At 43.8% G+C, this 72,089-nt stretch overlaps 1 protein-coding gene across 2 annotated transcripts; it reads left to right on the forward strand.

The window, feature by feature from the left end:
* The first annotated feature begins 6,666 nt into the window (after window positions 1-6,666).
* Window positions 6,667-38,755, forward strand: SUCLG1 (succinate-CoA ligase GDP/ADP-forming subunit alpha). 2 transcript variants are annotated; one of them, XM_065404728.1, is made up of 9 exons: window positions 6,667-6,783; window positions 22,183-22,286; window positions 25,640-25,756; window positions 26,420-26,632; window positions 26,757-26,814; window positions 32,813-32,896; window positions 34,767-34,918; window positions 35,508-35,696; window positions 38,516-38,755. In XM_065404728.1, the coding sequence occupies exons 1-9, from the start codon at window positions 6,735-6,737 to the stop codon at window positions 38,540-38,542; spliced, it is 993 nt and encodes a 330-aa protein (XP_065260800.1). In that variant the 5' UTR covers window positions 6,667-6,734; the 3' UTR covers window positions 38,543-38,755. The 2 variants fall into 2 exon arrangements, with proteins under 2 accessions (XP_065260800.1, XP_065260801.1); XM_065404729.1 differs by lacking the exons at window positions 6,667-6,783; window positions 22,183-22,286 and adding an exon at window positions 22,839-22,904.
* The last annotated feature ends 33,334 nt before the right edge of the window (window positions 38,756-72,089 follow it).

Below are 72,089 nucleotides of genomic sequence, written 5' to 3' on the forward strand. Positions count from 1 at the left end.
GGCAGGGGGCTGGACTCGATGACCTTTCAAGGTCCCTTTCAGTTCTAGGAGATGGGATATCTCCATTAATTAACATTTTGTTTTGATAAAATTGAAACATGTTTTGACTTTATTGACTTGACTCTATAATATAAATATAATATAAATAAAGGTTTCAGCTATTAATGTCATGTCATTGTTATTCTGATTGGTTTGATTTGATCTGCTCAACTGGTATTCTAGTTGGTCATTTGTAAATGCTGTTCTAAGTGGTAACTGGCATTTACTTTGGTAACTGGTTTGATAATGGATACTTTCCTATAGTAATTGGTATAACATGAAATATAAAAATAAAACAATAAAATAACAACATAAAATAAAAAAATATATAAATGACATGAAAATTAAATGAAAATATCACTATAAAATAAAAAAATAAAAACAACATAAAAGTAAGGTAATATAAAATACATTTTAAAAACCAGGAAGCTGTGGAGCTGGCCAGCTGGCAAGCCATCAGGTCGGCCTGACCACCTGGTATGCCACCCGGGTAGCTCCCCCTGCCCACTCAGGCAACCAAGGGAGCTGGGAACCCGGCCATCCTGGTTTTGTGCCAGTTTACTGGCAGGCGGGCAGTGAGAAGGAAGGATGGCAGGAAACCAGGCAGGCTGGCCAGATTGTTTGGTTTCCTTCAAAAGTTTCAACAGAATTGTTACGTTCCTGCAGAACATTTCATTTCTGTCAAATCTGCATTTTCAGACAGAAAACTGTTTCATGGGAAATGTTTTCAGCCAGCTCTACTTGTCAGCATAGTATGTGGGTGCCCCACAATCTAGAGGTGTTACTCAACTATGTGATCGCTTCTTCATGGTGCATGTAACAAGCTTTGAAAATAATAATGATAAAAGGTTTAGAAAACCTGACCTATGAAGAAAGGTTAAAAAAAAACTGGGCATGTTTAGTCTTGAGAAAAGAAGACTGAGGGTGGACCTGATAACAGTTTTCAAATAAGTTAAGAGCTGTTATAAAGAGGATGGTGGTAGGACAAGAAGTAATCAACTTACTCTGCAGTAAGGGAGATTTAGGTTAGATATTAGGAAAATTTTTCTAACTATACGGGTAGTTAAACTCTGGAATAGGCTTCCAAGGGAGATTGTGGAATCACTGGCATTGGAGGGTTTTAAAAAGAGATTAGATTAAAACCTGTCAGGGATGGTTTAGGTTTACTTGGTCCTGCCTCAGGGCAGGGGGCTGGACTACATGACCTCTCAAGGTCCCTTCCAGCACTACATTTCTATGATTCTACCTTTAACTAATGAACATGCAGGCCCGTAGCCCTTTGGGCACCCTAACCAAAATAAGCAAAAATATAATTTACAATAAGTAAGTAATAAGCCCAATTAGATTTCAGAGTTGGAACCAAAGCATCTGAGTCTCTTCTCATTTATGTTGGTGTCAATTCAGAGTGACTAAACTGAAGTCAATGGGCTCTGTTCACAGGGAGCAGAATCAGACCCAAAGTCCAAAAAGCTCAGTATAAAATACAAAACCACACAATGCATAAAGGCAGCAGAAACAAGTAAGCAGCAATCAAAAAGCTGCAGTGCTTTAAAATGTGAATCTATTCGGAAAGAACGTTGTGTGAAAATGACCTGGTGGGATTGATTCCATTATTTATTGTCTCCCAGAACCAATTTGCTCAGTTTACAAATAGAAAGATTTTTTGTAAACCACCAGCCATTCAAACTTAAACTTGAGCAGCAAATGACTTGTGGTGTTTGCCCAGAATCACTCTACAGAGCCAAAAAAGGAAGTAGAGTAAAAAGGTACCATTTTTACATGCTCACTTTTCTAGCCATAACAACACTTTAACCGCTATTGTAAGAATAATCTGAAAATAAAGACTGGGTTTTGCATTGCTTCAAGGAGCTATTCTGGAAAACCAGAAGCCAAAATCAGGAAAGGGTGCAAAGGAGACCAACATATCATTCATCACTTTGTCCTGGGCTAGAGAAAGGTGTTGAGGACTGTTTCAGCACTGGTGACATCAAGTGCATGCTAACAAAATAAATAAAAAGGAAACTGAGACTTCAAAACAAAACAGTGTGTCATGCTGTCTTCTTTATTTTGGTCATAATACTGTCTTCCTCTAGAGCATCTTCCATCAGAAGATCTCACAGCACTTTACAAACATAATTTTAGCTTCACAACACTTTTTACTATCCATATTTTATAGATAGATCTATTATTTAGGAGTCTACATATGGATTTAGGTGCCTAGTTTTAAACTGCAGCTTTTGAAGTAAATTACTAGCCTCAAGGAGACACAAAAGTTAGTGGCAGAATCAGGAGCGGAACTCAAGAGCTGCTGACTCCCAGCCTTTCTGTCAGTCCAAGCAATCACACTGCTCCTCGTGGATTTTGTACCACACAATGTTATTTTTATTACTTGTGTCACAGTAGTACCTGGATGCCTGACCAAGACTGGAAATGAGGTGTACATTTTTAATGGTGAGAGTAATTGATGATTGGAACAATTTACCAAGGGCCATGGTAGATTCTCCGTCACTGGCAATTTTAAAATCAGGATTGAATGTTTTTCTAAAAGCTCAGCTCTAGGAATTATTTGGGGAGGTTCTATGGCCTGTGTTACACAGGAGGTCAGACAAATGGTCACAATGGTCCCTTCTGGCCTTGAAATATAAGACAGATCATGTAGTCTTTCTGCTGTATTTTGTGAGGGTGCATTTGCTTTGTTGTGTACCTAGAAGTGTCCTGATCCCATACCAGTTTATGAAGGTGTTGGTAATTGCTATATTATTCCTACCTAGACAGAACAAGTTCTTTCTTGGCAGTTTACCATAGCAGTAAATTTAAGTGGTGTGAGTCACAGTGTTCTCTGGTGTGAGCCAGTCTATTGTCTTAAAAACATGGAATTTTTTCCACCTCCACACATATATACCCAATTATATATTTTCTAGCTGGGGATGGCCAGGCTTCTGTACCTTAATATTTTCTGATGTAATGATGATTAAAAACCTCCATGTATGTGAGGAGCCTGAAATGAACTTTCACATCCAGAAACAATGTTCAGGTTTTGAATGGCTAAAGGCCAATTTCAGCTTCTGGGGTTGGGAGTTGAAACTAAACCTTGACCGTGCCTCTTTCCCCAGCAATACTCCAAAACGGAACACTTCTTATTTGTTCATACTACTATGGATGTCCTTTCAATTTTGAAGCCCTGCAAGGTATTCACGGCTGGCATTCTTTTTGAGACCAAATATCTTAACCTAAGATAAAAGGCACCATTATATAATCTAGAAGTGGGCTCGTTCTCTAGATCTGGATACTGCCAAAGTTAGAATTCAGGGATTGGATTCTTATCCAACCCCTAACAATGGTGTAGATTTGAATTTGGCTCCAACACATGAACCAAAATGAGGGAAATCTCTTGAGAACAGCTGTTTGTTTATTCTCCCTTTTTGTTTTCTTTCTTCTCCTAATTTCATTCTTTCCTCTTCTCTACTTCATTTTCTGTCTTCGTTTTCTCCTTTTGAATGGCTTTCTCATGGCTTGGCAGTTTGTATAGAAATGTCTAACAGGAAAGATCAGCTACATATGCTGATAATAATACAATGGCTTCTCAACTAAAACTGCATGATCATTCCATGAGTCTCAGTGAAAGCCACGTATTGAGGAAAATTAGGTTATCACATGGACCCAGGAATAAATCTCATGGCAGTCAATGTACTTCTAAAGCTACTGTGAGATGGTGGGGCGTGTAATCCCAGGGCAAAATTTAACTTCATCAGAAATTGAGCATCCGAAGGCTTAATTTAGCATTTAAGACTTCATTCTGATCTTAGTAACACTGGCATTAAGTGAATGGATTAATTTGAGATGTGCTGGTGTAAAATCAGTGTTTATTTTTACCTTAAAAAGGGTGCTTGAACTCTCTCTCTCTCTCTTAATTTGTAATGAGGGAGCAGTTGTCAGACCCCTGTGACTGATCATTGTTCTTGCCAACTTATCAGGTCCACAGTCATCTTGTCATCTGCCTGCCTAAATTATTCTGTCAAACTGGTAAATTTGGAAAATCAGCTGTGGGTGGGCACAAATTCCTCCAAGTTGTAGTTCAACTGTAATTTTTCAACACAAGAATGTAGGCATGACTGGTGTAAACTTCATCTATATAGTCTGTGGATGGGATTTTCAAAACTGCCCGTGTAATATAGGCATACAAGTCCCACTGAAAACCAATGGGATTTGTGCTGCTAAATCATTTAGGTGCCTTTGAAAATCTCATCCTCACTACCTAGAAAGATTCTGAACCAGATCCTCATCTGGTATTCATTGGTGTAGATCCATTGACTTCAGTTGAACTAAAGTATAATTCCAGTTATCCTAATTCCCTTTATCCAAAAATCCTATTTATATGAATCCACAGTATGTCCCCCGTATAGTCTGATGTTAATCACCCACTATTAATTTCCCAATTAGTCTCTTATTGCCTGTTAGCCTTAATCTGTGGCTTTGTATTTCTATAGCAGTTTTGACCCGTTACCTTAAATTACTGAGACCTAATACCATTTTAGCTGATTTTTTACTCTTTAATAAAGTACAAAGTGTTAAGCAAACATCAGCACTACTCTCTTTGTTCCCTGTATTTCTATATCAGGGACACTGCAGCTGAAAATAACACTTCCGTGTATCTGAAAGCCCAGTTATCCAAAAGTTTTGAATGTCTCTCAGGCCATTTGGATAAATGGACACGCACTGTATGTTGATTTACTCCAGCTGAGAATCTGGCAGGTATGTCAGCAAGTGATGGATGAATGAACATTCAAAGGTTTAGAGGTTTTGAGGAGAACCTAGAAGTTTAGAAGCTCACCCGGACATTACCCAAACTGCTTCAGTGTGCAAAAACTGGGCTGCAAATCTCACAAGAGCATCTTATCTTGTGGTTATTTAAGCATTTCCTCTTTCAATACTGGCCACAAGAAGTGCAGGGGTACATGAAACTTGGGAGAAAAACCTCAACCTTTATGAATCCTCCCCAAAAATTAAGTTTGAATTTTGGTTGAAGATTCGGGTGATTACTTAATTTATCCAAACATGTTCACTCACCCCTAAAGTCAGCCAAATCAGTAAACTTCACTGTATATGAGGAATAGGATTAGAAATTATTTTTCAATTCATTTCAAAATCATTTAATCTCCAACCATTTTGACAATGATTATGCAGTTTGTGTGTTGTGACTGTTGCTCATTATGCTGATCATAATCCTCTGACTGTTGCATCCGTCTGTTGCATCCAACTGTTGTCTCTCGTTTTATATTTACTTTGTTCTTTGGGGCAGAGACGGTTTTTTGTTGTTGTATGTTTGTATAGTGCCTAGCACCCTGGTTCCTGACTGGGACCATTATGCACTACTACAACACAAATAAATAAATACATAATATTTGCTAGCTAAATGTTGTCAGTAATCAATATGCCTTTTAATAGGGAACACTGGGTTCTATTATTTGGCCAGTATCAGAGGGGTAGCCGTGTTAGTCTGAATCTGTAAAAAGCAACAGAGGGTCCTGTGGCACCTTTAAGACTAACAGAAGTATTGGGAGCATAAGCTTTCGTGGGTAAGAACCTCACTTCTTCAGATGCAAGCCAGTATTTGGCCAGTATCTTTTTAATTATTTTTGTTAAGTTCAAACAGGGAAATTGGGAGTTATGTGGGCCAGTTTTCATCGTCTTTCCTTTGTTTAGGTTGGTTATTATTGGCTTTTATTTTCATAAAATGATGGATGGCAAAGTCTAAACTCTTAATTAGAGATCAGTCCAAACTAAAGACTCAAGCCAGCAAGATGCCGAGCACTCTGGTGTCCAGATCTAATCTAGGGTTGCCAAATCTGACAGAAGCTATTCTGGGAAATTATTTTCCCCAACATGATGCAATGCCATTTTCTTAAAACAGCCTATTAAAATCTCCCGGATTGCTTTCAATAGTCACCGGGAGATGGACGCCAATTCCGGGAGACTCCAGGCCAATCCTGGTGGGTTGGCAACCCTAATCTGATCCAGTCAAGCATTTAAACTTGACTTGAATGGGTCTACTCAGATGCTTACGTTTTGGCAAGTGTTTAAGAGCTTTGCTGGATCAGGGCCAGGCCGTGCCACACCTTGTAGGGCTGAGTCCTAAATGGAGCCTATAAAACGGCAAGGGTTGGCAACCCTGTTTTTCTGCTGCCTTAAAACAGGGGCGGTAGCAAACACCAGAAGCCTATAGCCCTGATTTACACCAAGGCTCCAAGCTTTGCCAATGGGGGGTTGGGCAGAACTGATGGTGAAAGGAGCCTTTCAACTGATTTGCTCTGTGTCTTGGATGAAAATCCCCCCTCTGCCCCCTTTTCCTTTGGCTCTTCCCCCTCACACCTTCCCCTTCCTCTCTCCCTAAACTCTCAGCCTTCTCTGCCCTCCCCCCCCCTACCACTGAACTACAATCCCCACAACACCCTGCGCGGCGGGGTCTTGCCCTCAGCTCGCGAGGACCCCTCCCGGCCGGCTGCGGAGCCGCCACCCAGAGCCGGATGTAGGATTGGTGGCCTGGCCAGCGCCGGGCCCCATATCCCCGTGGCAGGGCGGGGCTGTCCTGGCAAAGGCGGGTTTAGGGGCGGTTTGGCCTCCGGCGTTCTCGCTGGCCGCCTGCGTGCGCGCGCGGAGCCGCCCGCCCGGGGCCCGTGTCATTGGCGAAGGAGACGATGTCTCACTGCAGCGGCGCTTCCCGCCTCCTGGGCCGCCTCCTGCTCTGTGAGTATCGGGCCGGGCCGGGGCCTGGCGGCAGCCCCGGACCCCACTCTGACTGGGGCCCTCGGAGCCTCGCGGGCGCTAGGTCTGGCTGGGGGGAGGCCTCGCGGCCCCCCTCCCCCAGCTGGGCAGGGCCCTGGGCCCGGGGGGCTTTACGCCGGTCTGGCCTGGGGCTGGGAGACACCCCCCCCCCCCGGGGCGTGGCTTGGTGTCTCCGGGCCCCGCGGGGCTGGGCTGCCCCCCCCTCCCCCCGGCTTCGTGCGTCGGGGCTGCCAACTGCTCCTGCTTCTGCTTCTGCTTTTTGTTGGGACTATCCGTGGGTAGCTGCCGTCTGGGGGCACAGGAGGGTGCGATTAGTTCCGCTTTGACGGGCGGAGGCGATGGCTGCCACCGTGACGTCCCGGTTGGAAGTCCTGCCTGGCTCTTGCACCGGGTTCTTCAGCCGTAGATCTCCAAGCGCTGTGCCGGTGAAGCTGGGATCATTATCTTCCCTCTGAGGGATGCGGGGGACTTGCACCCAGAGCAGGGAAGTGACTTTCTGTAGGTTGGTGGCAGAGCCAGGAAAAGAGCCCAGTTCTCCTGTGTCCCAGTCCAATGCTCTAGTCCAGGGGTAGGCAACCTATGGCACGCGTGCCGATTTTCAGTGGCACTCACACTGCCCGGGTCCTGGCCACTGGTCCGGGGGGCTCTGCATTTTAAGAAGCTTTGTTTAAAATGAAATTAAACATTTAAAAAACCTTATTTACTTTACATACAACAATAGTTTAGTTATATATTATAGACTTATAGAAAGAGACCGTCTAACAAAGTTAACATGTATGACTGGCACACGAAACCTTAAATTAAAGTGAATAAATGAAGACTCAGCACACCACTTCTGAAAGGTTGCTGACCCCTGCTCTAGTCATGAACTTGCTTTTTAATATCATATTAGAGCTGCACGGTGAGTGAGGTAATATCTTTTATTGGACCAACTTCTGTTGGTGAAAGAGGCAGACTCTTGAGCTACACAGAGCCCTTTTTCAGGTCCGGAAAGGTATTTAGAGTCATAGGTCAATGCCTTGTCAGGCAATCCTACATGAGTGGCAACCCTCAGTGGGCACTTTAGATGGTACAGGTGAAGTTGTCTTTTAGCAGAACTTTGTAGCTGTTCAAAAAAAGTTGGGTGCGATTGTTCTGCGTTCTTTTCCTTCTCACACTTAACACCTGTTGCTGACAGCCTGTGTTTTTTTAAAAAAAAGAGAGAGAAATCTGTGAGTTATAAAGTTCGGTAAACATGCACTGGAGAAAACATTCTTTTTAGGACATAATTGTTTTATAGTATTGTAAATGGTGAGCAAAGCATGAACATGCAGGTCCAACTGTTGAGGGTGCTGGGTGGAGCTGTGCCAGCCAGCAAAATCAGAGGTGGTCATCTGTTACTCTTTCTTAAAATACCTTTAATTTTATTTTCCTCTGTTAGCTGGGAGTCCTGTATGTCATAAGGCGAGCACTGAATGAACAGGGGAGTTTCTAGAAAGGATAAGAACAAATGGTATTTCTTTAAAGTCCAAATTCACAGTATATTTGGTCAATTTCACAGTCATAAGATTTTAAAAATCATAACTATCATGATTTCAGCTATTTCAATCTAAAATTTCATGGTGTTGTAATTGTAGGGGTCCTGACCCAAAAAGGAGTTGAGAGGGGGTCACAAGGTTATTGTAGGGGACGTTGCAGTACTGCTACCCTTACTTCTGCGCTGCTGCTGACGATGGCGCTTCCTTTAGAGCTAGGCAACCGGAGAGCAGCGACTGCTGCTGGCCGGGATCCCAGCTTTGAAGGCAGAGGCGCTGCCAGCAGCAGTGCAGAGGTAAGGATGGCATGGCATGGTATTGCCATCCTTATTTCTGCACTGCTGCTGGTGGGGCACTGCCTTCCGAGCTGGGCGCCTGGCCAACTGCCGCTGCTCTCCGGCTGCCCAGCTCTGAAGGCAGCGCAGAAGTAAGGATGGCAATACCGGACCCCCTTAAAATAACCTTGCAACACCCCTCCCCCTCTGCACCCCGCAACTCCTTTTTGGGTCAGGACCCCCAATTTGAGAAACACTGATCTCCCCTGTGAAATCTGTATCGTATAGGGTAAAAGCACATAAAAGACCAGATGTCACGGGGAAACCAGATTTCACGGTCCGTGATGTATTTTTCATGGCTGCAAATTTGGTATGGTAGGGCCCTACTAATACCTAAAAAAAAAAAAAAAAATATGAAGTTTATTTAAACTTAAAAATCACAATTCTGCTTGAAAACTTTTTGTGGTCATAGGTGTTACTTGTAACTATTAAGATCACTGTAACTGAAAGAGATTCGCAAAAACATTCTCTTTGTCTTTACAGTTTGTTTACTTTGCAGTTGGCAGCGCTGTGTGTAGCAAATTTCATTGTATCCCTGTGTAATAAGTTAGAAAGACACCGATCCCGCAGTGAGTGCTGAATGGACAGATTGAAGTCAATGGAGATCTATCTGCACAGGGATCTGCTCCTTTGGAGTCCATTGAAGAATCGGTCCCTTAGTTGTCAGGCTTCTATCCTACAACTGATAGCATATGGACAGACTGGCGAGGCCCCCTGAATTCTTTGGAACTCCATGCAAGTGCAGCAATCTGCCTGTGTGCTTTAAATTACAGGATTGGAGCCTAAATCAGTTTCCACTCTTTCTGAAACTAACATCCCTTTCTGCTCCCTTTACAAAACTTCGACAGGGCATCAGGAAGAAAGACACTCACATAAGTTTTTTGTTTTTGTTTTTTAAGGGATTTTTGGGAAGATATTTAGTATGTACTGGTTAACAGTTACTCTGTTAGAAACAACACTTAAAAATATTTAAAAAAATAAACTGCCAGTTGACAAATTCAAACACCTAAAGTTCCAAACGGGAAGGCTTGGTGAAACTTTTGTCCAGGAGTCCAAGCATCTGTATCTGTGCACCGAACAGTATGTGTTATTTTGGTTGTCATCGAACAACATACTCCATCATACAACTCCACTTAACAACACTTATTCTATAACAACATCTTCTGTCATACAATTTCACATTAACCTAGTCCCTTTTCCACAGGGATTTTGAGGCTGAACATATTTTTTTGTATAAAAACAGTTAATAAATCTATTCTGCACAGTGATGATTTTGATCATAAGTTGCTGATTTTGATTGTAAAACAGGTACAAACTTATTCTTGTTTGTGCTTGATGATCTTGCAACATGCCCTTGATCGTCTTAATTGTAAAGAATCAGCGTTTAAATCATGGTGTTGTGTAATAATTTCTGTAAAAGGCTAATGAATGGCAAACTAATTCAAAGGTTAGAAATTATGCACCACTTATATATGGAATGTTGAGGCATTAGAGACTGCTCACATATGTATGTAGATAAGCACACACTGTATTGTAAGTGAAGGTATTGCATGATTGAATTGAAATGAGTCAGGATTCTATGGGGGGGAATCATGGGAATATTCTGAGGTTTTTTTTTGTTTTTTTTTTTTAAAACACCACCTTTAAAAAAAAAAAAAAATGGCTAGACATTCCTGGAATAGCTGGATGTGGGTGGGAGATTTATAGCAAAATAAGAGAAACTTATAAGGTTGCTGTTTCAGCTACAAAGTTATCTTGAGTAACATAGTTATCATTATGATATATAGATAAATATATTGAGGCTTTTGTATCTATAGGACAACTATATAACAGTGGTCATTATTGGGTTTCCTTTCTCTTGGCATGAAGGGGAATGATTACACAAGATGGCTATCTGATATAGGGCTGACCAGCTCAGCCTATCATAGCTAAAGCACCTACTATTGAGGTGCTTCACTGCAGTATCCCAGGGTGGCCATGGTGGTGGTTGTGTCTGCGCCCCCCCCCCCCAAAAAAAAGAGTTGGAGCAACTTCTCTTTTGGATGCCATAGTTGGTCCATTTCAATGCAACTGAATCAGCCATATGGTTCATCTGTGACCATATGGTTCATCTGTATGTTGCTGATGATCATCTAATGCTGGACTCCTTGATATAGGAGAAGATGGGGAGGTTGATAGGGACTGAGGTTTTGCTAGTCATTAGTGCAGGTGCCCATTAGTATTGGCTTCATTGGTAGAGACCTGCACGGATACAAAATTTTGATCCACATCCATCCACGATCCGCAAACATGGTCTGCGGATATGCACGGATATAAAGCAGATTTGCAGGACTCTATTCGTTAGGTGTGGTGAATATAAGCACTCTCATAACATTCAAGTTATTCCTTCCATACTGACCTATCTAAACTCCTTGACTCTTGTCAAGTTTATCGCTGGGAATTTCCATGTCTGTAGGATATTTTTAGTTAAAACTTGAGTTACCTTTGGAACATAATCTTCAACTGAAATTAGAAGTAAATATAGAGTGAAAGCTGTATAAAGCAGCTCCTCAAAGGATTGACAATGAATTGCTTAATTGAGATGGCCTTGTAAGGAGAGGCAAACACTTAAGACAGGCACCCAGTAAATGCTCCTCTTGGACAGGCAGGTCTTGAAAAATGTACCCAGCAAATACTAGCTTGGGAACTAAGCCCAGCTACTAAACAAGATGGAAAAATAGCTGTATTGCTAGGCTCCTCCGTTGTTGCATTCTGCAATTTGAAGGAATGAAAGTTGGGTACTGTCTGGGCAGAGGGGGGTTGCTAGGTGTGGTAGGCAGTCCTCTTAGGAGAAGAGACTCGGGTTTCAAACCAAGAACATCAGTTGATCAGCCGGTTTGTAGAAGCTGTGTCAATCACACGTGCCCTTTGGATTTTTGTCTTCAGGTAGTTTATCACTACAATGGTAGGTTGTCCCCTGGAAGCGATGTGCAACCACTTTGCGCGACTGCTGTGGAAAGGGCCCGAGAGTACAAGAGGAGGTAGCCCCGGGATAAAAAACATGCGGAAAACCATGCGGGGGAGGGGGGACAGCAGGGGAGGGCCGGGGGCGAGTCTGCCGCCGGATGTGGCCCGCAGGCCAGAGTTTGCCCACCCCTGGACTAGCTGAAGCAATCTCAGAACTGTTAGCAGTTACCTTTGAGAACTCATGGAGGACAAGTGAAGGTCCCCTGAGGATTGGAGAAGGACAACTCTAGCACCTATCTTTAAAAGGAAGAACAAAGAGGGCCTGGGGAATTATAGATGGGTCAGCCTGACTGATACCTGGAAAGATACTGGAACAAATTATTAAATCAGCTTGTAAGTACTTGGAGGATAATAGGACTGTAAAGAATATCCAGCACAGATCTGAACAAATAATGCCAAGCCAACCTAATTTTCTTTTTTTGACAGAGTTACTGGCTTACTCAAGGGGGGCAAGCTATAGATGTGATGTATCTTGATATTAGTAAGGATTTTGGCACAGCCCCACATAACATTCTCATAAGCAAACTAGAGAAATGTGGTCTAGATGAAATTACTATAAGGGGGTGCACAACTAGTTGAAAGTCTGTACTCAGTATCAGTGGTTTCTGTCAAACTGAGAGGGCATATCTAGTGGGGTCCCGCAGGGGTCAGTCCTGGGTCCAGTACTAGTTAATAATTTCATGAATGACTTGGATAATGGAGTGGAGAGTGCATATAAAACTTGCAGATGACACCAGACCTGCAAGGGGCTGCAAATACTATGTTGGCAAATTAGAGAATTAGTCTGAAATCAACAAGATGAAATTCAATGAAGTGCAAAGTGCTTCATTTAGGAAGGCAAAATCAAATGCAGAACTACAAAATGGGGAATAACTGGCTAGGCAATACTACTGCTGAAAAAGATCTTGATTATAGTGGATCACAAATTGAGTATGAGTCAACAATGTGATGCAGTTGCAAAAAAGGCTAATATCCTGGGGTGTATTCACAGGAGTGTTGTATGTAAGATGTGGGAGGTAATTCTCCCGCTCTACTCAACACTGGTGAGGCCTCAGCTGGAAAACTGTGTCCGATTCTGGACACCACGCGTTGGAAAGATGTGGTAAATTGGAGAGAGTCCAGAGGTGAGCAAAAAAAAGATAAATGGTTTAGAAAACCTGACCTATAAGGAAAGCTTAAAAAAAACCTAGTCCTGTTAAATCTTGAGAAAACTGAGGGATATCTAATAACATGTGATGACTGTTGAGAGCTGTTATAGGGGAGGACTGTGATCAATTGTTTTCTGTGTGCAGTGAAGGTAGGACAAGAAGTGATGGGCTTAGTCTGGAGCAAGGGAGATTTAGGTTAGATATTAGTAAAAAGCTTCAAACTATAAGGATACTTAACCACTGGACAGAACAGGTTGGACAAATATCTGTCAGGGGATGGTCTGCTTTTACGTGGTCTTGCCTCAGCCAGCGTGGTTGGACTACATGATTCTCAAGGTCCTTTCCAGCTATACATTTCTATGATTCTGTGACATAAGGAAGGTTGGTGTCAACCTGGAAGATGCACTTGACAAGAATGCTTGGAGACAAGGAACAAGAGCTGCTGATCCTGATTGATGAAACAAGGCAAAGGTGAAGAGGAAAAGTGGGGTACTGTATGTGAATGTAACAACAACTTGCTATTCAATAAACTATTTCAAAAATCTTGCTACAGCCCTCTTGCTTTTATTATACTTTCTTTCCCTTCATATCTTCACTCCATTTTTTTTCTTCACATAAGAGATCATGGTGTATCTTTTCTATAGTTGTCTTCTGCATGTTTCCTCTTATCTTAGAGTGGATTGATTTAAATCACAAAGTGGAAAGCCTCAATTTTGAAGTCTCAATTTTAATCTACTTTTCCATTTGTACCTCAGATCTTTTCTAAGGAAAGATGCATTATCATTGGTTGATATAATCATTAAAGCATGTTGATTTGCAACTACATAAAGCCTCTCTACACTAGATCTGGTACATCTTTTTGCTACCCAGGAAGGTACGCTATAACTATATAAATTTATTTTAAGCAATTGCAGAAACTTTTCTTGAAAGGAACAGGGCTGGGCACTCCAGAGGGAAGCTCCGAGGACTTGGTGGTTGTTGTGTGCCTATCGTTAATCTACACAGAGTGAGTCATGCCTGGAAGGATCAGCAGCTCTACTCATGTTGCCAGAGGCTGGTGGTTTCAGGGAGCTGATCCACGGCAGGCTCATACAAGACTTCCTCACGCTAAGGGCAGGTCGTGGTGATGAGGTGCCTCACAACGCTGGGTACCCAGGAAAGTGTTACAGGGGCCTCTAGCACTACTGTAATACAAACAAGAAGTAGTCAGTTAGGATTAGGATTCTTGGTACTCTTTGCCAATATAGAGAAGGTCTTAAACAATAAACGTGGGGCCTTATTATGCCATTTTTACAGTCACTTTTTGGACATGGTTAGGATAAGTAAACCTAAGAACATAAGAATGGCCCTACTGGGTCAGACCAAAGGTCCATCTAGCCCAGTATCCTGTCTTCTGACAGTGGACAGTGCCAGGTGCCCCAGAGGGAATGAACAGAACAGGCAATCATCAAGTGATCCACCCCCTGTCGTTCATTCGCAGCTTCTGGCAAAGAGAGGCTAGGGACACCATTCCTGCCCATCCTGGCTAATAGCCATTGATGGACTTATCCTCCATGAATTTATCTAGTTTTTTTTTTTAACCCTGTTATGTTCTTGACCTTCACAACATCCTCTGGCAAGGAGTTCCACAGGTTGACTGTGCGTTACGTGAAGAAATACTTCCTTTTATTTGTTTTAAGCCTGCTGCCTATTAATTTCATTGGGTGACCCCTAGTTCTTGTGTTATGAGAAGTAGTAAACAACATTTCCTTATCTACTTTCTCTACACCAGTCATGATTTTATAGACCTCAATCATATTTCCCCTTAGTCATCTCTTTTCCAAGCTGAAAAGTCTTATTAATCTCTCCTCGTATGGAAGACTTTCCATACCCGTAATTTTTGTTGCCCTTTTCTGAACCAATTCCAGTATATCTTCTTTGAGATGGGGTGACCACGTCTGCACACAGTATTCAAGATGTGTGCGTACCAGGGATTTATATAGAGGCAACATGATATTTTCTGTCCTATTATCTATCCCTTAATTATTCCCAGTATTCTGTTTACTTTTTTGACTGTCACTGCACATTGACTGGATGTTTTCAGAGAACTATCCACAATGACTCCAAGATCTTTCTTGAGTGTTAACAGCTAATTTAGACCCCATCATTTAATATCTATAGTTGGGATTATGCTTTCCAATGTGCATTACTTTGCATTTATCAACATTAAATCTCATCTGCCATTTTGTTGACCAGTCACCCAGTTTTGAGAGATCGTTTTGTAGCTCTTTGCAGTCTGCCTGGGTCTTAACTATCTTTATTAATTTTGTATCATCTGCAAATTTTGCCACCTCACTGTTTACCCTGTTTTCCAGATCATTTATGAATATGTTGAATAGAACTGGTCTCAGAGCAGACCCCTGGGGGACACCACTATTTACCTCTCTCCATTCTGAAAACTGACCATTTAGACCTACCCTTTGTTTCCTATCTTTTAACCAGATACCAATCCATGAGAACACCTTCCCTCTTATTCCGTGGCAGCTTACTTTGCGTAAGAGCCTTTGGTGAGGGACCTTGTGAAAGGCTTTCTGAAAAATCTAAGTATGCTATATCCACTGGATCCCTTTGGTCCACATGCTTGTTGACCCCCTCAAAGAATTCTAGTAGATTGGTGAGGCATGATTTCCCTTTACTAAAACCATGTTGACTCTTCCTCAACAAATTATGTTCATTTATATGTCTGACAATATTGTTCTTCATTATAGTTTCAACCAGTTAGCCTGACTTCAGTACCGGGCATATAGGCCTGTAATTGCCGGGATCGCCTCTGGAGCCCTTTTTAAAAATTGGCGTCACATTAGCTATCCTCCAGTCATCTGGTACAGAAGCTGATTTAAATGATAGGTTACAGACTACAGTTAGTAATTCTGCAATTTCACATTTGAGTTCCTTCAGAACTCTTGGGTGAATACCATCTGGTCCTGGTGACTTATTGCTGTTTAATTTATCAATTTGTTCCAAAACCTCCTCTAATGATACCTCAATCTAGGACAGTTCCTCAGATCTGTCACCTAAAACGAATGGCTCAGGTTTGGGAGTCTCCCTCACATCCTCAGCCGTGAAGACCGATGCAAAGAATTCATTTAGTTTCTCCGCAATGGCCTTATCGTCCTTGAGTGCTCCTTTAGCACCTCAATCGTCCAGTGGCCCCACTGGTTGTTTAGCAGGCTTCCTGCTTCTCGTGTACTTAAAAAGAAAAATTGCTATTACTTTTTGAGTCTTTGGCTAACTGTTCCTCAAATTCTTTTTTGGCCTTCCTAATTGTATTTTTACACTTCATTTGCCAGTGTTTATGCTCCTTTCTATTTTCCTCACTATGATTTAACTTCCACTTTTTAAAGGATGCCTTTTTGCCTCTCACTGCTTCTTTTACTTTGTTTAACCATGGTGGCTCTTTTTTGGTTCTCTTGCTATGTTTTTTAATTTGGGGTATACATTTCAGTTGAGCCTCTATTATGGTGTCTTTAAAAAGTTTCCATGCAGCTTGCAGAGATTTCACTTTTGGCACTGTACCCTTTATTTTCTGTTTAACTAACCTCCTCATTTTTGTGTAGTTGCCCTTTCTGAAATTAAATGCTACAGTGTTGGGCCGCTGTGGTGTTTTTCCTGCCACAGGGATATTAAATTTAATTATATTATGGTCACTATTACCAAGCGGTCCAGCTATATTCATCTCTTGGACCAGATCCTGTGCTCCTCTTAGGACTAAATCAAGAATTGCCTCTCCTCTGGTGCGTTCCAGGACCAGCTGCTCCAAGAAGAGTCATTTAAGGTGTCAAGAAACTTTATCTCTGCACTCCGTCCTTAGGTGACATGTATCCAGCCAATATGGGGATAATTGAAATCCCCCATTATTATTATTATTATTGAGTTTTTAATTTTAATAGCCTCTCTCATCTCCCTGACATTTCACAGTCACTATCACCATCCTGGTCAGATGGTCGGTAATATATCCCTCCTGCTATATTCTTCTTATTAGAGCATGGAATTTCTATCCATAGAGATTCTATGGTACAGTTTGATTCATTAACGATTTTTACTTAATTTGATTCTATGCTTTCTTTCACATATAATGCCACTCCCCCACCAGCATGACCTGTTCTGTCCTTCCGATATATTTTGTACCCTGGTATTACTGTATCCCATTGATTATCCTCATTCCACCAAGTTTCTGTGATGCCTATTATATCATTATCCTCATTTAATACGAGGCACTCTAGTTCACCCATTTTATTATTTAGACTTTTAGCATTGCCCATTTTTTGACCTTGCCCATTTGCTCTTCAGATACAGTGCACACACTAGACCAGTGTTTCTCAAATGTAGCCACGTGCCGCATGCAATCACCAGTAGCTTTTCTTGCGGCCAGGACAGCCTCCTGAGTGGTGGAGGGCAAAGCAGCAGCTACTCCCCTCCCTGTTGCTACTGTATACAGCTGCCTTGGTGTTGGCTAATGCCGCCAGCTCTGCAGTGCATCTGGAGACATGTAGGCATGCTGGGGGAACCTTGGACTCCAGATGGCCAGTGAGTTCCCGACCCACCTTCGTGGGGGTGGTGGGGCTTTGGGCTTCAAATCTGGGACCCCAGGTCCCCCCTTCCCCCAGTGCTTGCTGTGTTGGGGCTTGCCCAGACTGAGTAAGCCTGCTGTGAAAGGTGATATTTGTATGTTTTGTTAATATCACTTTTTACGTCAAACTTACTAGTGCAGACTTCACAGCAGACTTGCTAGCTAGGCTGGAGGCTGTGAAAAGTGATATATTAACAAACATAAAAAATTCATTTTTCACAGGCTCCTGGCCAGCTATCAAGTCTGCTGTGAAAAGTGATACTTCCACAGCAGATTTCCTAGCTAGCTGGGAGGCTGTGAAAAGTGATATTCTGTTTAGTTCCAGTAAAGAATAGAGACAACTGTGCATTGTTTTTATTATTGAATCTGCCCCCCCCCCCAAAAAAAAACCCCTACATGAATAAATTAAAGATTTGGGTGTGTATACGTGCATATTTATTTTCCTAAAGTTAATTAAGTATTTTAGAAAAAGTGTCAGAATGCACACTAGCAAGAGTTGGTGACCGCATGCTGAGGCCACCAAAAAAATTGTTATGAGAACCCTTGCACTAGACAGTATACAGCTGAGGATAACAATCTGCTCATGCCTATATCCTTTTCTTTTCTTTTTTTCCCCAACCAACTACATTTTTTCCTGGACCAAATTTCTTCTGCCATGTAAAAACCATGTAACATGCTTCAGGACAAATCCATAGAAAGCTTGGAGTTTAAGCTGGTTTTGAGTTATCAGAGTGCATAAAAATTAATATTTTAAACATTGGAAGATGCATCTCTTTTCACACTTGGCCGGCTTGTGAAAGGCTCAGCAAGTGTGCACGCTCTTTTTTTTTTTTTAATTATTATTTAATTCTCCATAGGACTGAAACTGACACATCTCCGCCTCCAACATTTTTTTAATAAGCACCCGAAAATAGATATGGAATAGTCAGTTGAACCTTAACAATAGAACTGGTGGTATGATGTTATAATATAAATTTAGTCCATCACAGTTTTTTTTAATAATGTACAGATTTAATCACTGAGAACACTTAAAATAGACTTTGTGCTGTATTATAAATATGTACACTGAGAACATCTTTCTACTGTCTAGCTTAGAGTCCTTCTCAATATTGAAATGTTAATTGACCTGGAACCTTAACCGTGGATGGTTCAGCTATGCCTGTTCACCCTAGAAGGGTCAGCGTAGTAAGCCTTTTAAAAGGATCTGTTTTTATAAATGTACTTTAACTAGCCAGTGTGTAGGAGTGATTCTTTATATACAAATATATGGGAAGTCAAATTTCAAGAGTCTTTTTTTGGCTCTGGGCATGCTGTCAATGTCCGGGCACACACAGGTTCCAACATACATAGACCTGGTCTAACCACAGAGTTACACTGGTTCAACAAGCCATGTTTATGTTTTGTGTGTGTTTTTTTTTTTTTTTTTAAACCATTGTCCATTTTTGTGGATGCTTACCTCCATTTAAACCTCACAGCAGTTTAGTTTGCCCTTGTAATTGATGTAACCAGGTTTAAATTGAGGTAAGTGTGTCCACACTTAGCTGCACTAGTTTAAAATAACACATTTTTCCCTGACTGAAACTTCGGTCTGCTAAAGATTACCCTAAAATCACATTCAGTATGTTTATTAGAGCTTCAGACATGGACTTACTTGATCTATTCGCTTAATGGTTTCTCTTAAAACTTAAAAAATTTTATGTAACATTGTTTATTTCGAATAATACTTATTTGTGTATTGCTTCCAGCAATATTGATCAAGCAGACAAAAGCAAGTGATTAGATTGAACTGTTGCAAAGGCTTTTCTGACTTCTTAACAGACTGATGACATGCATATCTAACAGTTCTGTTATATACTGTGAGCCTCCATATCCATTATCCCTTTAAACTCTAAGTTTATTGACTGTTCGAAATGTTTGGTGCTATGTAGAGTCTCGTGTAACATTCTTTTCCCAATGGTTCTTCAAGAAAACAAGACTGATTACCTAATAGGTTGGAATCAGACATAGGCATATGCTATTATAATTCTTCACATTATTTGGCATGACTGAAAAGTAGGGAAAAGACTACAGCGCTTGCTGGAGAAATCAGACTTGACTTAATAGTGTATAAACTTCTTTTGATGTTGGTTTAGCCTTGCTTCTCATTTAGGTTGAATGGAGGTACACACGCACACAGGCTTTATCTTTAAAAAGCTCTTTGCAAAGAGAGATCTCAGTAGGATTACTGCCCCTTTAGCCTCTCTGCGGGGAAAAAAAGTTGTAACTGCTTAGGTTTTAAATATTGTGTAAATGAAACCTCGACTAATAAGCCTTCCATAATTGCAATTTCTATCTGGTGCCTTTATTTTAAGATGTCAGTAACATGTAGTGGTAAGTAGACAAGTACGTGTATCTGGTCATAAGAGCTTGTGTTGAAGTAGAGTTGGGAGGGATAGTTCAGTGGTTTGAGTATTGGCCTCCAAACCCAGGATTATGAGTTCAATCCTCAAGGGGGCCATTTAGGAATCTGGGGCAAAAATCTGTCGGGGACAGTACTTGATCCTGCTGTGAAGGCAGGGGACTGGAGTCAATGACCTCTCAAGGTCCCTTCCATTTCTATGAGATAGGTATATTTCCATATAATATGTTGTTTGTAAAATACTTGGAGAGTTATTTTTCTTTTATGTTTTTTCCAGCCAGTGAACTCTACATACTGTGGTCTTGTTTTTTAAATGATGTGGCCCCCTACAGGCACACTTGAGCATGTGCCTGTTCAAACCGAAGACAGTCCAGATAGGATATCTTTATTTTAGCTTCCCCTTTTTCTTAAAGTTCATCTCTTAACGTTTTTTCCTCTTAAGACTTTAGGTACCTGAACAGCACCACATCTCTTGTAACGTATACTAATATTGCCTGTGCTGTGTTCTAGGAATGTACAATTTCCTGCTTAGAATAAGTGTCATAAAATACATCCCGGTTAGGGAGGATTTCTAAACTATCCAAGGCCCATTATAGGGTTGAAATTCTCTGCTAGAGCTGACCTTTTTGCAAAAGGTTTTGTGAAGAATCTGTCCCTCTTTTCCCTAGCCATCTCTTATCTTACATTTCACACAAGTAAATTAAACTGTGCTTTGCCATCAAGCGGATGCAACAATAGAATGCCTTAACTGTTCAATAGGAAGGCAATTAGTTCCCTTTTCTGTACTCATTGGTTTTCTTTAGCTGCATATCTTTAGGGTGTTAGAAGCAGTGAGAAGAGACACATGCAAGCATCCTCTTGCTGAATTAGATGGAAAGTGGTGTTGGTGGTGTTGATGGAGGGCCTTCCTTTTCCCCATGAGTCCAAGCATGATTTTAAGTTTGTGGTGTCTAAGCCCTAGCAGCTAGGAAATTATTGGAAAAAGCTTCTCTCACTGAATCTTCACCCTGGAGTGATCCTTCTGAGGATCACTCAACATGCTAGATGTTTCAGATTGGCTAAGGTGTGTGTGTGTGTGTGTGTGTATGTATGTGTGTGTGTATGTATGTATGTGTATGAGGTTGTGTGGCTATTGGGACCGAGGAGCTGGCTCCATTCCCAGTTCTGACAGTGCCTCCCTCTGTGGCCGTGGTTAAGTCTTAGGCCATGTTTTTAAAAGTGTCCTCTATTGTTGGATGTATTTTTTTATTTGTTTTTTAAACAGTTAGTTAGTTAGGGCCTGATTCTTCATATGCTGAGCACCCACACTTAGGGTTGCCAACTGTCTTAACTGCACAAACCCAAACACCCTGCCCTGCCCCTTCCCTTCCCTGAGGCCTTATCCCTGCCCCCACCCCTTCTCCAATCCCCCTCCCTCCATCGCTCACTCTTCCCCCACCCTCACTCACTTTCACCAGACTGGGGCAAGGGGTTGGGATGCAGGAGGGGGTGTGGGCTCTGGGCTGGAGGGTAGGGCCGAGGGGTTCAGAGTGTGGGAGAGGGCTCAAGGCTGAGCCTGCGACAGGGGGTTGGGGTGCAGGAGGGGGTGCAGGCTCTGGGAGGGAGTTTAGGTGCAGGAGGGGGCTCAGGGCTGGAGGGGCTTGGGGTATGGGAGGGGATGAGGGGTGCAGGCTCCGGCTGGATGGTGCTTACCTCGGGCGGCCCCCTGAAGCGACTGGCATATCCAGCTCCAAGGTTCAGGGGTGGCCAGGTGGCTCTGCGTGCTGCCCCTGCATGCAGGCACCACCCCCACAGCTCCCATTGACTGTGATTCCTGGCCAATGGACACTGTAGAGTCGACACTCAGCATGGGGGGGGGCAGCATGCAGAAACCCTCTGCACCCAGGAGCCAGAGGGACATGCCAGTCACTTCCAGGAGCTGCGCAGAGCCAGCGCAGGTATGCTTACCTTAGACCTGCTGCACCACCGACCGGACTTTTAGCAGCCTATTAAAATCTCCCGGACTGGTTTCAGTAGCCACTGGGGGATCGATTCTGGGAGACTCCTGGCCAGTCTGGGAGAGTTGGCAACCCTACCCACACTCCAGACAAAGTCAATGGGAGCTACAGGTGCTCAGCACCCCTGGGAATTAGGCCTGAGGTATCTAAGGTAGGGCACCCAAATTAAAGCTTTCTGAAAATCTGAGTCTCAGACTCTGTCCTTCCCTTATGTAACTGTAGAATGGAGTCGTGTCTGATTCATGGGGTATTGAAAGGCTTAGTTCAGAAACATTTGTGAGGCCATATAGAAGGGTAAAGTAAGATTCTAGAAACACAAGCGATTATTAACCTTTTTATTTTATTATTTTTAGTGCAGCAGAATGGAGTACGTCACTGTTCCTATTCAGCCACACGGAAAAATCTTTATATCAATAAAAATACAAAGGTTATCTGCCAGGGTTTTACTGGCAAACAGGTGCGTATCTTTGGTATAGATGAAATGCTTAGTATAACCTTCTTTAAATGGAAAAAATTGAGTAGTCAAGAGATTTAACAGGTGTTCCATATTTTTGGTTTCATTTGTTGTGCATATATATGTTCTTCTAGCAAATGCAGACGTTTTAAAAGCTGGGTTATCTTATTATATCACTGTTTGCTTTATTTAGCCTTGTCACCACATCAAATATAAGGTATTTCTTCAAAAAGTTCTGTGAGGAAAATATTTATTCTTTGTAGAAACAGCTTTCCTGTTTTCCGCTTTGAATTTTTTCTGCTGAATTATCTTCTTGATAAAGGGAAATGTTCTTCATTGATGAAGCAGTTTGCTTCAAGCATTGTGTGTTGCTACGCTGCAAAACCATATCCTGTATATAATTCTGTTACTGTTTGACACCACTGACTTTCATCCTTATTTTGTTTAGAACCAATCCTCCATGATATGTGTTAATTGAAGCTTTGTGTCCTCTGAATAAGAGATTGCCTTGTGTAGTCACTTTATTCTTTGTATTTTCAATTTCCGACAGCAACCTGGAATCCCACTGTTTCCAATCCAGTTCATGCTCAAATTCAGCAACTGCGCTCTTTAGCTTCTCTGGTTAGTGTTTGTTCATTCAAATGTTATCATTGAGACAATGCCTTTTGTTTTAAATTAAGAATTTATTTTCCACAGAGAATCAGTTTAATTCTTTTTGTCATCTTAATTCATTTAATCCTTCTATCACATTCTCTCATTGTTACACATTTGAATGATGAAAAGACTGCATTAGATAGCAGAAGTGCATTGATATGAATTAGCAGCAGCTGCCAATATTGTTTTTTTGCACTTGATTATCATGTTTGTGATCTCTTAAAGCTGATTTGGAATATTAAAATGTGGGCCTCTGCTATGCTGTCTGAAAATGTATTGGCAGGGGAGAACTAACTGAACTATTACCTTGTGATTTGGAGCCTAACTGCTCCGATCTAAAAGAAAAAAAGGCATGCTGTATTCTGAAGGTCATTTAAAACTTTAATGTGCACTGTAAAATAGCTATTCATTATGTCCACATGTCCCATTCTATTACGCCTGTGGGAATTCTGCGCCATTGCACGCATGCAGAATTCGTGTCCTCCCGCAGATTTCTTTGTTTCCCTGTCATTTTCTGAGGGGAAGCAAAAGGAAGCTATGGTGGGGTGTGGATGGTGGTGGTGGGGAGGGAACAGAACAGGGATGCTCATGCGTGTAATTTTGTGGGGGGCATTGCCCTCCCAAGCAGGCAAGGTATGTAGGGGCACATGGGGTCATGTGCCACTGCCACCCCATTTCTACGAGTGCAGAGCTTCCCAGTTCAAGGAGGGTGCCACTTAGATGCTGCCTCCTGGGTACTAGTACCGGTCATGTTCTTCTTCTGTGTGCTGGGAACTATCCTGTTTTCTGCACAACAGTGAGTGCCAACGGGGGAAATAGGGGAGTGGGGGGCAGATGGGGCAGGAGGAGGGGGATGTAAGAGTTAGGGAAGGGGGATGGGGCAGGGGATAGTGAAGAGAGAAAGGGGGGGGATGGGGGAATCATGGGGAGGGGCAGGAGCCAAGCATGTGGTGTCCCCTGGGCGGCAGCAGCTGGGTCTCCCCCCGTTTTAAGCAGGCGTATCAAATCCCCACCTCAACAAGCCCCACCCTCCTTCACCTGGACCACTCTGACAAGCCCTCCACACCCAGACCCCTATCCCATGGAGCCCCAACCACCTGCACCTGGACCCCCACCCCAGCAAGCTCTGCTCCCCCAGCACCCAGATTCCCCCTCCCAAGCCAATCCTCCCCCCCCCCCACACACACACACTGCTCTTGCTGAGCCTCAACCACCTTCCCCTGGACCCCCCTGCGTCTGGAAACACCCCCTTTCCCCCTCAATGAGCCCATGTGCATTCAGATCCCCCACTGAGCCACTTGCACCCAGATTGCCCCACAGAAAAACCTCTTACCCCACACTTGGATCCCCCCCACCCTAAGCCCCTCTACACTTGGATCCTGCTGGGCTAAACCTGCCTGCCCACACCTGATGTGCCTGGTGCAGAGGGGCAGGGCCCTGGGGTGTTTCTGGGGGAGGCCTAGCCCTTGTGCTGGGTCAGGGTCGGGTGCAGCCTCGTGGCCAACTCCATGTTCAGGGAAGTGTATGTTGGGGGTAGGGGGGGCTGCAGGGTGATCTCCTACCTCCATACAGCCAGTGGCCTGGGCTCCCCACTGCCATGCTGTAGCCTCCACATTTATTTATTGACAAATAAAATTTGCAGAATTTCATTTTTTTGGCACAGAATTTCCTCAGCAGTAACTATATATTGTGTATCTATAGTGCAAATGACCTCTAATTATAGCCTTCATTTCCATGTGAATACCCAGAGTTCTTTTTTCTGTTCATAACGTAATGCATTTTGTTTGAATTCTCAGCGGAAAGGTTTGTATGCACCGTGCTTGTGCATCAGCCTTTTTGTCTTCATACATTTTCGATAGAAATTTATTCCCTGAGTTGGGCCCTTAATCTCAAACCCTTTTTGTGTTAATTAAATTGATCCCCCTTTTTATTTAGATTGTGTGTGTTACAGTTCGTTGTGTAACTCCTTGATAATGAATCCCTTTATTTTAACAATACTAAACTCCAATGGGTACAGAATGCTGTGGGCAGACTACTACCTTTCTCCAGAAAGTGAGATCATATCTCCCTCATTCTCCACAGCTTTTCCACATACAACAGTTTCCCTCTTGAATTTTTCAGATCTCTCCAAGAATTTACTCCACTCTTCCCCTACGTCACCCTCCTTTCCATGGACATCCTCCTCTGTCCTCATTTATTCACTTGTGCTGCCTCATTTATCTAGAAACCTTGCATCTCTTTATTTCCCTTCAAGATTGAGATCACTCCCTCTCTTCTAAATCCCATTCCAAAACTTTTCTTTTCACCTCAGTTTAGAACCGTAAAGTTGCTTTGATTCTACATAGTTTATATAAACACAGGAACATGTTAAGAGTACCAACAGTTTTAATAGTGAATAATTGGGTTTCCTTTTTTAAACAATATTTTGATTTAGAATATTACACTTCTTTAGAATGTTTGACAAACATGCTGCAATTTCACAAACATTGAAATGAGCCTTTTAGATGGCATACACAAAACTTGTAGTTTATATTTTACTCTGAGTTTGACATGCTTCTAATTTACTTTCTCTTGTTGGCATATATTTGATCTTAATTACAGTTCCATGATGTGCCTTCAGTTTTTAAATGTTTTATTTGAAGGGGTATAAAAGTGTACTTTCTGGCTTGCATCTTCTGAAGTTTCCTGTGTATCTCTTATAGGGCACCTTTCATAGCCAACAGGCATTGGAATATGGCACCAAACTAGTAGGTGGAATTTCCCCAGGGAAGGGGGGCAAAACTCATCTGGGCCTGCCAGTCTTTAACACCGTGAAAGAGGTAATCGTATAGTTATTGAATGGACCACTAGACAGTAAAGATGGGGGTGGGAAGGTTGTCAAAGTTGAACATGCTAGAACTTTCTAGCATCCAGAGTTGAAGAGGGACAGAATCTGAGAGTGGAGTCACGGTTACAGTTCTGGTTTTAAAGTATGTGAGAAATAAAACCAAGATGGTCTGTGGTCAGTGTCTGTATAATAGTGGGCACAACCAATGAATCGAGTTGGAGTTCAGTTTCCATTTTAAAAGTCACTTTTTCATTTGTGCATATAAATAAAATAAGGGCCTAGAAGTCATTTGGTGTCAACTTACCTTTATTTTATATGGAGAGTGTTCGATATCCCTCATGACTTTAGCTCTTGATAAATAGATCATAAAAACTGAATGAATAAATGGACTGAAGAGTACACTTTGCTGATTGTGGTGTAAACTCCCTGGAAGATGAACCTATTTTAGGAATCCGTTCTGCAGCTATTCCATTTATATCTCCTGTTAATCTGAATGAAATTGCTATGCACAGAACTGCTGTGACCATAGACTTTGAAACTTCTGATTTATTTTTTGTCATAAATATTTAAATAGATACATTTAAAGAGTTAGTTGCCCAGTGTACTCTTAAGGTTTACTGAATGTTTCATATGCTTTTTCTTAATGCATATTTAGGCTAAAGAACAAACAGGTGCCACTGCCTCTGTTATATATGTGCCTCCTCCATTTGCTGCTGCTGCAATTAACGAAGCTGTTGATGCAGAAATCCCCTTAGTTGTGTGCATTACGGAAGGTATTCCACAGCAGGATATGGTTCGGGTTAAACATAAACTGATCCGTCAGGATAAGACTCGACTAGTGGGCCCAAATTGCCCTGGAGTCATCAATGTAAGTGTTTGAAAAACATTTCTTTTAATGTTTTGGAGACTAATCCATCTTTAGTGAATTTTCAAAATTATTTTCTTCATGATTTTTTTTTTTTTTAAAGTATTTGTTATTTCTACTCTTTTAGCCTGGAGAATGCAAAATTGGTATCATGCCAGGCCACATTCACAAGAAAGGAAGAATTGGTAAGTCTTGCATATTCATGCTGAAGCTGAAATATGTTGTTTTAACATTTCATGTCATGACGTATAACTAAGCAATAGATATACAGTGTAACAAGTTGTTAGTGAATTTAGCAATGGTCAGTAGAGCCAGATTGACAATTCTGGAGATTGAAGCCCCTTATTTTGCCACAGACATTGCTTGAGCAGAAGTAATGCAAGCAAGGGGTTAGAAAGGATTCTTGAGGCAATGTGAGCCGCTTTGTTTTCTTAAAAGGAGCTCTAAAAAACATTATCTGAGGATTTTAAAGAACCAAATTCCTAAACACTTCTCTTCTCAGCACTCGGAGGGTTTTAGGAGGGAAGGGAATTTATAAGGAGGAGGAAAATAGGCTTCTCACTGAATGTTGATTTGTCTGGTGATGAGTATGTGATAAATACCTGAATAGGGTACATATTTCAGATAGTGGGCAGGGAGGACAGATGATAGCATCACACATTGGGTCAATAACAAAACCAGGAATGGATGTCTGGAGTCTTGATTCCCACTCCCCTTCTTAAAACACTAGAAACTTTTTTTGTTAAAGATACAATGTACGATATGTCATGTAAATTAGGCACTATTACACATAGAGCTTTTGGGCTTTTATTGTAGACAGGGTGCACTTGGTTTGACTTCAGAGTTGTGCACCATCTGGTATCACTCTTCACAAGATTTTTACATGTGAGATGGTGCTTCTTAACTGCCAGTTGGGACATGCTGAGTTAGGGTTACCATATTTCAGCAAGCAAAAAAGAGGCCGGGAGGAGACCCGCCCTAGCCCCGCCCCTGCCCCTTCCACTCCCTCCCACTTCCCGCCCCCCTCAGAACCCCCAACCCTCCCCCCGCTCCTTGTCCCCTGACTGCCCCCTCCTGGGACCCCTGCCCCTAACTGCCCCCCCAGGACTCCACCCACTACCTAAGCCTCCCTGCCTCTTCTCCCCTGACTGCCCCCTCCTGAGACCCTCCCCCCCCATCCTAACTGGCCCCCTAGGACCCTACCCCCTACCTGTACCCTGACTGCCCAAAACCTTATCCACACACACCCCCAGGAAGCCCCCCCCCCGTCTCTTGACTGCCCCCTCCAGAACCTCCCTGCCCCTTCTCCGACCCCCTGGCCCCCTTACCCTGCCGCTCGTCCCGGCATGCTGGGCAGCAGGGGAGGAGGAGCGGGGGAGGAGCTCCAGACTGCCGGAGGCGATCTGCGAATGCAGGGAGGGAGGGAAGGAGGAAGTGATCTCAGCTGCAGGGGAGAGGAGGAGGGGCTCTCTCTGGCTGTTGGAGCCCCATGTAAGTGGCACCATCCGGCCGGCTGCCCTGTTAGCCACGCGTGCTCTGCATGGGGGGGGGAGTCCAGACATTTACAAATTCCCCCCGGACGCTATTTTTAGCTCAAAAAGCCGGACATGTCCAGGGGAATCCGGAAGAATGGTAACCCTATGCTGAGTCAAAACCAGAAGGAGAGGAGTGTGCTAGCTAAGCTTCAAAACTCTTGTGTTTAGTGTCACTGCAGTGCAGATTCGAAGGTGAAAGCAGAAGCTGGATGCAGTAGTATTAGCATTCGGTTCACGGCTCTGGTTTCAAAAGTAGCCATAAACCTGAAATTGAAAAATCAAAGACTAATGCAGTTATACCCTTTGTAGATACATTCTTTTAATAGTCATAAAGCATTGGTTTAATGGTATCATCTCAAGTTGTCTTGTATTCCCTTCTGAATCAGATCTCTTCTAAATGTCTGCAAGAGATGTCAGATACTCATAAAATGTTTGAAAGAGAGAGAATCCAGGGCAAGGCCCATGAAGTACTTAATCTTTTTGCATCTGTATTGTCCACCCCCAGTGGAAGCACAGCCAGCAGTGTTCTAAGAATCCCGTGAGTGCAAATGTGAGCTTTATGGCACCTTTGCACCCTTCTCCCTGACTCCTTTTGTGCTATGTGCTTCTTGGGTCTCTTTCATCCCATTTCTCTCCCTCCCCCCCTCCCCCCATTTCTGAAGGATTTTTGGACCCTTCATAGTAATATATTTTAGTAATACTCTAAAGAAATATAGACTACAGTAAAAAAGTAGCCTGTTTTCTGCTGTTTAATCTCCAGCTGTTTAAAGGATATTTGATCTCAATTTAAAAAAAAATTACCTTATTCTCATGGACTGAGCGAAACTCTTCACCATCCAACAACAGAATTAGGCTTGAAAGAACTAGATTTAAATTAGTACATAGAATCATAGGACTGGAAGGGACCTCAAGAGGTCATCTAGGCCAGTCCCCTGCATTTATCGCAGGACTAAGTATTATCTACCATCCCTGACAGATGTTTGTCTAACCTGCCCTTACAAAAAATCTCCAATGATGGAGATTCCACAACCTCCCTAGGCAACTTATTCCAGTACATAACCACCCTGACAGTTTCAAAGTTTTTTTTTTTTCCTAATGTCCAACCTAAACTGTCCTTGCTGCAATTTAAGCCCATTGCTTCTTGATCTGTCCTCAGAGGTTCAGAGAACAATATTTCTTCAAGCGCTTGCTCATGTCCATTCCGTATTAGGTGTGTGTGCTCCCCACGTGCACCGCTGCCAGACATTTTTCCCTCAGTGGTATCCGTAGGGGACTAGCTCTGGCACCCTCTGGAGTGGCACACATATGGCACAGTATAAGGGGCGCTGCCGGCTCCCCCCACCCTCAGTTCCTTATTGCTACCAGACGCTGGAGCGTCTGCTGCTTCGGCTAGCCTTTTCACTTTGTTTAGTGTTACGAACTTTTTATTGTAAAATAGTTGTACATAGTTAAATTATCCCTTAGTGTCTTAGTGTTAGTGTGTTTAACTTGGTTAGTCCTGAACAGGACTCGGCCTAGGGACGGGTCATGCTTTAATCCCTGCAACCACTGCAAAAAACCTATGCCCATCAGCGATCCACATAACAGTTGTTGAAGGTGTGTAGGCGAGTCGCATATAAGCAACAAGTGCTGTAACTGCAAGTCCTTCAAGCCTTGGACCAAGAAGGAGTGAGACATCCGTGTCAAAGCTCTCCTTACGGAGTCTGCTCCAACGCCGGCACTGGAGTAGTTGAGGTCCGACTCTGCCCCGAGCACCGCAGCGTCGATGTGGAGCGCCCCACGGGTGCCGTCGACTGACTGTCACCAATCCCCTTCCCCGGCATCGGCCAAGCGACAAAAGAAGACCAGGAGAGGAAGATCTACATCCCGCAAGGGGAAGGAGAGGGGAGGAGGGCAGGTCGGCACCTCCCAACTGGGAGTCGGGCCCCAGCTCTGGTCGAGCGGTCCAGCCCATCCCGATCCATGTCTGCCACGCTGGACAGTGACGCGGGCCTTCGTCAGTTAGAGGTTTCTCGTCAATGCCCAAGGCCCTGCAGGCAGTGCAGGATATCCTGGCACTACCGGTGCTGCCCACACCAGCTACGGCGGTACCCCAGTCTAAGGGTAAACCCTCCTCGGGTTCTTTTTATAGGTCCCCGTCTCAGCAGCACCACTCCCTATCTCTGGGGACGCCCCGCCTGCACGGAGCCACCAGGCCTCGAAGGCAGAGAGGCAGGCTCGGTGAAGCTTTGGCCATTCTCTGGCCTCAGGGCACTGCCGGCAGGGCTTGAGACACTCCTCATCGATGACCTGGCAAAGGCCTGTAGAGGTACACCCTTCCTGGCATCAACAGCACCGAGACCAGACCAGCGCTTCACCCATTGCTTGGCACCGGTCGCGGGCCCGAGACAGTCGATCCCAGGAGAAGAGTCACCCGTCGTCAGCTTGCCAGTACGTATCACCGTGACATGGATCCCCTTGGTTGGGAGGAAGGTCTTCGGGGTGGCTGACCCGCTTCAGCTCACAGTCTTGCTCTAGATCCCAGTACTGATTGAACAGCGTAAGGCGTAGATCGCCGGAACGTCATTGCCAATCTGCCAAACGCTGCTGGTCTCAGAGGACCCGCAGAAGGGATTAATCCTGAGCGGAGAGCTCCCCATCGAGGCTCAACGATAGGCACCGAACGGGGTCGCCAGGCCACTCGCTCGGGGTCGCCTGAGAGCAACCACTCAGGCTCGGTTTCCAGCACCGGGCAGGAGTCTTTGCTGGCGGGCCAAAACCCGGCACCGGTGGTTCCCTCGATGTCGGCGGTACCGCCAACTACTCCATGGCCCCAGGGCCAGTGGCCGGCTGCCTGGTACCTGTGGAACCCATGGGGGTTTACCCAGCCTTCACAAGGGCTCAGGTTGGTGGCGGGGGCCTCAGACAAACCATCGGCTTCAGTATCCCGACCTCCCCCCGAGCCAGCTGTTCCTCAAGAGAGAACTCCTCAGGCTCATGTAGATCCCAGGGATCAGCCAGTTGGACCACCAATGGACGCATCAGACCCAGTGGCACCAGATTCTTCCTCCTCGTCTTCGCCTGATGAGGCGATTGCGGGCCCTCCTCACCCAGTTCTTCAGGATGATACTAAGGCTCATCAGGAACTGTTGAAAAGAGTTGCCTCTAACCTGGCGCTCCAGGCTGAGAAGCTAGAGGAACTATCAGACTCCCTATTTGATATCTGCTGCTCAACGGCACCGGCCAGGGTGGCTCTCCAGATTGTCCATCTTTCCTGAAATGTTGCGCCCAGAACTGAACACAGTACTCCATTTGAGGCTTATTCAGACCCAGGGCCCCTATAGCCGGCGGCCACGTGCTGCCGCTCCTCCAGCTCCCACCACCTATTTCCCTGGGCCACTTCCCCACAGTCCTAGCCCTTTGTGTCAGAGGCCTCAGTCTGGCAGTCCTCAGGCTGGAGCTCCCTATTGCTCCTCTGACCCTGCCCAGCACTGCTCTATCTAAAGTACTCCTCTAAGGCAGCCAGTCGTTCTCCCTTGCACTCCAGGGAGAGACTGCCTCTGCTCTGTTGAGCAGCCCTTCTTATATGGCCGTCTTGGCCCTGATTGGCTGCTCCAACAAACCTTCCCCTGATTGGCTCTTTACAAGCCCTCCTCCCCAATCTCCTGAGGGCTGCTTTAACCCTCCATCTACCTGTGTGGGGCAGCTGCCCCACCACAGACACGTTTTGACAACCCAGTTTTGGCTCATGTAGTGTGGGAAGCCCTGGCAGGTTAGGTCTTGAAGTTGGGGGTTCATGTCCTGACTCCGGGAGGAGACTGCAGCCCACCCCACTCTCACCTCAAAGCAGCTGCTCCTGTGGCTTCAGTCCTGCGAGACTAGCCGGGCTTGGCTTGGCTTCCCACAGTGATCGCAGTGCTGCTCAGGTTTGGCCCAGCTGCCCCCCTGTCATAATGACTGGATGGGACCAGCCACACGAAATTTGAGTGACTGGCACTGCAACCTCATGCACCAAGGCGCAATACCACTCCACAAATTTGGTCCAGCTGTCCCTCCATCAAGGGGCCTGGGCCAAACTTGAATGACACTACTGCCCCAATGGTTGCAATCCCCAGAGCAGGGAACCAAGCCGAGCCAGTCTTGCTGGGCAGGAGTTGCAGGAGCCGCCACTGTGGTGTACGCAATGTACTTATGTAGTACTTATTTTGTTACCCACAATATAGAATATACCGATTAAGAAATATTTAGTAAGCCAGATTTTTTGTATTAAAACTTATTTACTGGGTCATGACAGGCCATCAAAATTTACAAATGGGTCCTGAGCCTAAAAAGGTTGAGAACCACTGTCAGTTTGCTTTTGTAACTGGGTCCTTGTGTAAAACTCTACTGTGAGGAGTGCTGTTTTGGCCAATGCTACTGGTTTGTTGGACAACTTTAGATAACTCCCAACTGAGTAGCAGGAAAGCCAATCAGAAAGCAAGAGGGGAGGACAAATCTAATCCTAAATACTGTATAGTATGAATCTTCATGTGTATGCAAGTATATCTGGGAAGTATTGAATATTCCCTGTAATCTTCTAAAGTTATATCCCTGAATATGTGTACTAATGCATATCCGGAAACCAGCTAATTACATACAATACTATCAACCTTGTCTTCTTCCTTTTAAGGTATTGTGTCAAGGTCTGGCACCCTGACGTATGAAGCTGTACATCAGACGACGCAAGTTGGATTGGGACAGTCCTTCTGTGTTGGTGGGTTTCTTCCACCAAACCTCTTCTGTTAAAGACAGACAGGCCCAGTCAGTGTGTAAGAACCACAACACATGAGATTGTAGAAACTATTGAAAAATATTGAATGCCTTTTAATTTTGGTTAGAAATGTTACACCTTTTCAACCAACCTAACTCAGGCACTTTGCATCAATAACGATGCAGCAGAATAGAACAAGCCTTTTCTGTTAACTAACTCTTATGTTCTGAGTTCATCAAAAGCCTGGCCAAAGCAGTCTTGCATGGAAAACTGCCAATATGCAGGAATCTACTGTGGTTTTATTTCTATTTTAAGGCACAACATAGAAAATGTAGCTTCTTATCTTGGGCCAAATTTTCTATTGGTGTAAAAAGTTTCACCCATTTACACTATTGGAGAATGTGGGCACATATTTGTTATTTCTCACGTGTTCATGGAATAAAAATCAAGATCTGGCGCTTAGCCATAGAAACTGTTTTGAGAGAGCAGAGTTGCTTTGAGTATTTTGTTTTTAAATGATGCAACCCTTAGGGTATGTCTACCTTTGAACTTCTAGGTGCGATACCCGCACTAGGTCTGCTTGAGCTAATGCCTAAAAGTAGCAGTGTGTCCATGGCGGCTCGGGCTAACTAGAATACATACGCAGGGGCTCGGATGGGTTTGTACTTGGGGTGGCTGGCCCCAGGTGCCACAGCAGCCACATTGCTATTTTTAGGTACTAGCTTGAGCAGAGAAAGCGTGGGGATCACACCTGACAGCTCAAATGTAGATATACATTTAGTTAGCGTTTAGATTGAACTATCTTTCAGTGTTTAAAATTAGTACATTCAACACTTCCTGCCTGCTAGTGGCAGATTATCCTGGTCATCTCTGGCTTGGAAGTACAGTGTAGGAACAAAGGTGGTAAAGACAGGTTTTCTTTGGGCTGGAAATGTCAGATTGACTGCCTGAAATTCTTTGGTCCACGAACTCTGTACAGCACAGACAGGCATCCTCACACTGACAGTTCTGAGCACGTTCCTTAAACCTGACTACGGGTGAACGTGAGTTGTCACGTCCATTACATTCTTATTTGTTTTGCAAAGACTGGCACACACAGATGCATGTTGACCTAAAATTTTAAAAAGCTCTGACTTATGTGTATTGAGCTTCCAGACTTGGTGAGCTCTTCATTTGAGGCTATGTTTTCACTGCCCAAAAAAGATGGTTTTTTTTTTTTTTTTTTTTTTTTACAGTGAGATTATTAATGCAAGTCAGTTATCTTGCCATAAAATCCTACAAGGGAGTTTTTATGTTGCTTGGTGAGTTAACTATGCCCTCCGCCTTAGGCTCACTTCGCCTAGCTGCATTGAGGTAAAAATTACCTGTGCCTTGTCTCCACTTGGATTGGACAGTGAATTAACTGGCATTACTCATCCATCGCACTATAAAGCATACCTTTTTTGGCAGTGAAGACATAGCCTTATTTAGTGTTTGAAATACTTGCCACTACATGTTTGGTTGTTGGGTTTTTTAAAACTGTACTTTGACTTGCTTGAGATTGAGAGGATCCCAGCTCTACCACAGGCATCTTGTATGACTTTGGGCAAGTCACTTAATCTGCCTATGCCTCAGTTTCCCATCTGTAAAATGGGATTAATAATCTCTTCTTTCCCCCCAACTCTGTGCACTTTTTATCTATTCAGATTACAAGAACTTGAGGCAGTGATTGTCTTGTACTATGTATACAGTGCCTTGCAGAGAGGGGCCCAGATCTTGATTGGGGGACTCTAGGTGCCAGTGTAATACAAATAATAATAGACTGAAATTAAATTTGATTGTCTTGGTTGTTCATGTTCACTTTTACTCATGTTTGTGTTTTAATTCCTTTCAGGGATTGGAGGAGATCCCTTCAATGGAACTAATTTTATTGACTGTCTTGATGTCTTCCTGAAGGATCCCCAAACAGAGGGGATAATATTGATTGGTGAGATTGGAGGCAATGCTGAAGAAGATGCAGCAGCGTTCTTGAAGGAAAATAATTCCGTAAGTTTAAGAGAATGTGCCATTCATTCCAAAAGACCCCATGAAATGTGCACCTTCTTTTAAGCATTTACTGCTGTAGAGAAACTTGTCTAGTTCTCAATTAATAAAAAGCCATTACTAGAAAGTGTGGAAAATGCAGTTAAAGCCAGTTAAAGATAGGGTTTAAAGACACTCTTGAGAATAACTTTAGATCACAATTCTGCAGTGCTGTCTGCTAGAAGAAGAGCCTTTGGGTAGCTCAAAGCTTATCTCGGTCCAATAAAAGTCGTTACCTCCTACACCTTGTCTCTCGAATATCTTGGGACCAAGTTGGCTACAACAACGCAGCTTATATTTTAATTGTTTTGTGACCCATATATGGCTGCTCTGTAGAAGAACTGTTTTATATTCATGACTGCTCTTTACATACACACTTCTTCTGAGAGAAGCCATTCTAAGTATCCTAGGCCAGTGCTTTCGTATCCCTTACCTGCAGGGTTTTCCTAGTCTAGATGTCTAGTTCTTGCCTTCCCCCCTGCTACCCTCTTGAGCACTTGGCCGGAAGCAGTCCATCTCTTTCATGTTAACAGTGTCTCTTCTTTCACCACAGAGTCCAAATGCCAAGCCTGTAGTGTCATTCATAGCTGGTCTGACTGCTCCTCCTGGCAGAAGAATGGGTCATGCTGGGGCAATCATTGCTGGGGGAAAAGGTGGCGCTAAAGAGAAAATTGCTGCTCTTCAAAATGCTGGCGTTGTTGTCAGTATGTCTCCTGCTCAGCTGGGTAGCACTATACACAAGGTTAGTTACATGGATGTCATAAGTGCTTTGAAATGATGGCATTTAGCCAGCGTAACCAGAACAACAGACATTTGAAAACTGCCTTTTGCTTTTGTGTCAGTTTTGCTTCTTCCCAGTGAACAGTTATAATACACTGTTTCCTCATTTAAGTCTATTTAAAACTGCATCTCGGCATGTAGTGGCTCTGCTGAACAAAAAAAGCCATTAAATAACAGTTGCAGCTGAGTTTTTATTCACACAAGCAGCGTTGTGGGTCATGTTCTCCTTTGTCAAAGCCATGTGGCAAAATTCAGAGAATTATATTTGGCTCAGTAACAGACTAACACCACTTTTATTTTACAGCAGCTAAACATCATCTGAACCTAAATTGATTCTAGATCAGAAAACACCCTTTATGTTTTTTTTACATTACAAATACTAGGTAACTTTGTAACAGTGCATGGACTATCTTCTCTTTTTCCACAGCTGTCTATTGATGTCATTTTAAGAAAATTATTTTAACTTTAAAAAAAAAAAAAAAAAAAAAAGGGCTAATTCATATCCCTGGGCACATGCATGCAATTCATAACAATCATGTACCTCATACAGAAGTTTAACTCCTTCCTGATTTCTCCTGCATAGATCTACAAAGGGTCTTAGGCATTGCAACACTCAGCAAATTGCAATGCTGAACTTCTAAGCACCTTGTTGTCTGGTGGAATCCACAGCCCTAAGTTAGAGCCTAGGTTCTCTGTACATCTCATGGGGAGAGTTAGGAACCTACAGATGGGATCCACAAAAGCCAACACGCTCAACATTGGAGCCGCCTAAGCTAGCCAGTTGGAAATGTTGAGAAGAGGGGCAGGGATTTCCCCTAACCACTGGACTATGGGGTATTCTGTTGTTGGAGACTCATTCTTACCTGTTGAAGTTGTTCCTTTGGGTATAAATTAAATATTCATTTGTCCAGAGAGAATGAGTGATTCTATTGACTGATGGTTTGGGCACTCACCTGAGATGGGGGCCCCAAGCTGGAATAAGCAACAGAGGGTTCTGTGGCACCTTTAAGACTAACAGAAGTATTGGGAGCATAAGCTTTCGTGGGTAAGAACCTCACTTCTTCAGATGCACATCTCCACATCGGGCAGACTGGGCGACGGAACTTAGATCTCCCAGATGAGTACTCTAACCACAAGGCTGAAAGTTACAAGGGAGCGCCCCCCCTGACTGTTTTAGGTATGCTCAGAACGCACCTATTGGTTTGGGCCTTGCAGGTGAGATAGGTGGGGGGATGCCTATTTTGATGTTCCTCCCCCCAGGGGTGTAGGTATGAAACAGGGCTCTAGACTGCTGTGGCTGTGCGCATGCTCACTGGCAGAAAAGTAGGATGCCTACGGAACTTGAATGGTGGAAGTTTAGGTGCTTAGGGACTTTAGGTGTCTCCAGCATTAGGTGACAGCTGAGCAGGGGTTTTGAGGATCTCTGTGCTGCCCACAGCTGCAGGTAGGCGCCTAAGGCCTTTTTGTGGATCTAGCCCTAATTTTTTCAAAGTATCCACAGTCACTTAACATTTATTTTAACTATCTTTGCTTTGCTTTCGGGATAACTGCCACAGCAAGATATTTAGAAAATTTGCACTTTTTCTGCTGTATTTCTGCATACTTTACAATGGAGGTCTTAACTAAAGCTGGGTGAAACTTCTTCAGCAAATAGCAAATTCACCAAAAAATTTTTTCAGGTCAGCAAAACTATTCACAAAGTCAAATGGGTTTCAGCTTGGAAAAGTTTATTCTTTCAAAAAGTTGAAACAGTTCATTTTGACCATTTTGAAATTTAGCTAAAGAGTTCAGTTTTAGTTCCAAACTGAATTTTTTTTGGATGTTTTTGGTTCAGCCTCTGGACTGAAAAATCAATTATTAGGCTTAACCATTTCTAGTCAATTCTTTAAAGAGCTGAAATGCAAACTGCTGTTCTTATGCAGCACCGTTATAAGAATTCACTGAAAGAATGTTAGACCACAGCTGGGGACAACAGGAGTGCCCTGACAACATCATATTTAGATGAGGCTGATGAGTTAATGTGTTACAGGTTCCTCACAGCGGGGTTTTTTTTGTTTATTTTTGTTTTGTTTTCCCCTCCCCTCCTGCATCTGCCATGGGCTCTTTTTGGGGTATGAGATGGGGAGAGATATTTTCCTCCTCCTCTCCTGTGGAATCTACTATCTCCCAATTTTAACTTGGTACTTAGACTTCCCGTTGGTGTATCAGGCTTCTGATTGAAAATTAAGGCATGTTGTCCATCTCGCTAGCAGGTGGAGGGGAGGGTTGGCTAGGAAATCCGTTTAATGACTGTGAGAAGTGGATATATAGATTTCTGTTACCATCTTTTTCCAAAATTTGGCAGCAAAATTCTGCCATGTCTTTAATTCCAAAAATCAGCTTCACTTGAGATAAAGGCAGGAGCGGAGATTTTTATATATATAAATAATGGCATGGGCAGGTGCATTTAATAATAAAAGGAAGATGTAACACTGTCAATATTTTCACTGTGCTATATCCTGTTTAAGAACGTGTCAACAAAAACCAAGTTGCAATGTGAAAATGAAGTTGAGTGAATCTGTATATGGGAAATTTTAAACAGACCCAAATAAGGGTGATTTGGAATAGCATTTCTTCTAAGTGCTCTCATTCTGGTGTAGTTTGCCTGTGTTTTTAAAAGGATACTGAAACTGACAGCTTTTTGGCAAACTCTCTTGTCACAACTGTAATATGTCTCCTTCTCTCTCTCTCTCTCTCTCTCTCTCTCTCTCTCTCTCTCTCTCTCTCTCTCTCTCTCTGAAGGAGTTTGAGAAGAGGAAACTGCTGTAAAACCCCTGGAACATTGTCACAGAAAAGTCAAGACAGCACCTTGCCTCTATATATCTGTCGTCCACTAATCTTCAGCTGCCTGAATGTGACTGATACTTGGTTTCAATTTGACTTTAAAGCCATAAACTTTATTTCAATGTCTCCTGCTCAGAAATGGTCACCTGATTGTACATCATAGCAAATTAATAAATCTACCACTAAATTTGATTTTTGAATTCCTGAAGCTCAGTGGTGGTTTTTTTTTTTTTTTTTTTTTTTTTTTTTCCTCATTGCAAGACAGCATTTTTTTACTTTTAGGAGGAGGGGGAAAAAAAACAGCACAACCCTATCTGGAAGCATTTGAGCGCATTTTTATAGCTTGAGATTTACATACTCATTGCACTCTGAGTTAACGTAGCTTGTACAAAGATGCATTGAGTGGGGTAAGTTACTCACTTTGCAAGCGCACACATTTTAAAAACCAAGCAGTCTTACTTGCTCATTACTGTCTAGTAAATAGTTTATCTGAGCTTTAGGCAAAAGTTGATGCCATCTCCTGAATTACTGCTCTTGGATCCACAGGGTGTGTCCTGCTGATCCTTGCAGCTGGATATGTTGATATACGTCCAATTGTATTGTTCAGAGCTGCTGAACTTTACAGAGCGTAGCCCCACATTAGTGAGTGGCTTGTTATTTTGTGTAACTTCTGGGGAAGGCTTCAGAGTGTTTGTCTTCCTTTTAATGACCAGGATTACACTTGTCCAGAGTGGAGCCAGTGCCCCATAAACGCTTTAATTGATATTTCAGAGTTATATTTATGTTCACAAGAGTTTAAATCATAGTTTCCCATGAAAATGCATATTCATACTGTGTGTAACTTGGAAATCAAATTCTTTCTGCTTATATTACCTTAACTTTTCTTCTTTTGACCTTAGACAGATGGTCCTTTGCTTTGAATGTTTTGAAATACTGATAATGTTAGGACTTTCTGCAGTAAAAAAAAAAAAAAAAAAAAATTCTGAAAACAAACTTGCCGGGGTATATTTCTTGTAAACGATTCACCAGTGCTACATGCGAAGGTCCTATCTTACTATAGGAATAGAGCAAATTGAGTGCCTGTAAATGAGTATTACAAGTCATAATCAGAACTGACTGCATTTAGGATTGCTTTCATTATAAACAAATAAAATCAGCTAGGGAAACCAAAATTAGCTTCTTATGTAACATTTCTTGAAGGAAAAATGCTATGTCATAACAATTCTATTCCAGAACCTCATGACCTTATCACTTAAAGCTGTAGTTGTGGTTTTCAGCAGCACACTCTGCAGTTTGTCTTGCTGCTCCATGGTCAGTGGTGAACAGGTTTTCTAATGCCGCTGTTTCAGGTCTAGGAAACCTCAGTCCTGAAGCACTGGAAACATACTCTGCCAATATCGCCCTGGTATTTACAAAGTGGGCTGTTAATTAGGTAGAAATACAATATCCATCTCAGATTAGTTTACAAAAGTAACTTGTCCTAAGACTGTCACTGAATGGTTGAAGGTGGTATGAGTCGGATAAATAGCACATTTGCACAAGACTTTGACGAGGTTTCTCAAGGCTCTTAAGCAAAGTAGGCAGTCATGGGATAAGAGGGAAGGTCCTCTTATGGATCAGTCACTGGTTAGAAGACGAAACAAAGGGTAGGAATAAATGGTCAGTTTTCACAGTGGAGAGAGGTAAATAGCTGTGGGACCGGTGCTGTTCAACATATTCATAAATAATCTGGGAAAAAAAGAGTAAACAGTGAGGTGGCATAGTTTACGGACAATACAAAATTACTCAGAATCGTCAAGTCCAAAGCAGACTGTGAAGAGTTACTGGGTGACTGGGCAGCAAAATGGCAGATGAATTTAAAGATTGTGTATTCCAATGTAAATTACTTTGGATTTATCAATCTCGACTATCCATATAAAATGATGGGATCTAAATTGGCTGTTATCACTCAAAGATCTCAGAGTCATTGTGGATAGTTCTCTGAAACCATGTGCTCCAGGTGCAGCGGCAGACAAAAACTAACAGAATATTAGTAACCATTAGGAAAGAGAGATGAGACAGACCGTATCATAATGCCACTCTACAAGTCCATGAAATGACCACACCTTCAATACCACATGCAGTTCTGGTCGCCCCATCTCAACAAAACAAAACAAAACAAAAAACTTAAAAGTGGAAGAAGTACACAGAAGGGCAACAAAAATGAGGAGAGAGAAAAAGACTGGGTCTGTTCAGCTTAAGAAAGAGATGAGTAAGGCGGATATAATAGAGGTCTATAAAATCTTGAATAGTGTAAAGAAAGTGAATAAGGAAGTGTTATTTACCCCATCATGTAACACAAGAACCAGGGATCACCCAATGAAAATAGCAGGTATAATAACCGATGTAATAAAGTTCTTCTTCACACAACAAACAGTTAACCCGTGGAGCTTGTTGCCATGAGATGTGAAAATCCAAGGTATAGCTAGGTTTAAAAAAAGAACTGGATAATTTCACAGAGGATATGTTCATCAATGGCTCTTAGCTAAGATAGTCAGGGACACAACCCCATGCTCTGGGTGTTCCTAAACCTCTGACTGCCAGAAGCTGGGACTGAACAACAGACAAATTGTCCTGTTCGGTTCATTCCCTCTGACACAGCTGGCACTGGCCACTGTCAGAAGACAGGATACTAGGCTAGATGGACAATTGAACTGATCCAGTAGGGCTGTTCTTATGTTAGACTTTATAACAGTAATTTCTTAATTATTCTTGCTAATATGCTGAGTTTGCAACCTATGCATGGTTTAATCTGGAACATTTGCTGAATAGGAGAGAAATTACAGCTATAAAGTTTCATTTATGAGAATGTATGCCTGCCCCTTAACCCATAAGCTGAGATGGCTTTGAGACCACTGTACCAGTGACCCCCTATTAATAGTTGAGTTGCCTTCAGTGGTGTGCTGGTGCTTCTGCAGGGGCAATTCTCAGCAGGCAACTACCGCTCAGCTTGCATGAACTTCCATGCCATTAGAAATATGACATGCAACGTCCCAGCCCACCTTCAATGTAATAAGCTGTCTATTGGAGACTGATTCACTAAAGCCTTTTCAGGGGCGCACAGGCTACCATAAAACTAATGGCAGTTATCCCGTGACGGAATGCCACCTCTACTTCTGAAAAGTGGTGTTTTGTTTTTAGATTGCATGTGACCCTGCTTTAACCATTACAACACTTCACCACCTGATACTCGCTAGCCAGCCAGGGCCGACTCCAGGCACCAGCTAAAGAAGCAGGTTCTTGGGGCAGCACTATTGGGGCAGCACGTCCGGGTCTTCAGCAGGAATTCGACAGCGGGGCCCTTAGTCCCTCTCTTCCTCTTTGAGCTGCCGCCGAAGAGGAAGAGAGGGAGTGAAGGACCTGCCGCCGAAGAATGGAGCGGCGCCCTTGAGCTGCTGCCGAAGTGCTGCCAATCGGCTTTTTTTGTGTGTGTGTGTCGCTTGGGGCGGATGAAAACTTGGAGCTGGCCCTTCAGCCAGCTAGCTGTTCTCCTAAATAGGACAGCCTCTGCTAGCCTAGAACTCTGCAACACTTACAGACGTGGGTGAAGTATATCCTTACCTTGATATAAAGCTTAATTTGTGCAACTGCCTCTGAAGTAAGAGTATAACTCTGTTAACAAATGTAAGTTGTCAGCTCCTGCTGCTGTTACATTGCCTATGGAAATGTATTTCTTTTTAAATTGCTTCAAGACCGTGGTGTGTTAATGTTTCATGTGCTTGTGAATAAATACTTTAAAAGGCTGGAATGGGAACATTAGTCCTTCCCTGCTCTCCCCCCCCTCCCAAAAAAAAAAGAAAAGAAAAAAAAAAAAGGCGAATACCTTCTACCATTAAGTCTTATTACAGTTTTGGTTCACTGATCTTCCGTTTCCCTGTAACTTAATTCTTGCTGATGGAAAAAGAAAGAGTGCCTGCGTGTAATGACAAGCTAACTCTTAAGACTGACTAAATGTAATCATTTTCCAAGAGGCCAATTCTCCTAAATTTTAAGGGCCTGATTTTAGTTGTGTCTACTGCTTTTGTTCAGGCTGTATAAGAGACTCATGCCTCCTAAGGAGGAGCAATAGCAGATGCTTCATTTTAGGTTAATGTAAGAAAGTTTAGCATAGAACAACTTTTGCTATATATTTAAAAAATGGCCATAGGTCTATTCTACGTTCCCTTTCATTGATCGCTGGGTCTGCCCTTGGACACTATGAGCCTGTCTTCTCACTAACACAGGTGTATGTCCATTGACTTCAATTGAGTTATTCCTGATTTATACTGTTGTGAAGAGAGTACTGGGCCCAGTGAGTGAATACTATGTATATACAAATCGGTGTATTGATTGGCCTGGCAGTCTACACAATAATTCTAAAAATCATCTTTTTTAGTGTGTATTCTATGTGATTTCTAAGGGTCAGCCATTTGCTTCCTTATGGAATGTTAGGGATATGACTATTTTTGCCTAGTCTCCCTACCTGGAAACTTACCTTCTGTATTTAAAAGATGTTATGAATTAAAGACTCTATTAAGTTCAATAAAATGAATTTCCAGGAATGTGGGCTAATAAACACTAATGCCATCAACCTCCATAAAATGGGTTCATTTGAAAGTGGAATTTAATGACATCAGAGCATTTAAAACATAAATCTATAGGACTTTTAAAACACATTTTTCACCTGGAATTCAGGTCCTATACATTTACTGTACTGGTGTTGAAAAAGCCTTGGTGGATCTTTGACTAAGGTCACTTGCTTCTGCTGTAATGTTTGCAAGATATCGGTCAGCACCTGATGGCCGCATCGGAGGCAAAAAACCTCAAACCTTCTAAGCGGTTTGGAATCATGAAGTTGTGTGTGTAGCTACTGAATATAACCATGTGCTCTTCTTACTTTTACCCTTGTCCTCCCCTGCCATTCCCACCTATTGTCCATTACTTGTCATGCCTTGTATTAAACTGAAATGTAAGTTCTTCATGACAGGTCTGTGTCTTCCTATGCTTTTGTACAGCACCTATCACAGTGGGGCCCCAATCCTGACTGGTGACTTTAGATGCTCCCCTCATATCCATAAATAACACAGGCATGATGACTCCTCACACCAGCTAGTTTGCAGTTGCCCAAAGCAACAGTGTGATGATGCTCATCACAATTCAGTTTAACATCTTACAAAATGAAAAGTCCTGTCACTTTTGGTTTACTCTCTATCTATTTTGGCCACTGCCCTTCCAGCCCACTTATAAAGATAGGACCCCAAACTCAGGGCTGCCCAGAGGATTCAGAGGGCCTGGGGCAAAGCAATTTCGGGGGCCCTTTCCATTAAAAAAAAGTTGCAATACTATAGAATACTATATTCTCATGGGGGCCCCGGTGGGGCCTGGGGCAAATTGCCCCACTTGCCCCCCCCCCCCCCGGTGGCCCTGCCCAAACTGTGTTTTAATGTCCATGCTGCCAAATATCAAACAACATAACCAGACAAATGAACAGACATTTATTTTCTGAATGGCTCATGACATTGCCGCTGGGCTGCAGTCTGTACATTTACTGCAGTTTCACTGTAACGAGATGTTTTAAAAGACCCTTAATTATGTAGCTGCAGAGGCCAGAGGTCAGCGTGAGAGACTGTGGCAGTTCTCAACAAGAATGGATGATACATTTGGTTCAGCAATGCCATAGGGTGTAGGGAGTATTCTTTCCGTCTTGTTAATTTGGATATTTGGGGGGAGGGGGGAGAGGGATTCTATAAACAGAGGCTTATTTCCTTTGCCCTTTCTAATCACACAACTAGTGCATGAGCATAGGCCAATGTTTTCAAAAGTGGCTTCTGATTTTGGGTTCTCAGCTTATAACATTTTATAGATTTCAAAGCCAGAAAGGACCATTGTGATAATCTATTCTAATCTGTATAACTCAGCCTAGAGAACTTCTCCAAAATAATTCCTAGAGCAGATTTTTTTTTTTTTTTTTAGAAAAAACATCCGATCTTGATTTAAAAATTGCCAGTGATGGAGCATCCACCAGTGTCCCTGGGAAATTGTTCCAATGGTTAATTATTCTCACTGCTAAAAATTTGCACCTTATTCCCAGTTTTATCTTGGGCTGAGTATCCCACTGTTGCTGTTGATTTCATTAGAAGCGACAGGTACGCAGCACCTCTGAAAGACAGGCCAAAGGTTTTGCAAGTTGCAGACCAAAACTGAGGGCACCAAAAATCAGAGCACTTTTGAGAATTTTGGCCTGTCTTTCTACCATGAGACCTTCAAGGGTCAACTTCACAGATGACCTGATTCAACTAACATCAATGGGTGCCATTCCACATATTTCAACGGGCTTTTGGTCAGGCCTACGAGCCTCTTTGGACTCAGCCTTTACCCTTCCATGAACCCTCAACTTTTGGATGTATGTTACCTCCTGTAAATTAGCCATCACTAGAGCTAACTGACAAGTTGCATCAAAACTTTTTAATAGAAAACTGGGTTTTTAACTAAACACATTTTCACAGAAAGTGTCTGCTTTCTGTGGGAAATGTTTGATTGTTGTAAAAAAAACAGGAATGCATGAAATTGAAATATTTCAATCTGAAAATGCTACTGTAGTGTCTCATGGGATTTGTAGTTTGGTTGCCTCAGAACCTCATTCACCTCTATGGTCCTGTTTCCCCAGTCAAACTACATTTCCATGCCTGCATCACGGCTAGGTACGCCTATGCTGCTCTGCACACATCATGAGTTGTCTGTTTCTGTCTGACTTCCCGTGTGACGCGCTTCTGAGAGGCATGCCCATGCCTGATTTACAAGTGACAAGGTGCTCGAACTTGACAGGTACCCAGGATGTTCAGGGAAGTTCGGTGGTGGTGGGTGGGGGTGTATCTTGTTTTTTTATTTTCTACTTCCAAAACAATCCTTGCCAAGTTCACTGCTATAGACATGTGCGAGGCAGTAAGCCACTGGGTATTCGTAAATGCAGCCTCGTCCTTGTCACATGGTATTCATTAGTACTGGAGACAAGGCCACAGTTCATGTATTGCCTAGCACTGGTTGAAAAAAAAAAATTTTTTTTTTCAATGTGGAAAATTTCAATGAAAACAACAATTGCAAAAAAAAATCATCATAATCATTTTTTTCTGTGGAGAAACTTCAGCTTTTCTGTGAAAATTCAAATACCAAAAATTATCAGCTGAAAATCTACAAACTTGTTCTGAAATCCCAAATATTTTGATGTGGAAATGTACCTATGCTGCCTCATGCTGCCAATATCCTCTATGGACATCCTCTATCTGTGGCATGAAAATATCTCCCAGGATGCTGCGCAGTCCTCAGAGAGGCGTCAGGGCAACGGCTCAGAGAAGCACCTTCCTCACTTTGAAATTGGATGAGTTTTAAATTTAATTTCTATAGGCGCCGAGATCCTCTGATACCTTCTTTGTGTTTGCTCTTCTGTCCACTAACAGAATGGAGCAGGGGTGGCCAACCTGTGGCTCCGAAGCCACATTGGGCTCTTCGGAAGTTAATATGCGGCTCCTTGTATAGGCACCGACTCCGGGGCTGGAGCTACAGGCACCAACTGTCCAGTGTGCCAGGGGGGTGCTCACTGCTAACCCCCTGGCTCTGCCACAGGTCCTGCCCCCACTCCACCCCTTCCTGCCCCTTCCCCTGAGCCTGCAATGCCCTCGCTCTTCCCCCCTCCCCTCCCGAGCCTCCTGCATGCCACGAAACAGCTGATCGAGGAGGGAGGGGGAGGCGCTGATCAGCGGGGCTGCCGGTGAGTGGGAGGCCCTGGGAGCGGGGGGGGGGGGGGGGGGACAGATTGGCCACCCCTGGAATAGAGCATTGTCAGGCTCAAACAGAATTTTTTTTAAGCAACATCATTGTGACGGGTTGGATTACAGAAACCCTCTTGGGAGCTGCCACCCGATGTGCCAAGACTACTTCTACCCCTGCCTTCCCTGCCAGCTCGGGACCCCAGCACCCTGTCTTGCTGAGCCAGACACTCCCGTCTGCTCCAACACAGACCCAGGGTCTGAATTACTTGCCCCAAAGCTGCAGGTTTACCTGAAAGCAGCTAACAGAAGTGTTCCTGTCTTTAACACTCAGATGCCCACCTCCCAATGGGGTCTAAACGCAAATAAATCTGTTTTACCCTGTATAAAGCTTTTACAGGGTAAACTCATACATTGTTTGCCCTCTATAACACTGACAGAGAGATATGCACAGTTGTTTGCTCCCCCAGGTATTAATACATACTCTGAATTAATTAATAAGTAAAAAGTGATTTTATTAAATACAGAAAGCAGGATTTAAGTGGTTCCAAGTAGTAACAGACAGAACAAAGTAAGTCACAAGCAAAATAAAATAAAATGCGCAAACTATGTCTAATCAAACTAAATACAGATAATCTCACCCTCAGAGATGCTTCTGTACGTTTTTTCCTCAGACTGGACACCTTCCAGGCCTGGGCACAATTCTTTCCCCTGGTACAGCTCTTGTTGCAGCTCAGGTGATAGCTAGGGGATTCTTCATGATGGCTCCTCTCTCCCCTTTGTTCTGTTCCACCCCTTTATATATCTTTTGCATAAGGCAGGAATCCTTTGTCTCTCTGGGTTCCCACCCCCTCCTTCTCAATGGAAAGACACCAGGTTAAAGATGGATTCCAGTTCAGGTGACATGATCACATGTCACTGCAAGACTTCATTGCCCACTTGCCACCACACACATATACAGGAAGACTTACAGGTAAAACACACCCATCTGCAGACAATTGTCCTGGTTAATGGGAGTCATCAAGATTCCAAACCACCATTAATGGCCCACACTTTGCATAATTACAATAGGCCCTCAGAGTTATAGTTCATATTTCTAGTTTCAGATACAAGAGTGATACATTTATACAAATAGGATGATCACACTCAGTAGATTATAAGCGTTGTAATGATACCTTACAAAAGACCTTTTGCATGAAGCATATTCCGGTTACATTATATTCACTTATTAGCATATTTTTAAAAAAATTATATAGACTGCAACATCACAATCATATTAAAACAAAAGAACCAAAGACTTCTGCAAGACTCCAGCCATTGGTTGCTCCTCTGAGATATGGATGGAGAAAATTAAACTGGGAAGAAAAGATTCTTCTCAATTACTTAGCTATATGACCATGAGGCATTGCGCCGTAGAGCAGGTGAACCGTGACAGCATTGCCACTTAGACATGATTGAGGTGTCGCGGCAAGCAAGCCTAGGGGTGGACATGATGCGCCCTCTCGGGCCTGTTTCTGAAATTGTTCCGCACACTTAACTCCCGTTGACTTCCAGCAACCAACAACCAGGCTGCTGGGTGTTCAAATTTTGCACACAGGGCCCTCAATCACTCACAAAGGAGTCCAGGGCTGTGTGCCCTACGAGTGATGTTTGAGACTATCTGTCATATTTGAAGCAAGGCGACAACAACAACAACAACAACAAAAATTGCTCCTCCAAAGTAGTTTTGTCACATCTAAATTGTGCTGTGCCCCTGGGCCTGGCTTCTGGAGGGTTTGTGCCATAGACAGCAGCGGCTCCAGGCACCAGCGCTCCAAGCGCGTGCCTGGCGCGGCAAGCCGCGGGGGGGTGCCCTGGCGGTCCCTGTGAGGGTGGCAGTCAGGCTGCCTTCGGCGGCTTGCCTGCAGAAGGTCCGCCGGTCCTGCGGTTTCGGCGGCAATTCGGGGATGCCGAAGCCGTGGGACCGGCGGACCTCCCGCAGGCATGCTGCCGAATTCGCGGGACCAGGGAGCTCCCGCAGTCAAGCCGCCAAAGACAGCCAGACTGCCGTGCTTGGGACGGCAAAAAAGCTAGAGCCGCCCCTGGCCATAGACAGGAAATGCAGAAGTCTCAGGCATGTACGCCGAACCTCTGTCTACCTCTCATCCCATTCCTCTTGGACTTGAACAGTCAGGCTATTGGGGATCATGAAACTCTGGGAGGAGAGGTGGGTGGAAGGCACAGCCCTCTTTCCCCAAGGGGGCCCCTAAACATGCTGTGTCCTGGGGTCTCCCGCACCTGCAAGCCTATCAGTGTGCAATGATTGTGATGCTATAGTGCCACTGGCTTGCACCCTCTCCCACACCATGCAAGTGAATCATGATTAACTTCACCAGGAGTTACACCGCTGTGCGATTAGGATTGGGGCCTGCAAATCAAGGTGCGGATTCAGCAAAGCACTTATGCACTTGGATAGTTTGGGGCGGGGCCCAGATTCAGCCCTGTTAGCTCAATGGAATTGCACCAGAGATGAGTTTTAAACCACTGAGCCAGAATCTCAGCTCGTGTGGCTGTATTGCCTTCAATGGACCAGTTTACACCAGTTGGGAACCTGACCCCCCCCTCTGTATTTAAGTCTATCCTGCAGTCAGAGGTGTGATTGCAGCTCATGTAGGCTTACTCATGCCACCAGCACAAGGGGCATCGTCAGCAGGCTCCCAGCTTGGATAACTAGCACAGCCCTTCTCCCCCTCCCTCCCCCCCCAGTAGAGAGGCTGTTGAGGACATGCTCAGGACATTTGGATGTCCTTGCTGTTCTGCAGTGACCCACAGCAGCTGTGCTATAGTGGAGCAAGTTAGTGCAACAGTCAAGGTTTTGCATCCCCAGGCGAAGGGATTTGCTGCGTCTCCCCCTTGGACCCTGCGCTTGGCTCTGTAGTAGTGCAGGGATGGATTCAGGCTTGACTACCCATAAGTCAGCAAAGGCGCAGCAGAGTTCCTGGCTTGACGAGATTACAGTCTAAATAGACAAGCCTGCAAGGAAACATTATTATCCTCATTTCACGTGTAGGGAACCGAGGCACAGAAGGATTAAATGACTTGCCCAAGGTCACAAAAGAAATCTGTAGCAGAAATCAACCACAGCTCTCGGGAATCCCAGGCCAGCACTTCAACCATGCCCCAGCCCCTCCTCTCTGCTTATAGTGTAGATAAATAATAATAGACAATGAACTATCTTTATGTTATTTCATGTGTATGCGAGGGAAGCAATAACCCACTATTTTTCAATTGGTCCTGTTTACTCGATGGCCTATTTCTGTTGCAAAACCTCTACTAACGATTTAATACGTCTTTTATAAATGATCCTGCAACACTGGGATCCGCGTCGGTAACAAAGAAAGCCAAACCACACACCATTAATCCACGCTTTTTTGCAGCAATGGGAAACAATATCATGAGAAACCATTCTTTCAGGCTGCAAGTAATCGGATTGTAAATTTTATGGCAGCGGCTTCCAAAAAAAATAAGCAAGACTTAGTGAACTAAAGAAACGTGCTCTGCTAATTTCCAACTGGGCTTTGTTTTATGCTGTCCATCCTGACAAATAGTATCTTTTAACTGGCTGGCCTGTCTTGCTGATATCAATCACCTCATGTGGGGTGAGGGGAGCTCGGCCAGCTACCCTGCTGCTTCCTCCGTCCCCGCACTGCACAGACACATGGTGAGTGCCATCACTAGGGGGGAGCTGCTGCCACCTCGCTTCTGGGGGCATGTCACATCCGATGCCCCACCCACGCATTGCCTCTGCCCCCGCAATCCACTGAAAGGCATCTGGCAGTCTAGAGTTGGACCACAGTCCACCTATTGACTACCCCTTACTGGCTTAGGGTTTTACACAGCCAATCCATTACCTGCTTGAACAGGCCACACAGCCTGATCCCGTACTGAGGCCCTCCTCAGGTCGAAAAGCACCTTCAGGCTCTGAGAGTACTGCCACCTCTCATTTCGGGGCAGGCGTTGCTCTGAAGAGACAGAGGAGATGTTCTCCATCGTCGGCATTGAGGAAGAGGTCTCTTAAGACCAATCGGGACTGCTCCAGGTCGTGGGGCGACTCCTCTGCCTACCCCAGGAAAAGTGTGGACCGGCATGGGACTGGATCTGGTGGGTGGGATGGCATGGATACTGCTGACCTTTCCCTGGTAACCAGCGGGAAGGGCAGAAGCCCCGTACAGTTGACTCTGCTTCCGGCCTCTAGGCGTCTGTTAAGTCTGGTACTGATGAGGGCAATGCCAGCACTGACTGTGACCGCTGCGTCAGCGTACCAGCCTATGGCGGACCTGCTCTGTCTTTCCGTTCTCTTCTCACTGTTGGCCGAGGACTTTCTGAGGCTTGAGCTTTCGGCAACCTCCTCCAATGGAGTCTTTGTACCTCTTGGCACTACACGCGCAGACACTCCCCTCCCCATGGTGGTCATGGACATGGTACTGGAATCAGTGCAGGAGACCTTGGCACTAGGCCCTTTTTGCACTCCCCTTTCCCCCCCCATTCAACGCAGCAAGTGGTCCCGTCCATCCACATCGACGCATTCGCGCCGCTCTTTGCGTTAGGACCTTTGCGTTCAGTACCAGCGATACTGCCTTCATTGGGGGCACAGATTCCCACTTTATTCTGGGCAATGGTTGAAACGGATTGCCTATTGGCTCCCTCAAGCATCACTCTGCCCATGTTGCTGAGATCTCAGGGCTCTGATTCCAAGCTGGAGTCATCATCCTTCTGCTCTGCATCACCTGATTAGCTCCGGGGATTGTCAATGGACCAGTATGGCTCCCAGGGTTGGTCTGTATCCTATGGCCAGGACTGAGGCTGTCCTGCCCCCCTACAGGCCCTACCTATATCAGTGGCTGTGGACTCAGTGGGATGCTCCTCGTTCACAGAGACCCTGCTCTTCATCCTGTTTGAAGCCAACGTCACCTGCCAGGTCAATGGTGGCAGCTTTGGATTTGCCCCAGGCCCAGGCATCAGTGGTTTTCCTCTCCTCAGAGCCACGTCTTCCTGGAGTGAGAGCCGGTTTTGGCTCAGCCAAGACCTTTGTCCTCGTCGCTGGATGATGCTGTGCTTCTGGGTTTGTCCCCCCCCACTTCTATCCCAGAGGACTTTAAGGCATACCAGGACTGTTTATGCCACCAGCCGGCAAGAGCCCTCTAGAGTACATCAGCCTCGGTAACACCAGTGGCTAAGTGCATGGAAAAGTGCTATTTTGTTCCCATGCAGGAATTTGAGGGGTTCTATTCCCACCCGGCCCCAAGTTCCCTGGTTGTATTGGTGTAATGGTTGTAATGATGGGGCCTGGCAGGGTAAGTTCAAGTCTACCCCCTAAGGACAGAGACTCCAAGCAGTTGGATCTTCTGGGCAGGAAGAACTACACCTCATCATCCCTACAGATGAGGATCACAAATCAACAGGCATTGCTGACCAAGTATGATTTCCTTAACTGGTTAGCTATAGCTAAATTCGAGGACCAATTGCCCAAGGCCTAGAGTGAAGAGTTCCAGGTGTTCATTGCAAAAAGCTGCTTGGTGGCCAAAACATCCCTACAGTCCTCCCTTGATGTTGCAGACACTTCAGTCAGGGTGGTAACTGTGAGGAGGGTTTCCTGGTTGCAAAACCCTGCGATCACTCTGGACATCCAGCAATCTATCGAGGACTTGCCTTTGATGCCTGAGTCTTTTTCTTGGGCAAGACTGATGACACTTTGCACTCCTTCAAGGATTCCAGGGCTACCTTGAGGTCCTTGGGATTGTGCATATGCCGTATGCGCAAAGATGCCACTATGGCGTGCAGCAGCAGCAACGATATCACCCTCAGCATTCCTCTGCACAACCTTTTCCCCGCAAACAGCAGGACTACCCTAGGAAGAGAAATAGATCTCACAAGAGCCAGCGGTTGGGCTCAGGCTTTGGGCAGCCCACACACCCTCCCTCGGCACAGGTTAAGCCTCTATTTTGACTCCTTAGTCCAGAACACTGGTCCAGTAGTTACCCTGCCATCTCCATTCCCCCATCCCTTTGGGGACAGGCTGGCCTGCTTTTACAAGCCTGGGGACTCGATTGCGGTGGTCAGGAGGAGGGGAATCCACATCTTCCTATACCTCAATGACTGGTTGCTGAAGGGCGATGCCAGAGAGGAGGTTCTCACCCACGTCAACACCATGTTGCATTTGCTGGACCATCTCGGACTCATTTTAAACATCGCATAGTCAATTTTGGCTCCCACTCAAAAAAAATCAAGTTTATTGGGGCCATGTTAGATTCCACGATGTTGAGGGCGTTCCTGCCAACTGACCGCTTCCAGGCACTACAAGAGCTCTGCATCAGTCTGCAGTCTCAGCCTGCCACAAGAATCTGCATGTGTCTGAGCCTGATGGGCCACATGTTCACTTGCACACAGGTGGGCCAGTTGGCCAGGCTGCACCTCTGACCTCTTTAGGTGTGGCTTAGGATGGTCGACCACACTGCCCTGCATTCTCTGGACAGGTTGTTTCGCTTTCCTCCACTGTCCTAGATTCCTTGCACTGCTGGAAGTCCCCACACAATGTGTGCCAAGGACCTTTGTTTGGCCCTCTCTGACCAAGTCAGTGGTCACTGATGCTTTCCTTCTGGGTTGGGAGGGGCACCCGTGGACTCGTGAAGAGTGCAGGACCCGTGGTCGGAACGTGGACTATGTGAACAAGCAAGGGAAGGGCATGTTCCAGGTTACCAGAGTGATGTCCTATGATGACATCACTCTGGTAGCCATCCATTTACCAGGGTGCAAAATCATCATGATTCATCTCAGCAGGGTTTTCTCCCTGAGCCATGAGTGGTCCCTGAAGGAGTGAGTTCTCCAGGTCATCTTTGCAATGTGAGGTATCCCTGTGATCGACCTGTTTGCGATGTAATACAGATAGACCATCCCCTGCACAGCTGGCCTGAGGGTGAATGTTCAGGTCCCCTGCGGTATTACATTGCTAATTAACTTAGCAAGTCGTCCATTGGACTCTTGCTTGCTACAGTGGAAACTGAGGTGTAGTAAACACAGAGCTATTCTATGCAGGGTTTATTACCTTTAGTTTATGGTTAATATAAAACTGGTAACAACACAGCCTCTGTAAAATCCTTGTATTCATAAATTTGAAATCCACATAAAAATGTTTTTTTCCCCGTGTATCTTTCCAATGCCTTTTGCTAGACCATTATCTGACACTTGCTCTGGAAAGTCCTCTATTGGCGGCTTTATGTACGATGGTTGAAAAATGAACTGTGGCCCCTTGCAATTGTGGTGGGTTTTTTTTTTTTAGATTACAGCAAAGAAATCCAGCATCATGGTCTTCAAATGGCAACTTTATTAAACCTAATGAGATATATAGAATGGCTTATAATCATAAATTGTCATTATGGAAGTAGAAACTGACCTGCTAATAAGATGCTTGATAATTACCACTAGTTTTATACAATTAAAAATACTCCCTCTTGTAAAACAAATTTTAATAACTTTCTAATTCATTAGCACCCTGCCTAGGTAAAACTTTGAAAAGCCAGAACCACATCAACTTAGAGCTCTGCACTATCACCCTAATGATGCATCTATACGATTCAGATGGAGGTTGTTAAAAAGTGGAATTGTTTTATCATGATAAAAAGAATGGAAACTGCTCAAGTGAAAAGGTTACTTTGTCAGTTCTGATTTAATATCTGAGTAATATTAGCAATAGCATTATAGACAATATGTTCTCTTTGATGTATTGTTTTTTACATTGCTATATGCTGGGCCTTCTAATTTATGGCTTGAAATTTTACTTTTAAGTGGACGACACCATTATAAAGTCATTTTCTTTTAAATACCAGTATCACTCAGACAACTGGTCAAGTGTCACATATTTTCAGAGATCTGAAAGTCTTTGTGAGTAAGAGATTTGCTAACGATTGTTTGCGAGTCTTTCTTAGTTTTGAACTGAAAGCAGCATTGTTAAAACCTGCAATTTCATCATGAGTCGTGTGATACCGAGTTTGTCATTTAAAGCCCCAGCTTCTGGACTCAAGTGATTTCATAAGACCCACCAGTTTTTGTTGGTTTGTTTGTTTTTGTTACTTTCTAGCCCTAGTTATAAAGAAAAGCTTGAGAATTTGACCTGAGTGTACCCAAAGAAGATAGAAGGCAAATAGAAAGAACCTCAAACGTATTGTGTTTTTAAAATCTCATGATTTTTAAGTCAACCATGATTTTTCCTTTGAGGCCTGACTCATGATATTTGAATGCTTGGTGTTAACAATGCTGCACAAGCTTCAGATTCAACACTGGCCCCTCCCTGGAAATGATGTGTTGATGTGTTGGAAATTGACGCAGGCAGCTTGAAATGACATGAATGTAGAATATGCTATTGCAACCTGATCAAGTGTGTGTTCCAGGTCCCCCTCTGTACCTAATGCACTGGGGATGAGAGCCTCTTACAGTCCCACTAAGAGAACGTTAGCTTAAGGTGTAGTAGCTTGTAAATGTAGCTTTGGAGAGTCTCACTTCAATCCCTGGTGTGCTGGCCAAGATGGTGGCTGTTACACTACCACAAACCAGCCAGTCCTTGACTGGGCCTCCCAGGGAGAAGGAAGGCTCAAGGAATTCTCCTCACCCCAAAAATTTGCACCTCTGCTCAAGAGCTGGCCAGAACCCCTTTGGAAAGTGTAATCTTTGCTCCTTCCTAGATGCACTTCAAGTGCCTGAAAGGGATTGAGGGAAGGGGAAGAACCAGATTTGTTCTCCCTCTCCTGCACTGGCCAGCACTGCTCACTGGGTGTATGCAGTACCCTGGTCAAGGCTGGTGTAGCTGCCATGACATTATGAACTGCCTGGAAGTGGGAACCCTCAAAGGAATTCTGCCCAAGTCAGCTAGATTTTCTCCTGGGAACTCTGGCTGCCGCACGGCCTCTCTACCACCACCCTTACCGTGACTGGTGGTGCCCAGGGTAAGATTTAGGCCTCGTTAATTATGAAGAATAACCACGTGGGAAAGCTCAGGTAAGGCCCCTTGCTGGCACTCTCAGCACAGAAGGCAAGGCCTGGCTCAGTGAACAAGCTGTCACCCTCAGAGGTGGGGTATATGGCTAGAGCAGCACAGGGAAGCCTGCACCCTTTGCTGTATCTTTTCTGAGGATATATACCAGTGTAGCTGGGTGAGAGGAACTGGAAAAGGAGAGTTAGATTTCAGGAGGGACCTGGTTTGGTGTGACAAGGGGTTTAGGAATGCAAGGCAAGGTTGGGCTGCTACGATACAAACTAGCCTCTGCATGGCCTTTCAGCATCCTCAATAAAGATCTCTTCCCCTTAGCTCTATCCCCCGGTGTATCACTTACTGCTAAAGAAACAAGCACAGGTCTCAGCCAAGTGCTAAACTCCCTACCTTGAAGTCAATGGCGCTACACTGATTTCACCAGCTGAGGATCTGGCCAAATCCTCTCAGAACATTTCCCTTTGACACAAGAATAAATGAGGGGACAATTGTGATAGGGTTAATTACTGGGAAACTCTGAGGCTCATTCTTTCTTATGCTGATTTTTCAAATCTTCGGTGGTCACAGTGTGAAAACTTGACAATGGTTTTCAAAGAGGATCTAAAACCAGAAGGGAAAACTTGACAATGGTTTTCAAAGAGGATCTAAAACCTACCCTTAGGGTAGGTCTGCACTTACCCGGTAGTTCGGCGGCAAGCAAATCGAACTTCTGGGTTCGACTTATCGCGTCTTGTCTGGACGCGATAAGTCGAACCCGGAAGTGCTCGCCGTCGACTGCGGTACTCCAGCTCGGCGAGAGGAGTACGCGAAGTCGACGGGGGAGCCTGCCTGCCGCGTCTGGACCGAGGTAAGTTCGAACTAAGGTACTTCGAACTTCAGCTACGTTATTCACGTAGCTGAAGTTGCGTACCTTAGTTCGAATTGGGGGGTTAGTGTAGACCTGCCCTAGGTGTTTGCCTGATCAAATCCTTTCAATCAATAGGAGTTAGAACTGAGCAAAGGGTCAGAAGTTAAGCCTAATAGAAAAAGCCTATTTCGAAGTGTCCAGTCTGAAGGAGCTTAAGAGAGAGACAGCTGTATTTCTATCCTTCCACAGAGCCTGCATTGCAGTGAGGCAAACCGAATAACCCAGCAACAGCCTTGCATACAAAGCTATGTTTAGATTAGAAGCTGTAATAGCTTCTCTCCTCCTTTTATATTGATAAGAAGCAAGGTCTCAGTGCATAAATGGGGTTGGTCAGAAAATGTTCATTGAAACATTTTTTTCCTCAGCAAATGGCATTTTCATTAAACCAAAATTTGTCACGAAATTGTATCGATTCATGACATTTTGTTAATAAAACATTTTGAAAGTGTCCAAACATCCTGGTTCACTGTTGTCAGAATGAAAAGTTTTGATTTTTCATTCCAAAATGGCTTTTCATTTAGAATATCCATCTATCCATCTATCAGCTATCAAATCATAAAAGGGTCAAAAATAGAAACAAAACATTTCAATTGACTACACACTTTTTTTTTGTTTTTGTTTTTTTAATTTTATTTTGTGAAAGATTTAGAAATTTCAGTGATTTGGGATGATTTGTTTTTGAAATCTCAACATTTTTCATGGGCTGGAATTTCCATCCAGCTCTACATAGCACAAGGACTGCTATTACCTGCTGGAAATGACATGGAATGTAAGATGTAAGATGTGAGATGTAAGATGACACATTGGGTCAGGTTCAGCCCAATGTCTATGTCTGGTTTGGGCAGGTGGGTGAAAGTTACTCAGAACATCCTTTGGCTTCAGCACCAGAAATGATGGAATGATGGACTAGACTGTGATTTGGGCTACGCAGGGGATAGAGGAGAGTCAGCCCTCCCCCCTCCTCCCTTTCCCCTAAACCACCATGTGAGCTATCCGGACCTTGGGTCTGCACATGCAAAGGGTAAGTAGATGCTCACTCTCCCCTGGAGCAGGTCGGTAACAAGTGGAGCTTTGGCTCTGCACCCTCCCCAGTGTATTGGGGAGCAAATTATTATTTCCCCAGGGCAAAAGTGCATCATGGGAGGGATTGTGTCTGGTGCAGGAGGGTGTCTCCCTGAGACACAATGACGCCTCTTGGGGGGCACGTCTGGAGTGGTACAGTTTATGCATCAGCCCTTGCTCAGGGCTGAGCCTAAAGGCATAATCTAGTGCTGAGGTTGCACCCTGTCAAGTACAAAACCTACCGGTGGGCATGTGGCATTATCACCTTGGTTTGTCCTGGGTGTATCCCCCTGGGGTGCAGTGGGCTAGGCTGGACAGGGAGATGTAACTGGCAAGTGAGAATCTGACCCTGGTGGTACCAGCTTCATTATCCTTCTTTAATGATCTCTCATTCTCATGTCCCTCTGATGCTGAATTCCTCCCTCCCCCGAATAACTTTCATTTCCCTCAAATCAACAGCAACATGCCAGAGAATTAATGGTGAGGATTACCATTAATTACCTGGAAATGTACAGGAGAAGGAATGTGATGTGGGTGGCAGTGGTTTAGCCTTGGACGTGAGTTAAAGTGTAAAGCTCGCTCAATCTGCCTGTCCCTAGTAGGCCTGTAAAGTAAGTTGCCACCCCCATATCCCTATGTAGATAGAAACACAACGGACACAACACACACTGAATAGGCTCAAGCCTGGGAGGATTTATAGATTTTAAACCCTGATGCTCCTTAGTTAAAAAGCATTTGGTGTCATTAACTGAACCAACTGATTAGAAAGACAGTGAGGGAGATTAGCTCCTTGCTGGCATTTTATTTGTGAGCATTTTATTTTTGATACTGTTTTTTCCAGTTAAGGAAATAAATTTGAGCCTTGTATTCAGAATATGATGTTCTTTACAGACACAGCTCTGGGGAGCAGCTAATAAGCTCCAGATACTCCAGGTGGCAGAAGCTCCCTGAAGGGCTGAAAGCTACAATGCTGTGATGACTCATTTGAATGGAAAGAAACCTCGGGATTGAAGATTGTTTGTTAGTGAGCATGAAATGGCACTTGCTCTTGTTTTCTCTCTTAAACCTCTCACACTGAAGAGTTTAAAAGACAGGGCCAAATTCTGGTCTACTTATTTGCATTGATGTCAGTGGGAACTAGGTGGGAAGTAAGATGTGATTCATCATGAATAAGGGTATCAGAAGCTGGTCCATAATGATTATTAATGACTTACATTGAAAAGGTATCTTTCCCCCTGAAGGATCTCAAAGCCCTTCACAAACATGAACCGATACACTTCAACAGAGAGGATCACATCCACCATTAAAAGGCAGCCATCTCTGGGGGTAACTGCAGCAGCTGTTTAACAGTGCAAAATGCTTAGCACGGAAAGTAAAGAATAAAGTTGGCTAGAACCGGTTTCTAGTAGTTGCTGAATAAAATACTCTGAATTTCGGCGTGAGGAAGAATTCTTAAACCAGTCCCATCCTTTGTGAATCTATTAAAAATATGACAAGTGAACAAAGTCTATGTATTATTCAAGAAGCGTTCTGTGGTGGTATTCAGTCCTGAGCTTCCAAACTGGTCAACTTGTCAGTAGAGGCCTGAATACAAGTGTTCAGCCTGGAATATGTTTATTCCATTTACTTCTGCAGGCAAAAAATTACAAGTGCATTTATATTTTAAAACTCTACCTTGGCTTGAACTACAAAATTTGGTTCAGATCTAGATTTCAGCCCTCTCCTCCACTCCCCATTCACAGAGTTAGACAGGGTTAGATAGATCTGGGGTCATACTTCAATCCTTTACAGGGATAAAGGCCAGTCATAAGATCTAGATCCAAATCCATAAGATCTAGATCCAGTGTTGTACTGGAAACTATTTTAAAATGATATGCTTTCACTTTAAATTCTATGGAGTTCTTTAAACTATATTAGGAACAAAAAGAATCCTGACAGTGGTATTAATCCATTACTAGATCAAAATGGTAGAATGATCAATAATAATGCAGAAAAGGCAGAAGTGTTCAGTAAATATTTCTGTTCTGTATTTGGGGGAAAAAAACCAGATAGTGCAGTTGCATCATATGGTCATGATAACACTCCTTCCATTCTACTACTATCTCTGGAGGGTGTTAATGTGACACATTGTACCTCAAAATGGCACCCTGTAACCCCCATATTCATCATGCACGTATGATTGTGATATTTCATACAAAGCATGCCATGTAAGATATCACACAAAAGGGCATGACCTGCTGAAACCCCTTGTTCTGTCAAAATATGTATAGCATTAGTGTGTATGAAGTTATAAGATTTTACTGGATGGTTGGTACTGAAATATGCTGTAAGTTTGCTAGTGACATACAAAGGACCCCCAGCCCCAGGAGGGTGTTCAACAACCATTAATCAGCAGGGGAGTTGTAATTAAGGGATTTACAATTCAGTGACTGTTGCACAAGACCACACCAGTGGGATTGCCCAACCCAGTGACTCAGCAAAGCCCACCAGGACATGTCTGGGCATGTGTCTTCTAGGCACATGGACTAAAGATATAAAATAGGGAACAGTGGCAGCATGTTTGGAAAAGCGAAGACTGAGAGGGGACATGATAGCAGTTTTCAGGTATCTAAAAGGGTGTCATAAGGAGGAGGGAGAAAACTTGTTCATCTTAGCCTCTAAGGATAGACCAAGAAGCAATGGGCTTAAACTGCAGCAAGGGAGGTTTAGGTTGGACATTAGGAAAAAGTTCCTAACTGTCAGGGTGGTTAAACACTGGAATAAACTACCTAGGGAGGTTGTGGAATCTCCATCTCTGGAGATATTTAAGAGGAGGTTAGATAAATGTCTATCAGGGATGGTCTAGACAGTATTTGGTCCTGCCATGAGGGCAGGGGACTGGACTCGATGACCTCTCGAGGTCTCTTCCAGTCCTAGAGTCTATGAATCTATGCCTTTGCCTTTCTCCTCCCCCATGTACAGGGCCAGCTCCAGCTTTTCTGCCACCCCAAGCGGCAAAAAAAAAGAAGATGAGCGGCGGCACTTTGGCGGCAGCTCAGCGGCGGGTCCTCCCTCTCTGCCTCCTCTTCAGCGGCAATTCGGCGGCAGCTCAAAGAGGAAGAGAGGGAATGGGGGACCCGCCGCCGAATTGCCGTCGAAGACCTGGATGTACCGCCCTGATACTGGCCGGAGTGCCGCCCCTTTGAATTGGCCGCCCCAAGCACCTGCTTTCTATGCTGGTGCCTGGAGCAGGCCCTGCCCACCTACACTGGAAGGAACAAGAATGATGAGAAGATGAAAACTTCAACTGAGGAGACTGGTCCAGTTTTAAGAGGGAAACTTGTGTATTATGAACTGTAACATCTGGGGTGTGAGAAAATTGCTTGCTCTAAATAATGCCTAGAGAAATAAGATTTAAGATTTAGATTGTGTGTTTATCTTTTATTTTCTTTGGTAACTATCTCTGATCTTTTATGCCTACCACTTATAATGACTTAACATCTATCTTTCTGTAGTTAATAAATCGGTTTTGTGCTTTACCTAAAACAATGTATTTTGGTTGAAGTGCTTAGGAAACCTCAGCTCAGTTTACAAAGGCTGGTGCATCTCCTCTCCATATTAAGAGAGGGGCAGACCGGGTAATAAACTTACTCTGGTCAGGCTTTTGACCAGGGCAGGATGGTACAGCTCTGGGATGCAAGATTCGGGATCTGGGGCGAATTGGCTGGTGCCTTTTTCTATAAGATTTGTGAGTGGCTTTTGGAGCATTCATACAATCTAGCTGGGTGTTGGGCTCCACATGCTGTTGTGTTGAGTGATAGCAGCCCCTGGAGGGGTTTGCTGCTTGTCACTAGCAAAGCATTGTGAGAAACAGGACCGGCTGGAGAATTAAGGGGGTACAGCGGTACACCAGTTCCAGGTTGTATCCTGGAGATCCCATCACAGTTAAACAGAAGCTACTAAAGTTAGATATTTTTAAATCAGCAGGTTCAGATAACTTGCATCCAAGAGTTTTGAAAGAGCTGGCTGAGGAGCTTGCTGAACTGTCAATGTTCATTTTCAATAAGTCTTGGAGCACTGGGTAAGTTTCAGAAGACTGGAAGAAAGCTAATCATGTGTCAATTTTTTAAAAGTGTAAATGAGATGATCCTAGTAATTAGAGGTCTGTCAGTCTGACATCGATCCCTGGACTTCTACAGGACTTGATTAATAATGAACTTAAGGAGGGTAATGTAATTAATGCAAAACAACATGGGTTTATGGAAAATAGATCCCATCAAACTAACTTGATATCTCTTTTTGAGAAGATTACAAATTTGGGAGATTAAGGTAATAGTGCTGATGTAATATACTTAGATTTCTGCAAGGCATTTGACATGGATCTACATGATATTTTGATTAAAAAACCCAGAAAGATATAAAATTAACATGGCCCACATTAAATGGATTAAAAACAGGTGGATAGGTCTCAAAACGTAACTGTAAATGGGGAATCATCATCAAGCAGGTCTGTTTCCAGTGAGGTTCTGCAGAGATCAGTTCTCAGCCCTATGCTATTTAATATCTTTATCAGTGATCAGGAAGAAAACATAAAATCGTCACTGATAACGTTTGCAGATGACACAAAAATTGGTGTGTGGGGGAGTAAATAATGATGAGGACGGGTCACTGATTATGGGCAATATAGATCATTTAGTAAACTGGTCTCAAGCAGACAATATACATTTTAATACGGCTAAATGTAAATGTGTACATCTCCGAACAAAGAATGTAGGCCATACTTATAGGATGGGGGATTCTATCCCGGGAAGCAGTGACTCTGAAATAGATTTGGAGGTCATGGAGGATAATCAGCTGGCCATGAGTTCCCAGTTTGAAGCAGTGGCCAAAAGAGCTAAGCTAATGAGATTCTTGGAAGCATAAACAGGGGAACTCAAGTAGGAGTAGAGAGGTTATTTTACCTCTGTATTTGGCACTGGTGTGACCGCTGATGGAATACCCTGTGCAGTTCTGGTGCCCACAATTCAAGACAGATACCGATAAATTGGAGAGGGTTCAGGGAAGAGCCACAAGAATGATTAAAGGATCAGAGAACACGGATTATAATGATAAACTCAGGGAGCTCAATCTATTTAGCTTAACAAATAGAAGGTTAAGGGGTGACTTGATTATAGTCTATAAGTATCTACATGGAGAAAAATATTGAAAAATGGGCTCTTCAATCTAGCAGAGGAAGGTATAACATAATCCAATGGTTGGAAATTGAAGTTAGACAAATTCAGACTGCGAATAAGGTGTACAATTTTAAGGGTGAGAGTAATTAACCATTGGATCAACTTAATAAGGGTCATGGTGGATTCTCCATCATTGGCAATTTTTAAATCAAGATTTGATATTTTTCTAAAAGCTCTGCTCTAGGAATTATTTTGGGAAAAGTCCTATGGCTCGGATGTGCTATACAGGAGGTCAGACTAGATGATCACAATGATACCTTCTGGCCTTAGAATCTATGAATATATAAATCAGATACCTACTGAAATTATGGGACTGCTGCAAAAATTATTGGCAGAGTGGTTTTGGCCTGTGCTATGCAGAGGTCAGACTAGCTGATCAGAATGGTCCCTTCCGGCCTCAGAGCTAGGAAATCAATGGGAGTCTTTCCATTGACTTCAGTAGGATTTGGATCAAGCCTGTAATACTGTTGCAAGACTTCAGTCCTCATGTGTTATTGACCATTTCAGCCTCTCCTGAGGCTGCTAACCATGCTAAATTGTGCCCTGCGGAGGGTTTGATGGGCAGGCTAGAAAGCTTATTCCGTAGGCAACCTAAGAAGAATGCAGACTTAGGTATCAGGAGGTGAGTGACTGGGATATTAACTCACTGCACCAATCCCAGGCTTGCAACAGAGTTTTAAAAACAAACTCGTTATTCTAGGCTCAGCCACTTTTCTCTACCTTTCACCCCGCATAACCTTGCACTTGAATTTCATTTCTGCAGTAGCCCCCATGGATTTAGGAAATGTAGGATCTTTGCACACGTGGACACTTGACACATCCTTTTTCAACAGCACAATCTTTCTTCATTACTCCTAAACTCTTATGGCTGTGGCTGCTATTCCCTGAAGCCTTCAGAAAAAAAAATCATACTGCTGATGCCCACTCCAGTTAACACGTAAATCTTCATCCATTTCCATTTACCTTGAGCCATGCTCTCTGGAGGTGACATTTGAAAAATGTCAGAAAAATCCCTTGGCTTTACTGTTGTTTTGCTGGCTCCATAACTGAGCAAAACCCGTGGAAGAGGAACAAAAAGTTTTGTTGCTTGCCTTGTAGACTTTGCATGCTGCAAAATGTAACAAGCAGACAAAGCCAAGTAGGTGGAGAATAAGGACATGATCCAAAGCCCGCTGAAGTCAATGGAAAGACTGCCCTTGATCTCTCTGAGCTTTGGATCAGATTCATAACTAGGAGAAATAGAATGGAAGTGAACCAGATTGGATGAAATAAGCTCCACCCCATTCACCCTATCATGATCTTCTCCCAGTTCTAGAACCAAACTTTAATGCTCAGATAACTTTTATGCCTTTAACTTATGGTCATATTCTGAGCCCTGCAATACTCATTCCCCCATTCAAATAAGAGCAGAGCTCAGAAAAGCTTTGTTCTATGTTTATTTGACAAGGAGATTATGCCCCTTCTCTGATGCAATCTAGCCATCCCCTTTAGGCTAGATTACTGCTAAGCACTCTCTGTAGGTATGTCTACACTGCAACTAAAACCCCTGGCTGGCCCATGCCAGCTGACTCAGGCTCGCAGGGCTCAGGCTAAAGGGCTGTTTAATTGCAGTGTAGATGTTCAGGCTCGGGCTGGAGCCTGGGCTCTAGGACCCTGTAAGGTGGGAGGGTCCCAGAGCTTGGGCTGCAGCACAAGCCCAAACATCTACACCACCATTAAACAGCCCCTTAACCCAAGTCAGCTGGCATGAGTGAGCCACAGGTGTCTAACTGCAATGTGGACATACCTTATAGGTCTCACTGTGAAGGCCATTTGGAAGTTCCTGCGGCTCCAATGCTTCAGCTTGTCTCGACTGTGATAGATTGGTGAGAGCATATTACACTCTGCAGTGGATCCACATCCACTTCTGAAGACGTTTTAATGTCTTGGTCATCCTCTTCTAAACGCTCAGATAAATAGCTGGACTTTTTTAACCATATTTTTAATTCCAAGAGGAAGAAGGGAGGGATGGGAAATGCATAATACCCACAGCCAGGCAGCAGTTAAATAGTTTCCATTTAATTTTCTCTTTCCTTGCTTCCTTTTTCTTTTTCTTCTTTAATATTTCCCCATGTTTCTTTGCACAAGATTAATTGCTGTTCGAATGACGGAGGTGTCACTTCCATGTAATTGTGAAGGATTGCACCAATGATCATTGCAAAGAACTGAGGCTTTAAAATAAAAATAGTTGCATTCACAGAGCCAGGTTCTGATCTATAAGGCTAGACACGTTGCAAAGACCAATTTGAACTACTCATACACATTGATGTGTTCTAAAGTAACAGAAGCCACTCAGGGAATAGACTTTGTCATCATTGTTGACAGCTCAGTGAAAATCTCCGTTCAATATGCAATGGTGGGCCAGAAAGCAAACAAGTTGTTAGACTACATTAAGAAATGGTCAGAGAACAATAGCGTAAGTATAATAATAGTATTATATAAACTATAAACCTTGAATATAGTCCTGGTCTGATCACCCCAGCTGAAAAAGGTTATAGCAGAAATAGATAAAGACCAAGAAGGGCAATGAAAATGATTAGAGGCATGAAAATGCTTCCGTATGAGCAGATGAAGAATAGGGACGCGGTAGAATAACGAAGAACATGGAACATGTCACTCACTCTCCTATATACACTTTTTCATAATACAAGAGACAATTACATTGAAAGGCAACACAATTAAAACTGATGAAAAGAAATACTTTTGACTCCACACTGAATTACTTGTGGAACTGACCGCCACATGGTATTTTTGAGGCAAAGTGCTAAGCCAAATTCAAGAAAGGCTTCAATGTTTGTAGAGACAACAGAAGTATCTACAGTTAAATAAGGAAGGCCAAAAATATATCAGGGATATGAACCCGCATGCTTCATTGCATGAGGCAGCTGAGCTATTGCTTGTAGATGGCAAGAAATCCTTCTCTATGTGCCAACATTGATTGCACACTTACAATTACCAACCTTTTAAACTATAAACCACCACCTTATTTCTTTACTATATGCGTAATTGTTAACGTATGCACCTCAATGTTAGGGTGTAGTGCTGCCACCCTATTTCTTACCCTATTTTATTCGGTTTTCCCTCTATTTTCAGTTAATGGTGGCAAAGCAGTGTTTTTCAGTGCTGTGCTTGAAAACAAAATAGAGCAGCTATAAATTCTCATTTATCACTATGATCTCAATATCCTGGTGTAAATCTGGGGTAACTCCACTGACTTCAGCGTACTGTTACTTTGGATTAGCAGTGGGGTAACAGATCAGAATTTAAAGCCACTTTACAATCCACACATACTATTTAACTGAATTACGGCCTATCCTAATGACAGCTCATTCCTGGTGCCAGCGTGCTAAGTAGTTTAAGGAAGGCCGATATCACCCATAGCTTGGAAGTTCGTTATGTTCCTTTATTATATTTTTAGTGGCTGAAGACTGTCAGCATGCTTGGCTCAGTATAAAATAGAGAGAAGTCCTGTCTTTTCCCCTAAGAGATTACATTAAACTAGACTGGCTTAACTGCTAAACTACACCCTACTAAGTACATTGCCTTCTGAATTGCTGCACATAAGGCCAGTTTACCTTCTAAAAAAGTCACTAATAGGCAAGTTTACTTTATACATGATTAGTCTGTATTAGGCCAGGCCCTTTAAATTAGTCCCTATGAGATCAACTTTACCCTCTAAATTTACTAGTTCAATCTTCCCAGTTGGTTGTGTCATGTTAGGTGATGCCCACTGCACAGTAGCTGTATAAAATGAGATGACATCCACTCACCCATAAACTCTGATGTAAGTTAAGGACAATGTCTTACAGGCAATTCCTCTTGTTATTTCCATTTGCCACTCTTTCATCTCTTCTGTTTTGCCCTTTCCACCACTCTGTAAATTTCATAAATTTCAACCTTGCATTTAGAGCCTCATAATCCTGTTGCAACCTTCTCTTTGTGTTCCCGTCTTGCTGACATTGTAGGTTTTTCATTTTCCACATATAAACGACTCATTTATTACAGTAGGGGACCCAGGTGTTTGACAACAGCTTACAAACGTCCTCTGAACTGAGCGCTGAATGGGCTTCATGAATAATAATACTAAAAAAAGGGTGATGTGCTTTGACTTTGGCTCCATACATCACCCTATGCACCATCAGTTAAACAGCATTTGCAGGGAGCAATATGCCTTCACCCTGGCAAAAATATGCTTTATGAACCCTGCTTACAAAACTTTAAAAGTTTAAAACAAAAAAGTTTTGCCGTTATATGGGTGTGATTTTCCCCCTCAACCCCTTATTGGCATAATGCAGTAGTCCCAATGCAGATGCAGTTATAAAAAAATCCTTTTGCCATTATAGCTGTTCCGGAAATTGGTTTAAGGTATACCAGCAAAGGAGTTCTCAGCTGTATCTCCACTGGGGGAGTTTGCCAGGATAGCTCCAATGGTATATCTATGCCAGCAAACATTTTCAAGGGCAGACAAGGCCCCAGTTCTATTTGTCCTTTTGCCCCTCTGTGACTTTTTCCAAAGTTGAGGACATTTAGAAAAAGCTAGAAGGGTAAAAGGAACATTGCAAAGAAGAAAGTAAAAGAGTGTGGAGGGAAATACCTAGATATGATTTGTTCTATTGCATTCCGTGGGAAAAAGGAATGAGAAGGGGGAAAACAAAACCCACAACATTTCAGAATGTTTGACTTTGGCAAAAACATTTGGGACAAGTGAAATTTTGGAAAATGGAAGTTTTCAGTTCTGCAAGAAAGCCATTTTTCTGCTAATATAAGTTTCAAAGGGAACATTTCAGTCAACCCTTCCCAAAAGATTTTACACTTCCTGGATATCAGCCAAAAATGGAGGACATTTTTAACAATGCATTTCCAGTTTCAAGCGGGGTGGGTCATTTAGTAGTTAAAGCCACTTTGTATTTCTTCTGTTTCTCTAAATGGCTGAGCCTCTCCCATGTGCCTTGCAAGGTCAGAAATAAAAAGTGTCTGCTCTCTTTCTCAGAGGAAGAGTCTGCACTAACTATGCTCTGTGCCTCTGGGTGAGCCCTGTTATAAAAATTGTACTCCTCTGCTCTTTAAGCACCCCAAATCTTCTGTATCTTTTCCATTCTTACAATCCCCCGATCCAGCAGTGGGAATGGCATTGTCATTATCACGGGACAGTCCTGCCATAAGTTTGGGACCAGTTAAAAAGTCAGCATTGATTTAATTTTGCAGGGGTTGAAATTGATCCATTTTTCATTTGCAAAATTTGTCATTTATTGGAAACCAAATGGGTTTCCAATAAATTCCAAGTTCCAGCAACAAGTTCAATAGCCATTTTGATTTTAAAAGATCACAAGAATTGCAAAGATTTTTTTTTTAAAAGTCGATATTGCTGATAATCTTGCATTAACAATTTTGGGGAAAAAAGCTATTTTTATTGACAGATTCTAAGGCCGGAATGGACCACTGAATGAATCATTGAGTCTGAGCTCCTGCATAATACAAGCCATAGAATGTCCCCGAAATAATACCCATTTTAAGTGAAAATCTTTGTTTCAGTAGTTTCAATCAGCTGTACCTATTATACCCTCTTGCTTATGCTATTGCAGGTCTATTGCCAGCACTTCCACAGGGAGGTAGGGGAACTGGGAACCAGTGGTGGTGCCAATGGCTCCAACTCCACAGTGATAGATATCAAGTCACCTTTGTCCCCCCTAAGGACCTGATCCAAAGCCCACTGAAGTCAATGGAGGTCTTTTTATTGACTCCAGTGGATGCTGGATCAAGCCCTGAGGGCCGGCTGGAGTGTTGCATAAGGATGCAACTAGCTCAATTCACTGTGAACAGGCAGACCAGTAGGAAAGTCACTGATTGCATCTGTCTGAGTGGTCACTGGGGCCAGCTACAGCAGCAGTGGAATCAGACCACATGCCTTGCTGTGCACTTGTGGCTTGGACGCCTCACACACTGTCCCCTAATCTTTTGTACAATCCTAGGGGTTGTCGCTGCAGACTGTGATTTGCAGACGAGGTTTATTTTTTTATGGATTTAGGAGCTGTAGTTCTCAGCAGCTGTCATGATGTGTTGATGCCTCAGTGGCTACTGTACCTCTTTCAGGAGTCTGAAACCCAAGTCCCGCCGCCCAGTGCTGAAGCATGTAACTTAGCTTCGAAGGGCCCCCTCTGCCATGGGGCCCTGGAAAATTGCCCTGCTTGCCACCCCCTAATGCCAGCCCTGCGATGCTCCTAAACCTGTCCTGTGACCCCCAGGTTGAGAAACACTGACTTAGATGAGTTGATGTACCTCCTGGAAGACCTACGCATACCCTTGGTTGAGAACCACCGCATTTGCAGACAATTGTGAAGAATGGAGTTTGAGGACACAGATATGCATTTTTGCACTCCATGTAGGCCAGATCAGGTTTAGCTTTTTAATTTTTCTATAAATCCTAGTAAATATAATGGTGATGAAACTGTCAGGCTTTGACCAAACCTGAACCTCAGGGTTTAATCATGATTAGCTGGCATGGTACTGTACATGTGTGGTCCTGGTTTATACCGACCACACACACCTTGTTTCAGCGTAGTATCAGCTGTCAAGAGAGAATGAGCTGAGCATAGTGAAGGGCAATGTGGCCCAGTGGGTAGGACACTGTGCTGAAAGTCTGGAGTCTTGGCTAGAGTCTATTTCCAGCTCTGCCATTGAGCTTCTGTGTGAGCTTAGACAATTCACGTAACCAGGATGGGTGCAAGGATGTTTCGTGCCCTAGGCAAAACTTCCACCTTGCGCCCCCCCCCCCCCCGAGCCCTGTGGCAGCTCTCCGCCCCCCCTCCGCCCTGAGGCACCCTCCTGCAGCAGCTCCCCCTCTCTGCCCTGAGGCGCCCCCCCCCGCAGCAGCTCCCCCCAGCCCGGGGAGCCATGCGGCAGCTCCCCACCCCAGCTCACCTCTGCTTCTCCTCCTCCCCGAGCACGCCGTCACCGCTCAACTTCTCCTGCCTCCCAGGCTTGCGGCACCAATCAGTTGTTTGGCGCCGCAAGCCTGGGAGGGAGAGAAGCAGAGCGGGGCGGCGTGCTCAGGGGAGGAGGCGGAGCAGAGGTGAGCTGGGGCAGGGAGTTCCCCTGTGTGCCGCTCCCCCCCCCTTACTTGCTGCAGGTGGCACTCCCCGTGCCCCCTTGCCGCAGCTCCCTCCGCCTAAATGCTGACGACGACCGGGGCGGCCGAATATCCGGCCGCTGTGGTCGCCGCCAAAGGACCCGAAATACCGCCCCCCAAATGCTAACGCCCTAGGCAACCGCCTAGGCTGCCTAATGGGTTGCACCGGCCCTGCACGTAACCTTTCTGTGCATCTGTTGAGTCTACTTAAGGTGCTAGCTCTTTAGGGCAGAGACTGTGACTGTACAGTGCCTAACCCCAGGAGGTTCTGATCTTGCTCAGGGCCTCTGGCTGCTACAAACAACAATTCAGTTCTTCACAAGAGTGTTCCAAACATGGTAACCTTTTGTGAGGTGTTGAAGTGACAGAAAGAAGTGATAGCTAAGGGGGTCACTGAAGTGAGTGAAAGAGATTAGGGACATTTGCAGAGTGACTGGAAAGAAATGAGAGTTGTCAGGAAGCCCACTAACATGGCTGCATAGGAAAAAGCCAACTGAGGCATCAAGAAGAGAAAACAAACGGTGCGGGAGCTAACAAGAAATGTAATAGAGTTGGATGTCACGACGAGATTGGAGATTTGGAATTGTTTACCCTACTCTTGATAACTGAGGACTCATCAAAAACCACTCATGTCTTTGCTATCTAAGATTGCCTCTATTTAATATTACTGTCTCATCATTGAGATATTTACAGATGCCCCCCAAAGGTTGACAGACAGCGGGGCTGTGGTATCTTTAGTTGTGCACTGGAATGGCTATGTTTTGCCTTCCCATGTACTGTGTAAATCAGTCTGTTGTTCAGAGAGACAGGCAGTCATTTTGTGTTAAGCTCAGTGCAGACTGTCGGAGAAGACACTCCCCCATACTCCTCCTTCTGGAGACATGACTTTTGTTCTTTCTTCTTTTCGGTGTTCTCTTAATATTATTGCCCCTTTGCCCTGAGTGATTAGCCAATATTTGAGGCCTTGCAGGATTGTTTCCAATAGGAGGATAAACTGGTAATATGAGTAAGGTATATTCTTGTTGTCTTATTTATGCTCCTACAGTGTTAGTATCCGAAGAAGGGCTCCACGCCCCAACTGACATACCTATGCCAGCCAAAGTCTGTAGTGTAGACATGGCCTCAGGGCCATGCTCACAATTCCTTTTCATATTTTTCTGTGTCCAACATACAGGCTTCAACCCCATCCCCTAACCCCTGAGCTTACAAACCCCAGAAGCTCGGGGGGAGGGATAGCTCAGTGGTTTGAGCATTGGCCTGCTAAACCCAGGGTTGTGAGTTCAATCCTTGAGGGGGCCACTTGGGGATCTGGGGCAAAATGAGTACTTGGTCCTGCTAGTGAAGGCGGGGGCTGGACTCGATGACCTTTCAAGGTCCCTTCCAGTTCTAGGAGATGGGATATCTCCATTAATTATCATTATTATTATTATTAGCTCCGACCTGCCTGTCATGTGGCCTAGTGACTTGAGCAGTCAGCTCCATTGTTTGCAGGTGTCTTTACTACACAAAAGGGCTTGATTGCACTTTCTGTTGCTCTTGAAAGAGAGTGCTTGGCATAGCCATTCGCTTTAAAGAGGTCTGTGATTGTCTCTGGATCAAGGATCCCCTTGATGACAGCTGTTAACGATACTGTATAAATAAAGGTCATTCTGTCTGAAAGCATTTGTTTTGTTCCTGTGCATGGAACAATATAATGGGGGTGAAGATGGAAGATTGCTGGACTACAATGCACTACCTTGTTTTCTCCACATTAATTACTTGTACTAAGTGTGGGGTATTAAAGATACCAGCATCATCTAATTAACAGGGTAAGTGGAAGTGTAAAGAAATCATGTAATTCGGTACCAGATTTGAGTTGGCTGGAAAAGTTTACAGACACATACTGAAAAGGAAAGGAGAACGTGAATCAGTTTAACTAGATTCTTTCAATTATTTCTTTACAATCACCCTTAAACTACTAATTAACGGATATTGCACTTTAAATACCTGAAACTTAGTACAAGTAAATAACCTGGAGGACATGATAGTGCACAGGCAGCACAGAGCTGATAAAGGACAGTAGTAATGATTTCCTATTCAAGGCACTGTTTTGGAGGCAGAAATATCAACTGGGAACTTTCATGCTCTCACGTTCATCCACCCTGTCCTATTGTACTGTATGTGAAGATCCAAGTCACAATGAAGTCTATAGAAAAGACTACCGCCTCCAATAGAAGTTGGATCAGGGGATTTTAGAGGTAGAAGATCCAAGATAATTTCTCCTTAGTCAGAAAACCATGTGAGTTCATAGATCATAATGCCAAAAAGATCCACTATGATGATCTAGTCTGATTTCCAGTATAACAGGACATAGGACTTCCCTGAATTAACTCTTGTTTGAAAAAT

Source organism: Emys orbicularis, chromosome 5, assembly GCF_028017835.1.
Source record: "Emys orbicularis isolate rEmyOrb1 chromosome 5, rEmyOrb1.hap1, whole genome shotgun sequence".
Classification (NCBI taxonomy): domain Eukaryota; kingdom Metazoa; phylum Chordata; order Testudines; family Emydidae; genus Emys; species Emys orbicularis.

Bases quoted from the DNA above. Each gene is read 5' to 3' on its own strand.
- SUCLG1 (XM_065404728.1), top strand. From the start codon at position 6,735: ATGTCTCACTGCAGCGGCGCTTCCCGCCTCCTGGGCCGCCTCCTGCTC. The intron at 26,815-32,812 runs GTAAGTCTTGCA...CTTCCTTTTAAG, and splicing joins TCACAAGAAAGGAAGAATTG to GTATTGTGTCAAGGTCTGGC. The intron at 34,919-35,507 runs GTAAGTTTAAGA...CTTTCACCACAG, and splicing joins TCTTGAAGGAAAATAATTCC to AGTCCAAATGCCAAGCCTGT.